Here is a 62,433-nt window from a genome sequence, read left to right on the forward strand (position 1 = left end):
CATGTCTAAGAAATATGTAAAGGTGGTCATGTTTCATAAATATCTACTTTTAGCTTTAAAATACCAAACAAAAATGGAAAAAACAAAATACTAGGAGATAAAGCTGGATCTATTCCTATAGAGTTTAATGTCTACCTGTACAGAGAATTTGAGACTATATTTATCTTGTAGTCTAGTGATTTATATAGTTTTTTAGCCCCTGATCTATACTTTTGTTACCTTCAGGTTCTTTCTCTCGGTCAGCAGTAAATTTCATGGCTGGCTGCCAAACTGCAGTCTCTAACATTGTGATGTCAGTAGTTGTGTTCTTAACCCTGGAATTCATCACTCCACTTTTTAAGTACACTCCAAATGCCATTCTTTCTGCCATCATCATTTCTGCTGTCATCAACCTTATAGACTATGAGGCAGCAATTTTGATTTGGAAGATAGATAAATTTGACTTTGTCGCTTGCATGGGTGCATTCTTTGGCGTTGTTTTTGTCTCGGTTGAGATAGGACTTCTAATTGCTGTAAGTGCTATAGTCAATGCTTATCTTGCTCTAAAAGGTCAAAGTAATTTTTGACTAATCTTGTTTATTTCGTATGTTAATTGCTACATTCTATGGCAGGTCTGTATATCCTTTGCAAAGATCCTACTACAAGTAACAAGACCCCGAACCGCAATTCTGGGGAAGATTCCTAGGACTAATGTCTATAGAAACATCCAACAATATCCAGAAGCTAGTAAGGTTCCAGGTGTACTGATTGTAAGAGTTGATTCTGCAGTATATTTTTCCAACTCCAATTATGTCAAAGAAAGGTAAAGGCTTGTTCCTCCTTTGTTTATTCGTTTACAACGAGAAATTGTTTTATACTTTACTCTTTTGAATGAGCTGAAGTGAAACACTTCAATCTGAACACTAATTTAATTGAAAAAGCCTTTTGGCAGTAATCTAAATGCCTAAGGATTAAGAACAAATATGTGATTCAAAACTAGGGAACACCATACGCACCATGCTACAAAATTTAGATGTGGATGTAAAAATACTAACATTGTTACTCATGAAAAAATACCCAGTCTCTATCCAATATATCTTTCACTGATAAAGAAAGAGGAATAGAGTTTGTCATTGTACAAAAAAACCCTTAATTTTTTCAAGGTGCGACAAAATTTGAGTTATTACAATGAGGTATAAATCCGGTGGAAAAGAGTGAAGGTTGGTTTAAAAGAGAATTATAACGTAATTTTGTGAAACTGTGTTTCAATTTAGCATATTCAGGTCGCCTAATAATTACTCTTTTGCAGGACATTAAGATGGCTGACGGATGAAGAAGAAAAAGTGAAAGGAGACTACCCCACAAAAATCCAGTTTTTGATAGTTGAAATGTCACGTGAGAGTCTTTATTTTAATCCTTAATTCGTTATACCCCTTACAAATTCCCGGAGTAAAACCTTCATTTTCGTCTTGTTAATTTTTATTATTCATTGAGTTTCGTGTTCATGATGCAGCCGTTACTGATATTGATACAAGTGGCATCCAAGCCTTCGAAGAGTTACATAGAAGTCTTCAAAAGAGAGAAATTGAGGTAACTAATTAACTTCTGGCCAACAATAATATGCTCATAATATGTATGCATGAGTGGTTAGAAAATGATATATTATGTAACTGGCATAGCATCTTACCGTGAGTTCTTCCTTTTATGCAAGCTTGTTCTGGCAAATCCTGGTCCAGTAGTGACAGAGAAGCTTTACGCATCCAATTTAGCAAACGCCATAGGAGAGGAGAAGATCTTCCTCACCGTGGCAGAGGCGGTTGCATATTGTTCTCCAAAGGTGGCCGAGGACCCTTGAAAAAGATGAAATATTGTTGAGAGTAGAGACCAGAAATCTTCAGTATAGTAGTTAGGTAGTAAAGCATTAGACAGAAAAAGGTGTAGTGGAAGAAGTGGGCTATCAGATAGTGCTGGTTGTAGGATCCTTATCCTAAAGTGTGTAGATTAAAGTTAATATTTTGAAAAGAAAGATAAAATTACAAGGTACACTTTTACTTGGTTGTTTGTATGAAGTATATATGGTCTCATTTTCAGAAGGGAAGCAGTTGTTCATCATCCCTTCCTCTCTTATTGAACCACAGAAAATATTAGAAGAATATATAAAGCAAATAAATTGTACCTTTTTTTATTCCTTCCATTTTGTGTTTGTAATTCACTCTGTAATTGACCAAGTTTGCGGAGATGAATGGAGCAGGTGGATTTTCTTTTTCTTTTTCTTTCTTTTTTGTTTCGTACAGACAAATGCAACAGGAGAATGAATCATCTTTGGTTCTTGCATGAACGAAGAGGCGAAACAAAGCCAGATTCATGTAAGCACACTTTGTAAAAAGTTTTTCACTTTCGAAATAAAGTATTCAAGCGTCAGATTCGAATATAAAAAGTAGAGGAAGCCTTTGTTGCCTTAACTAAGTTAGAACTTTAAAGGCTTAATTACCTACTTAGTCCCCATGTTCGGAGGTAATTTGCTGTTTAGTACCCGGTTTTAAAAATGTAGGCATTTGATATCTATGTTTTGAAATTTGTATCAATTGAATCCTACCCACTTAACGCCGTTATAATTGATAACGTTTTTCTGACTGTGTACGTGATTTGTGCAAGCGTGGCAATGAGGTGGCTTAAGTGAGTTGACGTGGCAGGCTGATTTGGGAAATTGAAATGGGGTAACGTTTTTTAAATTGGGGAAATAAACTAGGGTTTTTTTTTGTACGTTCAAGAGGGCTACGAATAGTAAGTTAGAAATTGGGGATTTTTCATTCATTGTTGTGGTTGATAGTGTGGAAGGATTTGCGAGCAAAGGTTGATACTGAGTGAAGGATTGTCGTGGTTGTGGAACGAGATTTGTTGAGCGAAAAGGTGAGCGATAGCGGTATCCCTTTGGCGGCGGGTGAGCGATAGCGATAGCGGTATCCCTTTGGAGGCGGAAAGGTGAAAGGTGCAGTTTTTATGATTTCTTTTATGTAGTTTCGGTCCCACATGGTAATATGTTGGATTCTTGTCCCCTTAGTGTGTCATGTTGTGTTCCTGTCGTGGTCCCCTTTGTTGTGTTTGGAGTGGTCCCTTTCTTTAGTGCCTGTCGTTTTCTTATGCTTATTGTTTGTATGTTTTTGGTTCCCCATGAGTGGTTGTTGTTTATTGTGTGGTCCTTGCGTATTTATTTAAGCATTGAGACAAAATGGAATGTTGTAGGTGAATCCAGAAGTTTTGGTGTAATTAACTTTGTATGCCTAATTGTTTAATAGCTGTTAAAAACGTGGCATCTTTACAATGCATGTGAAGGTCATTAAATAATGATAGTAGATGCATGTGAAGGTCATTAAGTTGTTCCATATGTAGTCTGACACTTACTTTTATATAGGCATATAATAGTTGAGAATTAAAGAAAATGTCAGACCCTGATGTTGAGGTGGTGTTTCACCATGGGGGTAAGTTTGTGAATGATGGGTCATTTAGATACCATGGAGGTTCTACCAGTACCTTGATGGTTGACACAGACAGATGGAGTTATTTTGAAATCTTGTCCATACTGAAGGAGATGGGATATAGAAATGTTAAGGAGGTGTGGTATTCCCTGGGTGGTTCTGTATTAGAAGCTAGGTTGGAATTGTTAAGTGATGACATATGTGCAATGCATGTGGTCAGCATTGCGATATTGAATGGTCAAGCTCATTTATTTGTGGTTCACACGGTGTCCGAACCAGATTATATAGAAATGTTGGAACATCGTCATGAAGGTGAAGATCACGATGATGAGGTTGGTGAGGTTGGTCAGAATGGTGGTGAAGAAGGAATTGGTGAGCATGGTGAACAACAAGTTGGTGAGGATGTTGAGGATGTTCAAGGTCAACTGCCTGAACATGGTGAGGATGGTGAACAAGAAGTTGGTGAGGATGTTGAGGATGTTCAAGGTCAACTGCCTCAACATGGTGAGGATGGTGAACAACAAGTTGGTGAGGATGTTGAGGATGTTCAAGGTCAACTGCCTGAACATGGTGAGGATGGTGAACAACAAGTTGGTGAAGATGATATCATTGGTGGTGGTGTAGATGGTGGTGTAGGGGATGTACAGGATGAGTTTGATGTTAGTAGTTGGGTAGGTTCTGATGAAGAAGCTTCTGTGAATGAAGATGATTTGGAGGATGTTATATTGGAAGGAGATGATTTGGAGGATGTTATATTGGAAGGAGATGAAGAACCCGAACAAGAGGAATCCGAAGGTAGTTTGTTTGCTGAAGTGGGTACAAGAAGTGGATGTCCTACTCGAAAAAAGCATGTACAGGCCCGGGGATTATCTGATAGTGAGTGGGAATCTGATAGTTGTGGCAGTATTTATTTAAGTGATGAGTCAGATAATGAAACAACTGGATATGGAGATTTTGGGATCTTTTCAGAGCCAGTTACTATGAAAGAATATAAATGGCAACTGGGAACATACTTTGCTGAAAAAAAAGATTTCACTGATGCAATTAGAACTTATGGAGTACATAACGGTAGGAAGTTGAAGATTTCTAAGAATGACAACAGAAGAATATGCGTCAAATGTATTGGTTCACAAGGGAAATGTCCATGGTATGCATATTGTGGATATAGGAGTAGCCAACGTACATGGCAGTTAAGGAAAATTGTAGACAGTCATACATGCAGTAGGGAATTCAAAATTGGTTTAGTTACCTCTAAATGGTTAAGTGGGAGGTTAGAGAAGAGCATGACAGGAAATCCGGATATTAATATGAAAAACCTGCACAATAAATTCTGTAAAAAGTACAACATTGGTGTGTCTAGGTCTACAACAAGTAGGGCAAAGGCAATGGCATCCGCCAATATTGATGGTTGTTTCGAACAACAATATGAAAGACTATTTGATTATGCACACGAGTTACTCAGATCAAACCCTGGCTCAACAATTAAAGTTAAGGTACAACCAACTGAGGATAAGGCCATATTCAAGAGAATGTATGTGTGTTTGAAAGCATGTAAGGACAGCTTTGTAAGTTGTAGGCCTATTATACATTTGGATGGTTGTTTCTTAAAAGGGAAATATGGAGGGGAACTTTTAACTGCTGTTGGAAGAGATGCCAATGACCAGATGTGTCCGTTAGCATATGCTGTTGTTGAAGTAGAGAATAAGGAAACATGGACTTGGTTTTTAGAATTGTTAATTGATGATCTTGGAGGTGGGGGCTTTTGTTCAAGGTGCACATTTGTATCAGATCAACAAAAAGTAAGTAATTGTGTAACTTTTATTTATTACTTTGATGAGGATTGAAATTTATGAGTCATACTTTCTTTTTTTACTGTGATAGGGACTTCTCCCAGCTTTACAAAATCTTTTGCCTGGGGTGGACCAACGTTTTTGTGTAAGGCACATATATGCAAACTTTAGGAAGAAATTTACTGGCATAACTCTGAGACAATTACTATGGAAGGCAGCATCATCAACACATCCTCAAGCATGGGAGTCAGTGATGCGACAAATTAAGGATGTTAATGAAGATGCATTCAAACATTTGATAGCTATTCCACCCAGGCTAGTATTCAAAATTGTAATTGTTGTTTCATGTTTTGTACATCTTTGTTGTTTTCCAAATGTTTAACTTAATCTTTTTTTCCAGATTTTGGTCTAGATCCAGATTTACAGGAAGACCTGTTTGTGACACACTTGTTAATAACATTTCAGAAGGATTTAACAGTGTCATCTTAGATGCAAGGGGGAAACCAATCATAACAATGTTGGAAGAGATTCGTATATACTTGATGAAGAGGTGGGCATCCAATAGAGAGAAGATAAGTAGATTTCAAGGTCTCATTTGCCCCAAAATTCAAAAGAGGCTACAAAAAGAGTTACAGAACACAAAATATTGGCTACCAAAGTATGACAACTTGTGATTTCCTTTACTATTGTTGTTTATACTGTTTCCATTTAACATTAATTGTTCATGATTTTGCAGTTGGTCAGGGATGCAAATATTTGAGATCTGCCATACATCCAACATAGCTGAAAAGTATGTCGTTGATTTAGAGAAAAGAGACTGTAGCTGTAGAAAGTGGACTGTATCAGGAATTCCTTGCTCTCATGCACTTACAGCAATGAGGTTTATGAACATGAATCCAGAAGACTTCATCCCGCACTGGTTCAGAACCTCCACCTATCAAGAAGCATACATTCCAATCATTTTCCCTCTCAATGGACCTGATCTATGGCAAAGGACTTCATATCCTGATATTTTGCCTCCACCAAAACGGGTGTTGCCAGGTAGACCAAAAAAGAAAAGAAGGCTCGAGAGTTGGGAGCAAAAAAAGGATGATACACAACTTGGAAAAAAAAGGAATCCCTAAGAGATGTTCCATATGTAGAGAACTTGGGCATAGAAAAACTAAGTGCCCACAGAGAAGTCAATAATCAAACGAAGAACGTACACCAGACCCAACTCAAGCAAGTCAGATAACTCAAGAACCCCAGACTGATGAAATTACAGCACAACTTTAGATTGTTCTAGTTTCAAACATTAAGTACATCTTTGTTCTATTTTGGATATGTACTTTGACTTTAAATAGTGTTGCTTTGCTTTCTGTAGTGTATTTTGCACTTAACAATGTATACATTTTGGATGATATCTGAACTATTTTGGATGATATGTGATGTTTTCTGAAGTATTTTCTGTCATATTGTATTGGCTGATTTCATATTTTGCACTTAACAAACGCTCGCCAGGAGAACGCACGTCCAATTCACGCTCGTCCAGCGAGAACAGGACGCTCGCACTGTGGACGCAAGTACGTCCAGCGAAGCGAACGCCCAGTGAGTTAGAAGAGGACGCTCGTCCAGCAAAGCGAACGCCCAGTGAGGCAGAAGAGGAGGCTCGTCCAGCGAAGCGAACGCCCAGTGAGGCAGAAGATGACGCTCGTCCAGCGAAGCGAACGCCCAATGAGGCACAAGAGGACGCTCGTCCAGCGAAGCGAACGCCCAGTCAGGCAGAAGAGGAGGCTCGTCCAGCGAAGCGAACGCCCAATAAGGCAGAAGAGGAGGCTCGTTCAGCGAACTAAGACGACGCTCGTCCACAACCGCTTAGTGGACGCTCGGCATCGAGAAGTGGGACGCTCGTCCACGCTCAGTGGATGCTGTTTTTCCACTTGTGGGGATTTTGAACTGGAATTAACACCTATAGGAGATTCGGTCTGAGTATAATAGGAAGGTTGGAGATTGGGTCTCAGTATAATTGTAAAGTGTACTTCAGCCATACTAAAAAGAGATTATTCTTAGTCTAAGTGAGTTAAATTATTACAACACTTCTTTGAAAATTAGAACGATTTGGTACTTCTTGCCAGAAACATAACACTTTTCTGAAAATTACATTCCAATATAACCATCTTCTTCAATAAATACAATGTCATTAGAAGCACAATCTCATTACAATTTAAGTAACTTCTTCACAATTTAACTAACTTCTTCATCACAAAATGTGACTGATACAACACTTCAACAGAATTAAAACATAACACATACAAAGACGATATTAATCAACCCCATCAAACATAACATCCAGATTAAGACCTTTTCCCTTCTCTGACAAACCAAAAGGGATTTTTCCAAATTCATAATCTTTCTCCTTTGCCACCCAATTGTAGAATCCCTTTCATCAACATTATCTTCACTGGCCCATTTGAAGAAATTACATCCTCGCACTTCTTCATTTCGACTACGCTGTACAAAACATGCAACCAAAATCATCTCAGCCAAAACCAAATAAATGTATCCGAAAATAAAAAACACCACGAAGGGAAGAAACCTTGTAATTAGGGCAGCCCCAAAAAGGCTTGCCTTGGTTCTTAGCAGTTTTCGCGACTCTCAATACGGCAAGCTCTCCACAATAGCATATTTGTGTGCCAAGCATTCCTCTTGATGAAGCACCACGACAGCTTCCCCGTGAGCAAGACGAACAGTCATTCGTTGACATTGCGTCGTCGTCCACACCAACAAAACAACCCCAACCCCAAAAATGAACCACAATCAGAGAAGAGAACAGGGATACGACACCCACCTGAGACGAAGCAAACAACGAAGGGCACAAAACCTCTGCGACCTTCTTCACCTCAGAAAACAACAATAGTTACTGAACATAGGGCACCCACTTCACACCAACCAAACAACGAAGGCCACCCCCACCTCAGTTCACCTCTTTAACCTCTGCTACTAGCTACCTGTAAAAAAAACCCTAATTAGCCCTCTTGAACGTACAAAAAAAAACCCTAGTTTATTTCCCCAATTTAAAAAACGTTACCCCATTTCAATTTCCCAAATCAGCCTGCCACGTCAACTCACTTAAGCCACCTCATTGCCACGCTTGCACAAATCACGTACACAGTCAGAAAAACGTTATCAATTATAACGGCGTTAAGTGGGTAGGATTCAATTGATACAAATTTCAAAACATAGGTATCAAATGCCTACATTTTTAAAACCGGGTACTAAATAGCAAATTACCTCCCAACATGGGGACTAAGTAGGTAATTAAGCCAACTTTAAATTACGGATTGATTTTATATAATTAAAAAATAAATATTTAGTATGTAATTTTATTTTATTTTAAAATTAAATGAATAATCTAATTTGGTAGATATGATTTTTCTCATTTTTATAATTTTAAAAATTATTAAATTCAATTTAAAATAATAAAAATAGTCAATTAAAACACTGAGTATATAAATAAATAAATAAACACAAGGATCTTTGAGATCGTTATAACTTCTTAACTACTCTTTGAAACTATATTTGAAATAATCTTTTAAATAAGAGAAAGATATTACTGCTTTTGAATTTGCTAATGGCCAGACATAAGACAATCCTAGTGCGGTTTTTTTGTATTTGCTAATTAATATAATATATATATATATATATATATATATATATATATTATATATATATTATATATAATATATATATATATATATATTAGATCGGATTGAGTATTAATAACTTCGAAGTTTTTAAATTTTTTTATCGATCCTGTAAATATTCTTAATCATATTAGGCATAAGTTTGATCAATAACTCAAGAAACTGGTTGGGCTTTTTTATAAGATAACGTGACTTTATATGTCTCACTAATTATATTGTCGGATCAGTTAATAATCTTATGTTAAGGTTAACCTTACGTGTCTATATTGAACCGGTCAGGCTTGTACTATAACAAATCCTTTAAACTCGAGTGGTCGAGAATTTGTTGCGATGGGATGAATGCTCTAATAATTTGGTAGTACCGCTTGATATTAGCATTTGATTCGATGTATTTGAAAAAGTTATTGTAGGCTTGAAGAAGTGGGACACCTCGTGTGGTATGCTGCCAACTCTGATGCGTTGGTGGATAGAGGGCGACCAATGGGTCGAAATTGATGCATCGGTGGAGGGGCATGAGTTGAACTTGCTAGAGATTTTTGGGTTTGTTTTCCATGAAATTCATGAACATAACTCTTGGTACCAGCGGGAAAGCAAGCTAGTGGACTTGGCCGAGCGGTTCCACATTCTTAAGAATAACATCAATGATTATGTCGTCAATCTCAGGGTGTGTAAAAGGAACGAACGAGTATGTCACGGTCGAGGAACTTGTGCATGCATATCCCATTTGATGATTTTCAGACAAGAGTATTACGGGCAATGAACGTTACTCTAACCTAACTCCACCCAAATCCCTAGGTGGCCATTCAAGCGTTCAGAATAGTGTGTAAGGTCTTCGGCTTAAGCCTTACTATGACCTTATTTCTTTATCATTTAAGCACACGACAAAATCCGAAGGTGGGGTGGTTGTCTTAGATAAGTGTGTCCAACAAGTGTGTTTTTCAACTGTTTGTCTCTTTGTAAAAAAAAGTTAAGGATGAGTACTTCAAGATGACAATTAAGGTAAACTATTGTAAATATTGCTTTAACAAGAATGAATAATCTCGAAAGGCTAACCTCTTAGTGTGATACCAAGATGACACTCACGGAATAATCAACACTTCAAGTGTTGGAGGAGCTCCCTTGCCGAACCAACCAGAGTGCTGCTAAAGTGTTATAAGTCTCGCAATATTGGCGATGATGTTGGTGGTAAGTAGTCCTTCCTTGCTCGGTTATTTTGTTGTCTAACTTTTAATTTGACTAAATTTTTGCTTGTATTATAGATATCATGATAAGCATGAATCCAAAAAAGGTGGGTTTTTATAGGAAAGTACTAGATAAGAATCCAACACCTATTAGTAGCTCCATTGCGTCCAAGGAGCTCGCCTTTGCCCGTCTAGCTACACTTAATTGTTCGACCAAAACGGTGATTAATCCAGAAGACATTGTCGCTTCTATCCTGAACATGCCTCTACTATCCACAATCTTCATCGCCCCTACTAACAGGGAGGTTGGGGGAAAAAAGAAAAAATGCAAAAGGAAGCATGGGATAAGTCTTCCTCCACCTGGTTCTTCTAAAGGTTGGTGGGAAAAGAAAAAAGACAAGAGGAAGCATGGGAAGAAGTCTTCCTCCACTCGATTCTCCAAGCGCATTTGAGGAGAGAAGTCTACTCTTTTAGCCGTAAGCATTTTTTGTATCAAGTTAAAACTTGGTAATAAAGTCCCTTCAACCTTACTTATATTTAGAAAGAGTTAATCAATGGTCTTTGGGAAGCTAACGCGAAGGATATCCTAGCCAAGCTCAGCGACCAAGCAACTTTACTTAGTAAGCGAATTGCTCCTGACGGTGACCGATATGAGATTGATCGATTAGAGAAGGATTTGGCTAACTAACAAGTAGATTTAGATCAAAATGTACTAAAGTAGTATTATGTTGTTTAATATAATTTGGAAATTTGATAAAAACAAAAAAAAAGTGTTATTGTTAAACAAATTTATTAAAAATTACAAATGAAACTCAGCAAATAAAAAAATTACGAATTGCATGATATTCAATCAATTTTAATTATAACAAATGATAAATTTAAAAATGTATTAAAATTTATTACTACCATTTCTCATCCAAGTATTAATCAACAAAAGAAAAAGGTTATAGTTCCCCGTAGTTAATGATATACAAATATACGTAAGGCTAATGTTGCTTGTATTATTTACTTAAAGAAAGATAAATTAAAATATAACACAACATATTTTGCTGAAAATTAATTTTCATTTAGAATCTTCAAAATGTTGACGATATAAATATTCAAGAAGTACAATGATGTAAAAATCTAGCCTTTTTTTCAATAACGTCAACAGGAAGTAAAACTTTTAAGCAATTGACTTTCATGAAAGATGATTGTTTATATGAAGAGGAGAACTAAATACTTCTTGTATTTTTTCCTCGCCATAAATTTTTCCATTGAGTTTTTCCCAGATGTTTTTCATGAGACAATATATAGTAAAACACACACAGCTTTTCTTAATAAGGTTTTAGTAGTTATGGGGTGCAGGAAGTAAAACAAAATAGACTTAATATAAGGAGGGAGTGATGGGCCAAAACCCATATTGATAAAATGGGCCCTTCTTCGGAAAATAAATATCGATAGATAGATGGAGAAAGAGTAAGCTTCAGCCAGACAGAAACTGAAACTGGATCAATGGGTGCTCTCCGCACTGTGCTCCGTCACATTAACACGTGCGCCACCTTCGCTCCACCGCCGCGCCTTCCTATGGCATTGCGTTTGAGTTGTGGCGTCACGTGGCATTATCTTATTCCCTCCAAAACCTCCAGAACCGTTAAATACCGAGCAGGTTCAGACAGTTACAAGTTAGTAGTGAAGAAAGACGAGCGGTTGACAGCGGGAGAGTGTGTCGACGAGGTTGTTGGGAGTGGGACCACAATTGCGGCCATCGTAACTTCCTTGGGGGGGCCACCTGCCGCTGTTGGAATCGTTCGGCTTTCGGGCCCTGAAGCAGTGTCTATTGCGGGTCGGGTGTTCCGGCCCGCCCGGAACTCGTGGCGGCCCACCACCCACGTCGTCGAATACGGTGTCGTCTTGGACTCCGATGGCAACGTCATCGACGAGGTCTTGGTGGTGCCGATGCTGGCTCCGAGGTCGTACACGCGCGAAGATGTGGTGGAGCTTCAGTGTCACGGGAGCGAAGTGTGTCTGCGCCGCGTCCTAAGGACTTGTTTGGAAGCCGGAGCAACGCTTGCTCAACCAGGTGCGTCTCTGTTACTCTGAGTAAACTTAATGCTCTTTTAACCCTCGCACGACAACCAATCCAAATTGCTCATTAGTGTCTACTTCTTTTAGGCGAGTTTACTCTTCGCGCTTTTCTTAACGGGCGTTTGGACCTTTCACAAGCCGAAAATGTTGCAAGATTAATCGCCGCCAAATCTGTGGCTGCTGCGGATGCTGCACTGCAAGGAATTCAGGTATGTTTAACTCGACGCTGTTTCCGTGTTTTACTGTATCATCGTCATCATGTTTGGTGTAAGACTTGGCTGGTTGCGTCTGTTGACAGGGTGGCTTTTCTTCTCTTGTTCGATCTTTGCGGAGTCAGTGCATTGAGTTGCTTACTGAGATTGAAGCACGTTTAGACTTCGATGATGAGATGCCGCCTCTGGATTTGAATTTGGTTATGGATAAAATCCATGACATGTCACGAGACGTTGAGAATGCATTGGAGACAGCAAACTATGACAAGCTTCTGCAGTCTGGATTACAGGTATGGTTTGGAACAGTGTATTCAGATTCTTAAGGTTTTCTGATTTTTTTCTGGTTTGGAACACATCGCATAATATGCTGTATTAGGTACATAAGTTTGTTTCTTCTCTTACAAAATGGTTTTGACCTAACTCAAACCTATACAACCCATTTGTAAAGTAAGGATTGTCCCCACTCACATGTTATGTTTTGGCATTAGTTTTAGTAGATGGAAACAAATAGTATCCTAATAAGGTTTATTAGACCTATTCTGTTACATGTTATTGGTTCACTCAAAAATATTTATTGCAACACTTGAGATGTCAAATTTTTTGGCATAAAAGTGTGCCGGAAATTTCACATAAACTTTTAAGAAATGAACAAATTATATAAGTGGGACAATCCTCACTTTACCAGCTGGTTCTATAAAGTTGATTAGGCTTAAATTACTTTGTGATACAACATGAATTTGTCATTCTATTTCTATGTGAATATGAGGATGACTGTTGCTGTTCCTATTTTTTATCCTAATATGAAATTCTTTCAGATAGCTATTGTTGGCCGTCCGAATGTTGGCAAGTCAAGCCTTCTGAATGCATGGAGCAAAGTATGTCATTGTCATTTTGGTTATTCGAAAACTTAAATTTGATATTTATTGTTGAATCTCTTCTGTAGATGTCAACCTTGGTGTTGGCCAACTTAAATCATTCTCGAAGTATTTTTGTACTTAATCTGCGTCTCAAGTCCATAATTTATCTTTAAGCGGAAGAACTAACACACATAATAAATATATGTATATGTATGTATGTATGTCTGTCTGTGTGTGTAAAGCATTGTGATTGTTTAACTTATTGAGCATGATCTTCTTGTAGCATGCAGAGTGAGAGAGCAATAGTTACTGAAATTGCTGGAACCACTCGTGATGTGATTGAAGCAAGCATCAGTGTCAGTGGTATTCCTGTCACCCTTCTTGATACAGCAGGCATCAGGGAAACTGATGACATTGTGGAAAAGATTGGTGCGGCTTTCTTTCTTTTCTCCTTTAAGTTCAGGATATCTGTAATTTTCCTTTGTTTTTGTAGCATCTTCTTTCTTTTTTGGATAAGTTAAATATAGTCAGCTCAAAGTAATTTTATACAAGCTTTCTAATAATTATTGCTTGCTTTAAGTGTAGTTTAAATGAAACACTAATAAAATCTAGTGAAAATTAGATAGAATACGGCTATAGACTTTGCCTGATGACTTAGCTATATAGTTGGATTATATGTCTTTTTTCGCATGCGTCTAGTGTTATGCTACTTACCTTAACATCATTACTTCACATGATGTACTGGAATTATATTTCTATTCTCCTACTAGGCGTAGAGCGGTCTGAAGCAGTTGCTAGGGGTGCTGATGTAATTATCATGACAGTGAGTGCTGTTGAAGGGTGGACATCGGAAGACACCAAACTTCTCGAAAGGATTCAATCTACCAAGGTTTGACCATATAATTTTTTTCCTCCTCTCTCCTTTGTTTTATTCATTATATCTAATTACTATTTTGATATAGATAGCAGCGTAAACATTTTATTTGAAGGAGAAATAGTCGCATCATTTAACATTTGAGAGAAACGTAGTATCAAGATATCTATGCTAACTGGGAAGCATCAAACTATATATGTTACCACAAACATATTCTTAATATCATATGACATGATAAATTGGCATACAGACACCTGGCTGCCTTAAATGCTTTGGTATCCTATATAGTCAACAATGGTAAAATACTTTTTTCTGCTAGGTGGGATCAATTACATAAGACCATTTAGATCCTGTAGTTATCTCTAAAAATTACATTCTGCAGGATATTGTTCTTAAACATAATAAATATTGCATTACACCTTTCATTTTTCTTTTAGTATTAAGCTTGGTACCTGTTATTATTTTCTGTCATGCGGTGAGAAAAGAAAAGATGCATTTTCATATTAGTCTGCAATCTTTACTTAACCTTTCTGTTGTAAGACAGGGATCAACTGGATCATCCACCCCAGTAATCCTTGTGGTCAACAAGATAGATTGTAAACCTTGTGCTGAGACTGAATGGGACAAAGGATTCCAGAGTCATAAAATGTTCAGCAAACATTTGTTTACATGTGCTGTTACTGGTCAAGGATTACGAGACTTAGAGAGGGCGGTATTACAGATTGTGGGTCTTGAAGGCATTCCTGCTGGGGGTCGCAGATGGACTGTCAATCAGGTAAACTATCATTTTGGCTTTCCATCTTTCTTACAAATTAGTAGGAGCTTTAAAGTTTTCTTAACCTTTTGAATGGGAAGAGAAAGAACGAATAGACTCTTAGAGACCACGTATCTCTATTTGGTAAATTTGAACAAGGAGTAATGGTCAAAATTATGCTTAGCTAAGAATAAAATGGTTGATGGTAAATAACGATGTTGCTGGACTCAACAAAGACTTTTCTGTTTTCTACCATTCCATTTTCACTCCAACCAAGCAATGGCTCTAGTGTTGATCTTCTGTTACATGACAACATTCTTGCACATGCACCCACATACTCAAAAAAGAGTAGTAAAATAAGCTTCTTCTCTTTGGGGGGGAGGTCTTGAATCTGGATTGTGTTTGCTGATATAACGATGTTTCAGAGACAATGTGAACAACTTGTTCGGACCAAGGAAGCACTTGCAAGGTTACAATCATCAATAAAGGAGGAACTGCCTCTGGATTTTTGGACAATTGATTTGAGGGATGCTGCATTGTCCCTTGGACAAATAAGTGGAGAAAATATATCGGAGGAGGTTTTATCAAATATATTTGGTAAGTTCTGTATTGGTAAATAGAAAGACTCCCAATACGTACGTGGTGATTTTTAGCTAGCTTCCTTTACATTTCTCACTCATGTATAGGATGCCAACTTCAATCTGGTTCAGTACAGTTCCCATGGATTTCAAGCCATGATCAGTTTTGTTGTATGTTTCTCGTACTGATTATCACTTGAGCCCCTCCTTGTGTGGTTGGGATGATTTTTAAATTGAGTTGTAGAACTTTTAAATCAACTGTCCAAAAATATGATGCAACATTGTAACTGCAAATAGGAAATCCGCAAACGCAATTTACGAAGTTCTTAATTTCATGGTATCCAAAAATCATTTAGTTTCAATGTTAATTTAAAAAAAAATGGAAACATTTATGTCGAAAACTGAAGAATATGGGAGAATGAGAAGAATATATACAAGATATGCATACGCACCAAGGCACTATTGGCCTGTAACTGATTGGTTCCAATTAATGGTGTGCTCCTTCAATTGTTGTGTTTCTTCATGCTTGAGTTTGACCATATTCCGAGCACGTATCATGCTCAAATTTCAGAAGGATGCATCACCCTCAAATAGAGATTGGTAAGCGTGAACCCCTTTTCCCTTGGGGCACACAACTCCTCATTCCTTGGGGCCAGGACCAGAGATTTAACAATCTCGATTGCGGGTGAAGCTTACTGAATACTTGGTTCTTCGATTAAATGCTTGTCTTTTTGAGGTCTTTAGTTGTTTGCCCAGGTCTTATTTGATGTCCAAGTTTTTCGTTCTTCGCGTAAGACTTTTAATTTTCAGGTCTTTTATTTGTTTTGTGCAAAAAAAATTGCTACTATAGCGTTTTGCAAACATGAAAATGAGAAGTAGCAGGGGCTCGTATACCTTTTTTCTCCCTTTTGCTAAAATCACAATGACGTGAAATTAAGAACATTAATTGTTAAAGGGATTGATGTTAGTAAGAAAATTGCTCCAAAAATTGATTTATACTCTGACTGTTATTTGAAGCTAGAAAGAATATACGAACTAGGCCACTGATCATGAGAGACTTGAATTGATGGTGCTTTAGAATTAACAAAATTCTGAGGGGGGTAATGGTCACAAGGTTATATATGGTTTTAGTCTTAACTTGATCATTTTGTCATAATTTCAACCATGGTTATCAAACTCTCGAGTTAATTCGTAAACTCGTACGAGTTTACGTTTCCAGATATAGCTTCCGAATTAACTCGAAAATAAACTCGTTTTCTGCATAAACTCGGTAGAATCTGTGAAATCGGTAAGATCGTGTAGAATCGCGAGTTTGGAACAATTCTGCGAGCTTGAAAGTTCTATATATTTAATTAAATGCATTATATGACAATAATCCAAGTATTTATGTTTTACAATATTTATTTTTATGAACCATATAACTATAGATTTTATTTATTTAAAGTTATATAATTTTGTAGACCTATTTATATAATTTTTTTTCATCTGAAGTAAACTCTTACGAGTTTCCGAGTCAAGTTTACTCGACTCTCACAAGTTTACGCAAACTCTCGAATTTGATAACCTTGATTTCAACTTTTGTAAAAGTCAGACCTTTACATCTCAAACATAATTGTATGGAACAATCAGATGTTACAAAACTTGATAGCTTGACGAGTATTTTGTAACTTGATGTAAAGCATATATCGACCACCCAAAATTGTTATGCATAGAATAAAAAAGTTACACGTTATTACATTTTTATTCAAATGTAGGAAGAGAATTAATTAACCAGCAAATAAATAGATGGAACATGGCGATGCTGGTTTTGATCCTCTAACTGCATAAATTAATAATCAATCCAAGACTAATGTCATTTACATTTTAAAGCAACGGATTCCTTCAGTAATAGGGATATGCTCTGACTTCTTTCCACAACTTGGCCCTTGGGGACAACAACTTGGCCAAGGGAATCAATAGGATCCGTTACATTTATAAGACACATACAGGTTCCTCTAACCAAGAACCTTTCGAAGTTCATCAGTCAACTTCCCACGACCCGATGGCTCCAACTGCACCAAAATTTCCAAGATATAATGAAGCAAATAATAAACTAAACAGTTTAAGAAAACAAATAGTAACGACATAGCTAATGAAATGGAAAGTTCAAGTTCTTTACCTTGCTTAAAAGGGCTGCAAGACCCTGAGGTAGAGCTTGCAAATCTAGAGCTGAGTCACCAATGTTTGTCAATTGAAGCAACACTTTCTGCACACGCAGTTCCTTTAGTTTATTCTCGTAATTTGCAGGATTGTTCTTCCATTTGAAGAAGGCTTCATCATCCAACCACGCATCTTCTTTACTATTGGCAATATCAGAATTCAAATACCATTCTTTGAGCAAGTTCATTGCAGATGCATGTGACAAATGGTCACCAGCAGCATCTCTCACACTGTTGATCAGTGACTGCTCTCCAATTCTTCGGTGAAGTCTCTGGTAGAAGACAGCTCGGGAGTTACGCCAGTCCAGAACTTCTCTAATTACACCCTTGGCAGCCATTCTTAAGGAAGTATCATGTAGTTCAGCAAACTTTGTGGCTATCTGGGTATACACAGGCAAAAGCTGTTTTTCACGGGATTTAATCTGCGGCTGTAGGGATTCAAAGGCGGCAAGGTCCCTGTTACTCTTGGCTTCCTGAAGTTTTGCCTTCAGAGTTATCAACTGTTGATCCAGTCTACCCATACACTCCAACAATTCCCTTGTTCTGAATTTGATCTCAATCATTCCTTCCGGCTCAAGGACATTACCTTTAGCTGTTCGATCAGCATACATTTCAATGTGGTCTGAATTGATTTGACTGTCAACAACCACCCATGCACCACCTCGGAGTTCCCCCATCATTGGGATGTACACAAATATGGGTTGCTTGTATGTTCTAAGGTTCTCCACAATAGTTGAACCAGCCTGAAGAATTCCTTCAAAAAGGTCCCTTTGCCCTCCTGAAAAGCCTCTCCAGTTTGCGAGAATGAAAAGCGGGAGCTCTTCTCTATTGAAATCCAATATTGCTTGGGCTGTTTTGGTTGCAGAATCAGGAAACCACACTTGCCCAGCTTGAGGAACGACCCTCTCATGAGAATCAAGCTGACCAGGATCAGCAGGTATTATTTGCATCACTGTCTGTGTTTCTACAGCAACAATTCCCACAGGGATTCCTCCAAGCTTTGCCCTTCCTGTAACAACTGTTCTAGCCCATCCCTCCAGTGTCTCCACAAAGCTGTCCTTGTCAAAGATGCCTCCCAGCCATTTCCATTACCATCCAGGGTTCCAGAAATGGCAGCACGAGGATCACACGAGTTCTCTGGTAAATACTCCACTGGCCTTTCTGGAGGATCAAGAGGCTTAACAATGGGAAGCGCACCACCTATATGAGAAGGAATGTAGCTAAGCCACTTCAAAATAGAATAAACACCTTCAAGATCATCGGAAACTGTAAGATGAACAACTCCATTTGTAGCCATGATTTTGGGTCCACCAAGTTGCATGTGAGAACTGTATACTTCCCGACCTAGAAGTTTGTTTAGTGCTGAAAAACCAGTAAGAATTATGGGCTGATCAAGCCTCTGTATGCATCTCATTCCAAGCCTAGCAAGATAAGCACCTATTCCAACAGTTCTGCCAGTCACATATGTCATGTAAAAGTTTCCTTGTATGCCCTGGAATAGGCACCAGCAATAGCCCCACTGCCACTCAAGTTTTCAACCCCAAGGCCATCTTCCTTGCCAACAATGGTATCTATAACCCATCTGGTTTCTCCACTTTCAAGCTTTAATTCATGTGCTATGACTGAAGATCCAATCCGAGCATAGTCCTCGGGTGTTAAATATACATACTGAAAGCCATGCTCAGGACTAGATTCCTCAGACCAACCAACTCTGAAACAGTATTTGACTTCCTCTGCTACACCTAAACGGGCACCAGAATTTGCTGCTAAATAAATTAAAGGTAGTTTTCTTTTACATGCAAGATCAGTTACTGCACGGAAGAAAGCATCCTCTCTCGGTCCAAAAGAACCAGCCTTGAAGGTCACATCATTTGAAACAACCAATATTGTTCTTCCAGATGGGAACTCAGGGGTACGCATATCCATAAACCAGGCTACCATACCAACATCATTGAGTCCAGGGTAACGGTCCACAGGAACAAGAGGAGTACCCCAGCTACCTTCTCTCTCTGCAAATTTAAGCTCTGTTACCTTTAGAAGACTTTTATCTTTGGCTCTTTGAAATTCCGGCTGTTGGATTGCCCATGACTGTTCCAAAGCTGTTTCAAATGCCTGCAAGAATTATATCTCTTCAGGAAACATGGTTTGACTACTTGTGTCATCCGGTCATAACAAAAAGTGGAACACTTATATTTCAATTAAATTCACAAAATAGCACGTACAAGTGGAAAATCATAGCAATATGTGGTGCTGTTCTTTCTTGCTGAAAGACGTTTTCGGTCAATAACTCCCAAAGGTTGATAATTTTCGTTCACTGGCACACCATGCAGTGGACCCTTAACCGAGACTGAACTGTATACCACTTTATGAGTGTTGGTATCCTCCTTTTCTCGGTATATCTGAAATTATACAAATTAAGAATCATATCAATATTTATAAATAGTTCCCATTAATAATCCTTCAAATGCATATGAGATATAGCTAAACATGAGAATATATTGTTGACCCCTACAAATTGAAGACCACCATTGTCCACATATATATATTTTTTACGTTGTAAAGGTCACAATTCGTGAATACTGATCAACTTTTCAAGATATCACGAAAAAGAATAAAATTCCACTTGATAAAAAGACATTACTCGTCTGACTTTTTCCCTGCCCAAAGATCCTTATCGATGCAAAGTGTTTAAGACAGCTCTTCTATAGAAACTCAAATAAATGAATTGCTGACACATGAGCTGGTATTTATCAAATTCTTCAGGTTAAAAAATACTTTAAAGGACTGGAAAAATGTAATTGTGTTTGATGCTAATTAGCATTTCTATATCAAATATATGCAAAACACTCCGTGTTAATTATTAAGGGCTCACCTTTGCTAGTAAAAAGCAACCTTTTAGAAAGCTAACCGGAAAAGTTGTGGCATGGGGAAAAGATTTTCTTCAAATTTTGAAGTAAAATAGACTTACATGTACAGTGTATGTATGACCAGTCACATTGTTCACAATGACCCTCCAAGCACCATTTGCCTGTCCAACGGCTGCCATCCAGAGCTTGACTTCCCACACAACAACCCCTAATCTATGCATTCTTACACCAACGGATGAATGGATCTCCTGTGCCAGTTCTTCCAAAATTGCCTCAACTGTTGTTTCTTCTTTCCCAGCATCTACATTAATTCTCCTGGTATAACATCCAAATGTAAGACAAAGACAAAGCTTGGCTATATGCTAAAAGAACATATTTGACAAGTTTGTAGCTATAATTACTTGGGATAGGGAACAAGATCGTCTATTTGTTGCTCCCGTATGATATAGAGGTACATATGAGCATGCTCAGGTTTTATATTGGCGTTGTGTGCATTAAGTTCCAACTCCTCCATTGCAGCCATCAAGGACCTAAAAATGCTTCTTGAAGTAAAGGACATAGCCAATTGGATCCGAGATGTTTCTGCATCTAGCCTTTGATATGAAGAAAATCCTTCATTTGTGGTTGGCTGTCTTAGAAGTGTGCGAAGAAACATTCTTTGAATTGGTTGTGGCTTGTTATCCATAACCGTGTAGAGGTGCCATTGACGATCACGAGATGGAGTATACCGTATATTCTCATAGCCCTTAAGTTTGTCCTATAAACAGACCAATGCTTAAGTTTAAGATCTAGCATATAAGTGGAATTTGCCTTCTCACACCTTATAAAGTACAGGGACTTGAAAAAATAACTAACCAATTCAAGATAAATGGATAGAGGAGGTTCCAAATGGCGCAACAGAGGTTCCTCTGCATAGTACAGCTTTTCTTCTGACCAGTGAAAAGAGTGCCTCATTGGGGCACGTCCTTCATCCCTTTGGATGATACAACTGATTACACCGACACCTGCAGCTCTAATGGTGGAGCCTACTTCCTGCTCTTTGAGTATTTTAGCTAATTTATTGATTCTTTCTTGAGCCTGATCCTCATCACCGCTGCAAAACATCAGAAGTTGCTTGTGTCAAGAAGAAAGAGGAGGTTCATATCAGTAGCTAAAGAGAGTATATGTATACTAGTCCATCTATACTTTGTTTTCTTCTAGGAAACTGTAATTTTAATTTTAGTCAGTGGTCCCATATTTCTCAATCATCAAACCAAAAACTAAACTACCAGAACTACTTTATAAATCTCAAACAAAATGTAAGCTATAAAACCATTGATGCTTTAACAATTAGGAAAAAAAACAAAAACGAAAGGTTCAAACTAATATGAGGATTTACTGAAACAGTACCTGTCTTGCAATAAACTCATCTGGTTGTTGATGCCCACTAATCCAATATGCATCATATTACCATGGTTAACTGGTTCCGCAGAACCACTGGTCAGTGCGTCATGAAGGTTACTGGTCGCCTCCCTCAATGCAGCACTGATAATTGCAGACAAAAATTGAAGAGATTTAATTACAACCATCACTCCCCACTTTTTCTCACTGTCTTTCTCCTCCACTGATTTCTTCGAAGTTTGGTCTTCAACCCCATTCTTCCTTTCAATGTACTCATCATAGAACTCCCACGTGGCAATAAGACCAGATCTGTGCCATTGTATCCTAACACTCCCTTTGACAAGATAAGGCTGATAGCAAATACTAGAAGTTAGAAAAGCACGTGATAAATATAACAAAGTCAGAAAAATTAAAAAATTTGAAATTATCAGTAAAACTGAAATACCTGGTAGAGTCTGCGAATATAAGTTTCAACGACCCTCCTCTGGAGGGTGTGATCACTGTGATCAAATAAACCCACAAGGGCATCTTCAACAGCCAAAGGAGCACTGACAAGGTCCTCCATTCGGTCGTTGATGGCACTCTTCCTCTTGGGAGTATCAATATTTTCACCATCCTCTGTGAACATCTCTAGTTCAGAGAGACTTCTAGCAATGTTGGATCGAAGTTCACTTAATTTAGTTTGTTCCAGCAGTTGACTTGCCTTTAGTGCCAACTGCATCAAAATAATTACAAATAAGGATTTTGCTCAAAATGTTCCACAGATGTAAAAGTCTCACCCGCAAGATGAAATGGAAAGTAGATAATTGAAGGATGTATATTCACAATGCTCTCCAAGTAGAAGAGATGCCATGTCCTAAAATATGTGATGACTAACATAGAATTCTATTTTCAGCTTGAACAGAATTTCTCAGGGTAATGTCCAACCTCAGAATAACTTGTATGGTTGAGTAAAGAAAAACGGATTAACTGATCCCTGTAAGCAGCAGGATTAGGGTAAACCAATTTATCCATTAGACGCAATATCAGCTTATTTTTACTCTTGATGCCCTGAAAATCACAAAAAATGCAGTTAATTCAATTGCTGTATAATGTCAACAAGACATCGAGGAAGCAAAACACCCTAGCTGAAGTGGTTATAGAAGTTCGTACCTGATGAGAGAGCACAATATCAACAATCTTCAATAAATCCTTCTTGTATTGAAGACGCAGACGTTCAATTACATCAGCCTAGACATCAAGGGAAGGAACATGAATATTCTAGAAAACTGAAAGATAAAGAAAACAACTTTTATATCAGAAGAGTTACTTAGTTCCTCCTAGTCTATATTTTGTTGCCTGATAGACCAGTAATTTGTAACTTCAAATGAACAGCCAAAAGAAGAAAACTAAATATTTTTATTAGTTTTTATATAAAGCTCCCCAAGACAATAAAGAAACCATTTGATTTAGACAAAGAAAGAAAAATATATAATTATCAGTTTGAATCTTGTAAAAACTAGATAAGTGTTAACATCAACAGAAAAATACTTCCTTTGTCGGTAGAAGTCATAAAAGGTCAAAACAGATTGCCCACATAATATCAGTACAAGCAGCTGAATAATTATAATAACCTGAATATTATCGCTAAATAATTCCTCAACAGAAAGATACTCTTCAAAAAGGGATTGAACAATTATATGGGCATGGCTCTCTCGTCCACCCTCATAAGACTTAACAAGACTCAGAAGAGGTTCAACTAGTCTTTCTTGGGCTCCTTTTTCTTTCTCGGGACAGGAAGAAAGATGAGCCTGCAATGTAAAACATGCCTCATAAATTATTCACATTAAAATGGGAAACATCAAAATGAACAATTCGTGAAAAGAAACTTACTTCAAGAATTCCCTTCAATAATTTGGCAGGGAAATCAACAATTTGGGAGCTTGAAATCCTCTCAAACTCCTTATATTTTGATTCCAGCTGAAAAGCCAAGTTCANAATCCTTTTTTACAACACTACAAGACCTTTAAAGTAAAAAAATAACAAATTTTAGTTTTTGGTATTTTATAAAGCATGAACCATGAACGTGTAGTATAGTATCAAAACCAAACAACAATAACAAACAACAAACAAGTTCAATCAAACAACAACAACAACGAACAAGTTCAACAAAATAACAACAACAAACAAGTTCAACAAAATAACAACAACAAACAAGTTCAACAAAAAACAACAACAAACATGTTCAACAAATAAGTTCTTCAAAACGAAAACAAAAACGAAAACTGACCTTCAATAAGTGGGTTCGTCGGAATAAAGTAGTTAATTAACATGAATTTGTATCAAATGAAAGAAATATTACATGTGATGGTCGTCAAATTTCGTTCGAGAAAAGTTTGAGAAGAGAAGAGGGTCTCACGCGCTAAGATAAAGTGAATGAATTTTCAATATCCTGCTCAAATTAAAAAGGGGAAACTTTTGGTTGACAAATAATACGTCGAAGCTCCTACAAAATTCGACGTATTATATGTGGTTTAAAAGAAAAAAAGAAAAAAGAAAAAAGAAAAAAAGAATTAAAAAGGGTTACTTTTTGGCTTCTGACTCACAAATAATACGTTGAAACCCTTACAGAATTCGACGTATTATTTCGACGTACTATTTGTTGTTTAAAATAAAAAAGAAAAAAGAATTAAAAGGGTGACTCTTTGGCTTCTGACTGACAAATATTACGTTGAACCCCTACATGATTTGACGTACTATTGGTGGTTTAAAAGAAAGAAGAAAGAGAATGACGCCCTGGTTTAAATAATTACCATAATAGAACATAGAATTGAATGGGGCTTCGACGTTCTACAATTGTATTTATTTACAAAAATGCCACTGGTCATTTTTAACGTTGGCTATTCAGTGGTTGAACGTTGAACACGTGACGTTATACGCTGTTTTTGCACTTGTGGAAAAGCCCTTCATGGTGGAGAACTTATGACTCTACAAAATTAAAGAGATTGAGAAGAAATTGGAACCAAAGAGAGGATGCATGGCCTTTCCCAAGGTTCTTGGCAGCTACTCGATGCTCCAATCACACTTCCCCTTCACATTTCTATCTATAATCGTGACCCATCTTCCTCAACCCAAAAAATGCAAAATAACCATTAATGAAAATTAAAGACCCAAGGAGGAGTGAAAGAGCTTCCCAACACCTTAAACAACCGCCAATGGTCTCTCCTAGTCGCTCAAAATGAATAATTGAAGTGTGGGAGCAGAAAATCCCCAAAACCTCACAAGAAACATGCTTAAATAACCCATTTTGGCATGTCAGCGTCGCCACCGTTCAACTGCATATCGGTGTCGTTGAGTGCTATTCTTATTGCATTTCTGGCGCTCCATGCCACTTTCCCACCACTCAATGCAACCCTGATTGTGCTCAGCCCCCCAATTGTGGAGCTCATCCCTAGGGAGTTTGACAACATTCTGAAATTTATGCACTCATGTGATCGCAAAGGTGCCCAACATGGGTATATGTTTTAAATTGATCTTTTCTTGTTCCAAAACATGTTCCCTTGAGTTCTTCCTTTTTTTCCTCCACTAGAATTGCTTCCTATTCATTTATTTCACACACTCAAAAAAAGACATTAAAGGTAAAAACAAACATATACTAACTAAAACATAAGAAAACACGAAAACACACTAAACTTAGGGATAAAACAAGGTAAAAGTTATGAAGGATTTGATTTATTCACCAAAATATACACACAAAAATATGTAAAATCAACCGTTATCAATATAAAACCAATTTCATGACACTTTTAGGAAAAGAAAAGAAATTGTTTGAAAAAAACACATGAATTAGGATCTAATTGCCTCTTAATTTGTATACTTGTGTTGAGTGTGCTTTCCGAATTTCTAAAAAGAATTTTAAATGTAGTGTTTGTTTAAAATAACAATGTGTTAAAAGTATTTTGTTTTCTTAAAATCAAACAAACAAAAGGACAAGTTGATTTTGGTTAAAATTGATTTTGAAATACTTATTTATGTTATTAGCTTTTTTTCTTCCAAAGTAAGTTTCTTGTAAATTGTATGCTTAGATATACTTATGCAAAATTGATTTTAGATAAAAGAGATTTTCATACAAATCATATATATATATATATATATATATATATATATATATATATATATATATATATATATACTAAAAGTAAGTTTGTAATAAAATTGAGTTTTGATGATTCCATTCATTGTGAAAACTATTCATTGTCACTTCAAATCAAATGAGATTTTTAGGTAAAATCATTGTACACCGTGGGATATTTTGTTGTTAATACAAATAGTTTTTCTTGTTTAAAAAAATATTTTCAAAAGGAGACAAAATCAGTCTTACTCTAATTTTATAACCTAAGATAAAAAAAATATTTTTTTTTATAATTTTTAGTTGAATTAAGGTTTTAGGGTAAAATAAATTTTTACTGCAATTAGCTAACACACTTGTCTAATTCTTAATTTGTTTTCTCAGATATATTTTTATTTTACCATAAAACTCATTCACCTTCTTATTTGTTCAAAATTCAAGTGTGAGTTTAAGTCTCACATATTGAATACAAACAAGAAAGTTCAACATGATATCAAAATGAAAATTTGTAACCCATTAACTCTAAGTTTTTGGGTTGGAGATGGTGTCAATTTGGAGAAAGTCGTGCATGCTTGCTTGATTTGGATCAATATAATGAGATGGATTGTGGCATAAGCTTGAAGAATGATGGGGCTAACATGAAGTGAAGAGATGGAAGTGTTCTTGAAGATATGGGTTCGACCAACTCTCTAAGATAAGAAGGCTACTAGCTGTGAATGAAGAAGCCTATTCTAAGGGACCTTTGAGATTACTAAAGTGCAATCTCAACAACATTTCATTACCCAAATCAAAGGTGATTTTACATGGAGTAAGTACCTCAATTTATGAGGCTCAAATCTTACCTATGGTTGAACAAATAGAGGGAAATCCAAATTCTATTATTCCCTATGTGCTCCTAAAATCATGGCACAAAGAGTAGATCACATGTCATGTGTCCACCCATGCTTTCCACATTGCAACATTTGCAAAATGGGGAACATGTGCACGTCCAAGAAAGGAGTGACCGACCTACGGTTTCTCTTGGGCTTAGGTGAGCCCAATTGGAACTCGTGGTTAATTGTTTAACTTAGACAAACTCTAATTTATTTTAGGTCGATAAGCAAGCCCAAAATCCTACACTACTTGGCCTAAATAGCGTACAGTACTTGGTACAAATATAAGGTTCAAATGTTTTATTTTAGTCTATCCATTTTATTACACATTAGAGTTGACTTCTTCAAAGATGATCTTGGGCCTAATAAGGACATTTGGAAGCCCAATAGAGCATAAATCTCTTATAAGATCCTAATCCAAGATCCAAGTCTTTTTATGCTTTTATTTTGTGAGTGGCATGGCTAGATGATTTCCACCATCATCTCTTTCTTGAGAAGGGTTTGTTCTCGAATCTACATTATTCTCTGTAACAACAACAATTTGTGTTGATCATGTTGCTCTCCTCCTCAAGGATCAAAGATCATTATGCAAGAAACACTAAACAAGGTAAGTTATACATTTATAGACACTGTGAGAGTAACTCGCAGAAGTAAATATTTAGACAAGATGTATCTCCCAACGTCTATATACCTTATATCAAATGAATGACAAAGACATATATGGTTAGGAGTACTTTTAATTAATTTTAAAGTTTATTTCTTCCTTATGTTGTTTCCTTGTTATATTAAGGTATATTTACAAAACTAAAAATTAATAAATATTTATAATTTTCTCATGAATATTCAAAACTAACTTTACATTATATCTTTAAAAAAAATTTATATTCATTTTCTATCATGTAATCATTTATTATTTTCTTAACTTAACTCATTTCAATATATATATATATATATATATATATATATATATATATATATATATATATATAATCTAACTATATATTAAATTTTAACCATCTTTTAAATTTTTTATACAAATATGACATTCTAAATAATTGGTTAACAAATATAAGTCATTAGATCACTTAAGAACTCTAACCATAAACTCAAATGTATTATTAGATCTTATTGAATTCTTGCCATATAAAGAAAAATCATCATAATGTATTTTTCAAGTATAGTAGCACCACTTCTATTTACAGTATATATTTATATGGTTTCACATTTTTTCAATGAAGTGTAAATATTTGATTTGATGTGAAAATTCCAAAAGTGCTCATCCTTATTTATATTGATGATTTAGTGAAACATAAAATGAAACAAAAATTTAATGAAAGTTTTTAAATGAGATGTTGGAAGGTTTAAACTTCAACTTCATATATAAACACTTCCATTCAAATTCTAGCTATTTACTATGATATTATAGTTATTTAACTAGTCCTTAAATATCATCAAATTCCCTTAGAGATGTTATAAGGTAATGTAAAATGAAAATGAAAATAAAATCAATCATAAATCATTAAATAACTAAAGGTGCATCTTAAGGTTCCTATAAGAAAATAATAATATGATTTAATTTTATTTAAGGGATACTTTTACAAGTTACAAGACATCATATCTTTATCATGCTAACTTTTCTTCTTTTATTTCTAAACGTCTTTTCTAATTTTTTTTATAAAAAATGTATCAGACGAACAAAACATTGGTTGAATTAAGTCGTTTTAACTTTGTAGCCTTTGTCGATTTTGTTTATAAATAAGAAGTTTTATGGACTTCAAACCACAAACTCAAAGCTTTGCGACATAAGCTCCCACAATCATAAGATTAATATTTCTCTCTTTGTTAAGATCTCTAAATCTGTTACTTAGATTTATATTTTTTTTTCTTCCAGATACTTCTCACTTTTACATCTAAATTCTTCCCCACAACCTTTTAAGTGGAAGGAGCGCAACTAGTAAAGTAAGATTTTATTTGGACCTTATGTTTGGGCTAAACTTTGTAGGAATTGTGCCCTTGTTTGGGTTTGGATCACGGGAGATCACCCAAGGTTTAAATTGGGCTTGAATTGGCCAAATCAAAACCTTAGGCCTGTCACTTAAGCTATGAGGCACACATCTTCCTCATTTTGCATATGTTGCAAATACATGAGAATTGTGAATGCAACTTGGCATTTGATCCACCAAATGTGGTACATCTTTAGGAGCACATGGTAAATTCCATTTGAATTTTTCGTCCCTTATTCATCTAGCATTTGGAGACCTCCACTCCTATAAATTGAGATCTCCATTCCTTTGTAATTCGTTCATTATTATAGTAAAGAACCTTTGTCAATTGCAATCTAGACATTTATTTTTTTGAGGTACCTAAGCTAGAACTCCTCTTAGTGGTTTGCTCTAGCCTCATTCCTCTAGAGTTAACCCAACCTCTCTTGAGAAAACCTTCTTACACTATAGATGACCCTTCCATCGAATAAACTCCTTCAATTTCGTTCGCTACTTCCATTCAACCAAGACTCCATCTATCAAATGCTTGAAGTTGGACTCATCATTATATCTAGTGTATCTCCATAACTATCCATTTAATCCTTAAATTAACAATTATCTTATCATGCTTAAGAGATTCACAAAACAATTAAGAAATCATTTGATCCAAAATAATTAAGAAATCATTTGGCCCAAAAACACATTATTTGCCTCAAGAGATTCACAAAACAATTAAGAAATCATTTGGCCCAAAAAATCAACAAATCATAAAACAAATCAAGATTTAATTAATAGAAGATAAAAAAAATATATTAACTTTCCTTTACTTAAAGTAAAAAAAAAAACTTGAGTCAAAACTACTTTTAAAGCTATAATCCTTACTATTGCTCTAATTACACAAATAAAGTCTGAATTAGATATATAAACATACCCTTATGATCACAAACAAACAAATATTTATTTTGAACTCTTTTGACTCACATGTATTGAATCATAGACTACATGTAACTCAAAATGCTAACTAACTTCAAAAAGTAAGCAAAAAGTGAAATTACTTTGTTCTTAATTCTAATTAGTTGAATGAGTAGATTTTTTTACAAAGATCATGTTATAGTATATGATCTTCAGACAAATGAATGATAAGATCATAATTATAAAGTAAAGGTAGATGATAGTTTTAAAAATATGTTTATAAAGAGATAATAATTTTTATAAAATGAAACTCAATTATTGACTATTCTGTTAGAAAAATGATGAAGCAATAAAGTTTTGATGATGTCCAAAATGAAGTCACAAAGAACTCACAAATGCAAAAAGATCAAATGAAGACTTGTATTGCGTTGGAAAACTTTTGTAATAAATGTAGAATATTGTATAGGACTTAGGCTAGGAGTTGCTTTTGATTCCATGTAACATATGTAATTAAATTTATCTTTGGATTCAAAAACACTTGATAATCGATTATGAATTATGATAATTGATTATGACTTATGATAATCGATTATCACTACTAGTTGTTGGAGTTCTCTAGTCATTTTATAACCGTTGGAGTATCCATTAATAATAATTTATTATTAAGTGTGATAATCTATTATTCCAGCTTGAAAAGGTTTTTTTTGGAGGTGTCCAAGGATGAAGTCTATAAATAGATGTTTTAGACTCTTATTAAAAAACACAGGGAAAATAGAAGAAGAACACACAATCAATAGGTTTGAAAGAAGTGTGAAAAGCTAGAGATCTTGTGAAACTCTTCATAGAGGCTTTGGAAACTTGGTGTTGGCAGAGTGGAAACTTTCACTAGAAGTGTGATCGAGTGCTGCTGCTGTTGCTGAGTGAAGTCTATCATCCTTTGTTCGTTAGAGGAAGTGTTCATCTTTTGTGGTGTAATGGGAAGTGATATCATCTCTTGTGGCTTCAAGAGTGGTGTTTCCTAAACCTTTAAACATGTATCAGTGTGATTGTAAGGTTTATAGGTTTTGTGATAGTGAATCTTTGATCTCTCATTTTAGAGATTAACAATTAGACGTAAGTTCTGTTGGTCCGAACTAGTATAAAATTACTTGTGCAAATCCTTTTCTCTCTATACTCTTTATTGTTGTTTATATTATATGTTAAGAAAGAGAGAAGAAAAATAATTTTAAAGCACAATAAACGAATTCACCTCGTCATCTTGGTTATTGTCCAATACCATGCAAATATTTCTGCTGTTATCAGCTCTGACATATTTAATTTATATTTTAATTTTTTATTCATAAAATAATTAACTATAATTTTTAAAACCATTATCCTCTTAAACTATTTTTTGGATCTTTATAATAAGATTTATTTATTTGGATTAATCCCTACCAAATTTTCAAACCCTTTTAACATAAAATACAATAAATTGTAAATTGAATGTACATATATTATTTTACTTTAACATTATATTATTTTATATAATATTTTTTTCTCATTTAATAAAAAAATATTAATTTAATTAGACGAGAGTGCCAAACTTTCCTAATACATCCTCAACCGTTGTTTTTTCAAGATAAGTCCCATTTATCCTCGAAGGATCCATGATGATTCATTTTCATTTTTACCTACCATTCATATATTTCCTGAACCCTTAAATTAATATATTTCTATCAATAATAAAACAACTATAAATAAATAAACATTAACATTTAAACATTTTTTAAATAATATTTAAATGTCCACCTGCTAACATATTATATTCAATTAAAGCATCATTTAAATATATTTTTTTTATAATTTACACATGTATGTTTTGTCATTTGTGCGTTTGGTGTTTATATGAGTTAAAGATATTTCTTTTATAAAGAAATGTTGATGTTTCTTATATATCTTCTAATACCTTTATCAATTATATATACTATATATTTATTTGTTTTGAAAAAAAAAAGTGTTATATGTGTAATTCTTATTTCTTTTTCTGTTGGGTCCATTTTCATTAAATTGTTGAATTGAAAAAGTTAAAACTTTTTAAGTGCCCCACAATCAGTACACGTGCATCTGCTCTGTACTATACGTTTCTCTCTTTACCAACCAAACATCAATCTGATCTGTGAGATTCTGAAAAACGGTAAGACCTGATTTATAATTTAATCCATAATTTATTATGGAAAATAAAAGTAAACCTACCTTTACTGGTTCTTTCTATGATCCTCAATCCTCTTTTAAACCTTCTTAAATTTGCATTTTTTTGAAGTTATAAAAGGACAATATTATAGTTAGAGGCAGGAAATTAACTTTCACAATTTTTTCTTTTTGTTTAAAAATCTTTTTTCCTAAATAAATTCATGCTATGAAGGAAGCTTTGTGAGGTCATCCGATTGTCAATTATTTGGACATAAATGTTTACCTATAAACAAAAATTAGGAAAACTGAGAAAAAAAATAAATAAAGTGAAAGATGTGATAAACATCTGAGTATGCGACAAAAACCAAAAACAGAAGATTAAAACTAAAACGTGGTAAGTAAATATAGAAGAAAAATAAGTGTGCGCTTAATTACTATAAACAAAATGCCAATTTTTTTTTCCCGAAATAAGTTAACTTTATTTGAAAATAATGTTTTCTGAAAAAGAAATGGAGATAACAAAATTTATTATCTTTAACTTTAAATCATAAATTATAAGTAACATAAAAATAGTGTAGCTAAAGATTATATGTAGCTTGTGATAAGGCTATCCAAAATAAAATGTACAGAGAATGGTGGAAAAATAATGTGAAATTAGCAAGTTATGTGAACATAGCTTAGGTTGTGTTTGAGTTTTTTTTTTTCATGTTAAGTGACTCCTAAAAGGTAGGATTAGTAGTATTAAAAAGTTGTTTGATACTTAATGCATTTTTTAAGGAATGTAAGGAATCATAAGTTCACTTGATAATTTGTTCTACTTGAATAATAAGGAATCATAAGGCTCTTCAAAATAAAATGTATGGTGAATAGTGGGAAAAGAATGTGAAATTAGCAAGTTATGTGAACATAGCTTAAGCTGTGTTTGAGTTTTCTTTTGTTCATGTTAAATGACTCTTAAAAAGTAGGATTAGTCATTAAAATGTAGTTTTTTAGGATTAGTCATATTAACAGGTTGCTTGATACTTAATGTAATTTTTAAGGAATGTAAGGAATTATAACTTCTTACTATCTTTCTCGATTTGGTTGATATTTAATTTAATTTATATTAATTAAAACCAAATTTTTTTAGTTGAGAAGTGAAGATAAATTTTTTTTCAAATGAAATTAAAATTCATAATTGATCTATTAGATATTGATTCTAATCTATACTTTGAAAGGAGGAAAAACACATTACATGATCCAAAGGAGTAGTAACATCTTATATGATAGAAAGGAATAGTTAATTGAAAGACCGCAATCTACGGTAAACATCAAGAGTTTGTTTGATCACCAGAACATTCTCACTACTCTCCTCGAATAAGAGAATTAGCAAATTTCAACATATACAAAAATACCAATTGAATTAGAGAGTTAAAATAGAAAAAAAAGTAAAGAAAAGTGAAGAATGGAATTGTTGTTGTTTTGATCTCAAGTTTGTCAAATGACATTGTTCGAGTCAATCACCATTCATCCGAGTTATTATACACTTTGAAATCTAGAACTTCGTCACATATTGTCTTTAAAAGATGTCTCAAAGGGTGAAAGGAGGAATGAGTCTTTAAATTGTGCTTTAGCTCGACTCCTAAGTGATTTAAGATTAGTAGGTGTGGTAGGAACACATGACCCACATTAGGTCTAAGGGGAACATTGATCATCCCCAATGGAGAACTTAAGGAATCAAATGTTCCATTATCAGTTCTAAGAGCTGAATGTAATATTATCAGCCCACGATAGGTACCAAATGATCTTACCAAGATCTTGAGCATAGACTTGCAAACAGGTGGCAAAATCTAACAATGGTTTTGAGAGCTCTTACCGTCTAGAGAGGGACTCTTATTGACTTGAACATTAGAGAGTCTTTGCCGGTGTATTTTCACTCCTCAACAGTAAGGAGTCCCTTTCTAGACAATAAGAGCTCTCAAAAGCACCAGATCTTGCAAATTGTCCACAAGTTTTTACTTAAGATCTCGGTAAGATAATTTATGTTCCTACTATTTTAGGAATTAAGGTGAAGCACAATTTAAATATTTTTCTTCCTTCCACCATTCGAGACATCTTTTAATAAAAAAGTATCGTAACAGAGTTTCAGACTAAAAAACGAACAAGATCTCTAATGAATGATCATTTATCCTAATGATGTTACTTGAGAGACGTGAATCAAAACAATTGTAATTAAAGATAATTGAGACAAGGATGAAAAATTTACTAGAAATTTGATTAACGTGATTAGATTTAGAAAGTTTGTAAAGTGATATACTTAAATGATTTAAGAAATTTTATATCTTTAAAAGTGGAATGTGAATGAATTTTTATTCAATAATCAAAATGTCCATCTAGTTATGAATGAAATGCAATTAAATGTTTAAACACTTAATAATGGGTTAATCTATATATTTTCTATAAGTACAATTCTTACTTATCAAATACTAGTAGATTATTTGGTATTTGTCAATATTTCTTCTTTTATCAAATAGTTCGATAAGAAATACAAAATATTAATCAAATTTGAAACAAAATTAAAATATAAATAAAAAATCATTACAAAATTTTAGTAGAAGTAAAAATGATCACTAGTAGGATAAAGGGAAATGACACCGGTTAATTTCGCTTATAGGCACGCTTCTGCAACCGAGGCATATAGAGACGAGATAAAAAGAATAAGTTTAATGCCTCGGTTGTGAACTGAGTCAAAAAGAGATCGATTTTTGCCTCGGTCCTCTTTTGAACCGAGACCGTATCTTAGAAAATTTCAATAAAAAAAAAATCAAAAAACTACTGAACCTGCTGGGTCCTTTTCCTCAAACCTGTTCAGAAAATCACTCCAGGATTCATTACAGAGCATCAAAGTTCAGATACATACATTACAAAGCATATAACAAAAGCCAGTGGGATGAAAGAATCAATGTTCTTCATTACAGAGCATATAACAAATGGAAAAAAAAATCAGAAAATAGAATCCGAAAATCATTACAAAGTATCAAAGTTCAGATACATCAGAACATCAGAAAATCATACTTCAGATACATTACAGAGCTGGAAAAAAAATCAAAGAAACCACTGGCACCCGACGGCAAGCGGCTCCCGACGGCAAGCGGGTGCTAGGCCAGCGACTCCACCATTGGCATGGGCCGCACACGAACAACACCATCTGAGAAACAAAAAGAAAAGGGAGAGAAAGGGGATCGCGATCTGGATCTGGATCTGGATCTAGATCTGGATCTAGATCTGGAAGCCACACTCGAAGGCGTCGCACACGACGAGGTGGTGGTGGCTCCCGATGGCGGCGAGGCGAAAGGTGGCGTGGAGAAGGAAGAAGAAAGCTATCGATGTGTGGTCGTGGCCTCCATGGAGTTTGGACGAGAACGAAGGCGTTGTGGTGGCGGCTTGCGGGTTTGCGCGTGGTGGCCGACGGTGTGGTTGAACGACAGTGGTTGCGGCGACTGTAATGGCTGGTGATGGTGACGGTCTGATGATAGGGTTTGGTGTAGAGAAGAAATCGTGACGGAGGGAGGGAGGCAAAGATGAGAGCGAGAGATGAGAGCGCGAGAGATGAGTGCGAGAGTGCGAGAGGCTGCGAGAGAGGGTTTTGGCTTTAACCTAAGGGTATATGCCTCGGTTATATTTAAAACTGGTGCCTAAACCCTTTAAGTGCATCAGTTACACAGCGACCGGTGTCTAAACCATTTAAAATTTATATTATATCCCTCGGTTGGCCTTCTACTCGAGATAGTAACATCTATAGACATCGGTTCAAATATAACCGAGGCATATAACTGCTCAATATTTATCGAAATGCCGCCGCACTTTTATACGCCTCGGTTTCAGTAGAACCGAGGCATATATAGCGCGTTAAAAGACTATTTTTTACTAGTGGATAGATTAGAAAAAAAAATAAGTTCATCAAATAGTAAACTTACATAAAAGCATTATTGATAGTAAAACCTATTTCACATTTAAATTTATACCATGAAAGTAATAAAATTAAATTAAAAATATAATTCCTCATTTTAAATTTAACTTTCTATATTAATTTTAAAATATTAAACTTATATTTCTTATTTTAAAATAGACATACTAAATCTAAATTCTAGTTCCAAAAACATAATTTGATCAGAACAAAAACATGTTCGTATAATATTACTTATGTTGAATTTTTTAAGTTATATAAACAATATATATCCGATAGAGTTTTTCATTCCCTTTAAATCAAATACATAGCATAGAATGACTTAGGTAATTTTTCTTAATCATATAATCTTAATTAATTGATTATCTTATAGTTATTTTAATTTTATTTTTCAAATAATACAAAAAAATTGACATCACTAAAATAATTCAGTTTTTTAATTAAATTATATTTACAAAACTAAAAATTAAAATATATTTATAAATTTCTCATGAATATTCAAAAGTAACTCTACATTTTATCTTTACAAAAAAATTATATTCATTTTTATCATGTAATCATTTATTATTTTCTTAATTTATTTCAATATATATATATATATATATATATATATATATATATATATATATAATCTAACTATGTATCATTAAAATCTAATCATCCTTAATTTTTTTATAACTATGCCATTCTAAATAATTGATTAACAAATATAAGTCATCATATCACTTAAGAACTCTATCCATCAACTAAAATATATTAGATCTTCTTGAATTCTTCCTTTATAAAGAAAAAAACATCATAATGTGTTTTTCAAGTATAACACCACTTGTATTTACCATTTATATTTATATGGTTCCACATTTTTCAATGAAGTGATTTGATGTGAAAAATCCAAAAGTGTTCATCTTTATTTATTTTGATAATGGAATGAAACATAAAACCAAACAAAAATTTAAAGGAAGCTTTTAAATGACATTTTGGAGGGTTTGAACTACAAATTCATATGTAAACAGTTTTATTCAAAAATCCACTTATTGTGATATTATACTAATTTAACTAGTCCTAAACATGAGTAAATTCTCTTGAATTTAGAGATATTGGAAAGTAATATAAAATAATAATAACAACAACTTGAATTTAGACCCATAAAATAGAACATGAGTTAAAATCAAATTTTTAACCTTAGATATCTGTAATCCTTCTTGACATGTGGAAATGAAAATAAAATCAATCATGAGTCATTAAATAATTAAGGATACATTTTAAGCTTTCTATAAGAAAGTAAAATTTTTATTTAATTTTATTTCAGGGATAATTTTACACGTTATATGACTACATATCTTTATCATGGTAACTTTTCTTCTTTTATTTCAAAACGTCTTTTTTTTTTAATTTTCTATATACAATGTGTCAGACAAACAAAACATTGGTTGGCTTAAGTTGTTTTAACTTTGTGGCCCCTTTCCTAAATTTGTTTATAAATAATAAGTTTTATGGACTTTAGAACACAAACTCAAAGCTTTGCATAAGCTCCCAAAATCATAGGATTAATTTTCTTCTCTTTGTCAAGATCTCTAAATTTCTTGCTTAGATTTATAACTTTTTTGTTTTCTTCCACATACTTCTCACTTTTACATCTAAATACTTCCACACAACCTTTCTTTCAAGTGAAAAGAGCTCAACATCAATTGTTCTTCACCAACTTTTACTGACAAAGTAAGACTGTTTTTTTCTTTAGATTTTGTTGATTTTTACATATGAGAAACTAAATTTCCTCTTTATAAAAGTGATATATACAAAATCGATTCTATGAACATATATACATATAAAATTTTGTTATTCTGTCATAGAAATATTTCTGAACTCATTTTTTAGTATTTTTTTTTCAGGGTCAAAATCTACACCTTCTTTTCAAAGGATAAATTCTTAACTGAGGTATCTTTTTCTCTTTCATTAAGGATGTATAGCCAACTTCATGACACTTTTAGGAAAAAAAAATTGTTTGAAAAAACTCACATGAACTTGGATCTAATTGCCTCACTATTTGTATACTTGTGTTTGTTGAGTGTGCTTTTCGAATTTGTAAACTAATTTTGAATGTAGTGTATGTTTAAAATGATAGTGTGTTAAAAGTATTCTATTTTCTTAAAATCAACGAAACAAACAAAAGGAGAAATTGATTTTGAAATAATGATTTATCTTATTAGTTTTTTTTCTTCCAAATTTGTTGTAAATTGTATGCTTAGATATACTTATGCAAAATTGATTTGAGATAAAACAGATTTTCATACGAACCCTAATTTACCTGATTTATCTTATATGTTCTTTATATATATATATATATATATATATATATATATATATATATATATATATATATTTCCTAAAAGCAAATTTTCAATAAAATTGAGTTTAGATGATTCAATTCATTGTGAAACCTGCTTATTGTCCCTTCACAGGAGATTTTTAGGTAAAATTATTGTACATTATGAGATATTTTGTTGTTAATACAAATAGTTGTTTAACAAAAGATTTTCAAAAGGAGACAAAGTAAGTTTTACTCTAATTTTATAACCTAAGATAAAAAAAAACTTCTTATTTATAACTTATAGTTAAATTGAGATTTAAGGGTAAAATAAATTTTGACTGAAATTAGCTAAAGACACCTGTCTAAAGTAAAAACAATTATAATATATTCCACTATGAAATTAAGCACTTTTTTTCTTTCTCTAAAATGGTACACCCAGAATAGAAATTTGATCTAATTTTACAAAGTTTTCAGTTTTTTTTATCTTTCTAATTATAAGTTATGAGTTTACAAAAATATTATTAATTATTTTACTTTAAATTTAAATATGTCATTTAAATGTTGAAATAAGTGGTTAATCATCTCTTAATTTTTCAACTACACTCAACATAAATGACCCACCATGGAAAAGATATGAACATGGTTGGTTTGAATTGGATTTTACCAACACTAATAAATTTTTTGCTTTTTTCAAAATAGAAGAATCTCTCTATTAGATTTTTGCTTGTTCAGTTGTATTTTTTTATCAACAAAAAAAGTAATAACATTAAAATGTTGCTAGTGATACATTTGGGGTCAGGAATGTCTTGTTTTAAATTAGGGAATATATAATTACTTGAGTACAATGTATTCAAAGTATGAATATAATTGGTTTTATATAGACTAGGATTTACATCTTAGTACAGTGTATTTAAAGCCAGAAGTTATGAGTATAATGAATGAGAAATATATCATATTTAATTAAAAAAAATAGATACTGGAAAGTTCTGTGTACAAATTTTGTTTGTCATGATAAAAAAAATGCAAAAAAGTTGAATTAATTATTTAATATGATTTAAAAGAACACTTTAATTCACTTGTACATAGGTATTTTTTCTTAGTATAGTATTTATGACATATGCACATAAATTCACATACATAAAAGATAGTTATTTTTTGTACTATGTGTTATTATAAAAGAGACATCTTGTATGATTAAATATATATATATATATATATATATATATATATATATATATATATATTCTTTTTATCATTATTGAAAAAGAAAAACACTTTGGTTGATTATTAAAGAAATTATTCTGACATTTATTTCTTTTCAAAAATATTACTACATATTTAGGATGAGATTAAATTAGATGGTTATTCATGTTTAATCAAAATGACATGTAATAAATAAATTCTTTATTAGTTCAACGGGAATGAAATCATTATAATCTTATGATTCTCTGCATCCTTGTTTAGGGAAACAAATTGGAAGAGTAAATGTTTTTATTAATGTATTTATTTGTCTATTTTTTCCTTTTTAAAATATTTTATTTATAAACTTAAAGGTGGACATGGAGGATCTAGATATGGAACTTGATTGGGCACAGGTGGATATTCTGACCAATGTCAGTCCTTCATTGTTCAACAACCTCACCTATGCTCCCCAGCAACTCAACCCACCCACTGTAAAAACTATCTCTTTCTTCTTTCTTATTCCATTTTTCTAACGTGTTAATTAAACAGAGTAATGTAAAAATAATTTTTTTAATAGATGTCATAATAATGCATATTTAATATTATATTTTATAGTTAACGTTAATATTTATTAGTTATATGATTTTTTTAATGTTAATAAATTTTTTTGAATATTTATATTTTTGTATATACAAGTGATTTTTACTATTCACTTCCAACTGAATATATTTATTACTTGCTGTAAAATAGTCATTGCCTTCCTTTCTAAATACAAAATCAACTAGTTTTTAAAATAAAAATATTACAAGTACTTATACTCTTTTCCATCTATATGTATTGCTATTACATGACTTTTTAAAGTTTAGTGATGTCAACTAGACTAATATAGTCTTATTTCCTCTCATTAAGGTAAAAGTAAAATAAAAAATATTATAAATATAATACTCAACTCAGTACATTGCTACCATTTACTTCTATATGTACCTAGCTAAAATAAGGTAAAAATTTATGTCAAATTATTGTTCATAATGCATGTACTAAACTCATTTTAAAATTTTTAAGGTTATTAAATAAATTACAGACTTTATTATGTTTGTAATTTATCAAATTAAGTTACAGTGAAAAAAGCTAATATTAATTGTTGAATATTATCCTAAATAATCAAATACAATAATTAAGTTACCAATTTTTTTATAAAAATAATTTTAAACTTAATACCCTCTCACTCTTGTTTTATATATAATCTAAAAAAATTAAAAAATATTGGGAGCCAAAGCTCCCGCTTCAACCAAGTTCCACTATTAATTCTGTAATATTGTGGTTCAGTGTTCCGCCGGAACTGCTGTGGCAGCACCAAATCAGGTACAGAATACTGATCATACTTTCAACTTCTCCGATGAAGCAAACTCTGGAAACCTTCCGCAACTTCTAGTGGATGATAGTTATCAAATACCTCAGTTACCACAAAACTCTTCTTTAGCTCCATTACCGGATGAAATCCAATCAACCTATTGTGTACCATCCATGGTAACTTCATGATTATTTCAGTAATATATATTATCATAGTTTGTTAAACTTTTCCTCCATTGACAAACATTTGTAAATGAGTAGTGTCTACAATTACTGGCATTCGATTTTTTTTTTTATTAGGTGGGATTGATCAATGAAGGATCAGGTTCATCTGTTCAAGGCCAAAATATGATTCCAATGAATTACTACAGTCAATTCTCTCTCGCTCAGAACAACAATTTACCTCTGTAGGTTTCGTGGATATTAGGGATTGTGCAGTCATATGTTCTCCTTCATGACAACTTATACTGTATCTTTGGTCTACATTGCTGTTTTGTAGGATGCATGATCTTGGTCAGCAAAACACAAATAATGAGATGTTGGGGAAAAATATCTTAGCAAACCAAAATTTCTGTGAAATCAATCAGCAGTCATCCCCTTATCCAGGCTTTTTTCAGCAAAATTCAGTGAGTTTAAGCTCCTTTAAAAACTCTTCCAATACTGTTAATGCTCTTCATGAACCATCTTTTATATACCACGTTGACATTATTAATGTTGTCTGTCATAACTCATAAGCAGGTGCAGACACTAGCAGCAGGAAATGAGGCAATAAATACCCATTTCATGACTAACCAAAGATCTCCAGTCTTTGCTCTGAACAATCATGCTATTAATTCTCACAGTGCCTGGAATTCCCAGAGGTAAATTACATGTACTCATAGCTATTTGAATATGTAGAAAAATCTTAAACTATTATGTATTTTATTTGCATAAGAATGAATCTATCTCATTTTGCACCATTTATATCTGTTTTATCATATTTTTTTAAAAGATTTGAAAAGTCATTTTAGCTTAAATTTTTGAATGAAAAAAATGTTCTGTTTTTTATTCTACCCAGTTATCATTTACTCATTCAATACATGTTATGTATCTATTTAATTTTTTTATTTTGATTCTCTTAAAATAAATATTTCACTAAGTATATATTTTGTAAGTTTGTCTAGAATTTTGCTTGAGTTGTTTATCTATTTGTAATTTATATGGTTTACATATAATATTGCGTAGCCTTAATAAAATATATTTAAAACAACTTACATTGTATTGATTTGTAAAATTTATAATTTCCAATTTATATTCAGAGTTGGAACCTGGGTTCAATATATAACTTGGGTTGTTATATATATATATATATATATATAATATATATATTAATATATATATATATATATATATATATATATATATATATATATATATACTTAAAAACTCCTTTTCCATTGTTTCTTAGGAGTGGAATTGTTTTATACTAGTGTTTCTTGTTACAAACTAATAGTGGAAATATATTTTAAGACTAAATAAAAAACTCTTTGAATAAATTTTATTTATTTAAAATATTCTAGAGTCAAATTTTACTAATGATGGCATAATTTCTTTGACTATTTTTAAGGATTGATTTGACTTGTTAATTTATTCAATATTCATATTAAAGATTTTATAATGTATGGGCCAGTTCTAGAATAATTTAATTGGCCAAGACTATCCTGAAAGGAAATGAAAAGAAAAAACTCTATGCAACCTAAAACGATTAAACATTTAATCTCCCGCGAATGAGTAGGTGACATTTCTTAATCATATATGCATAGATAATTTATTTTGAAACGTTGACCACTATTTGAGTTCCACAGTAATTTCTTAATAATTCATTCATTTTTAAAATTTTGAAAAGGTCCCTTTGGATGCAAGATCAGGGAAACCAGTACAATCCATTGTTGCAGAACACTGGTTTTATGCAGCATAACAGCTCCTCATTGAATGGACCTACATCTCTGTCATCAGGCTTCACATCTCCTTCAGCACTGAACTCTGCCATTATGGGGTTTTCTGGTACTAGACCCACTGAAGGACCAAGTTCACAAAATTTTAACACTCAAATGTCTCATATTTCAAGCCTTTTAAGGTATCATATTTTTACTCAAACATGCTCCATATGTTTGTAATTGCCTATATGTGTTTAACATTTTTCAACATTACTAGACCTGAAAGAGCACAGGGGACACAACTGCAGCAAGTCCCATTTTCTGTGAACACAATCTCATCACAGCGTGCAGACAACGGACTTTCTATACATTCATCTTTTAGGTATATACGTTTTTTAAACAATTTATATACTGCGTAAAAATTCAAATAATTAAACATAGAAAATGTTCAGAATTCTTTTGATTTGCTTTAATATATTTGCAGTAACAAAAGAACTCGCAAAATCTTACATATTTCAAGTTCTCATTATATTGTTGAATGTGCAGGACGCATACTTCAGTATCGAGTCTAAACATGCTGAATCAAAGTGACAGATCGCTGGTTTCTTATGGTCCTTATACGAGTCTGCATCAAAGTCCAAGTCTGAATTTACAATATCCAAGGGTGAAAATTTCTCAACACTTTTTTTGTCCTTTTAACAATGTGATGATATTTGTAGGATATATTTCAACACATACAGTCAAACTAAACGTGGTAAATTGAACATCATGATCAGCAGCAGGGACAGCGAGAACCCCCACGTCGTGGTCGTCCCAGGAAACATTTTGAACCAGGCGAGGCATCCTCACCTTATAAACGTCGAAAGGTAACCATTTTTATTGGCCATGCATGCATGAAGATGTTTTTGTTGTAATATGGAACCATAATGAGTTTTTGTGTTATTGTGCTTGGTTAACTTTGACTTGTTGCAGAGGGGTTCGTCCACAAGAGAAAATGTTGGGAGATCATCTTTATCCCAAGGAAACCAAAGTGCTGCTGGTGTAGTGATAGAAGATCAGAACCCATCAAACACTTCGTCTGCAGCTGAAACTGCAAGGTTCTTCGCTGCATTTACCATTTTTTGTTTTTCACTTTTTCAGTAACGATACATGAATAACTACATGCAGTATATATCAACATTTTTCATTCTCTTCGTCTTCTAACAATTATGATATCTTCATTTTTCTTTCTCTAGATTTCTAGAAGAATATTATAGTGCCCATCCGTAATTTTCCTTCACTTTTACCATCGAGTACAAAAGAACTTAAAACACTTTCATGATCTTAAATTTCAGTCCCTTTGTGAATGCTATGTATGATCCTGCATTCGAGAGAGCTGGCGTTCCCATTGATCCCCTTCTCCGGTTATTCAACGCATCAATATCTGGTAATTACTTCAACTTTCTATAAACCATTCAACTTGTTGGAGTGCTTTGGATAATTTTCTTCCAAAAATTAAATAATTTTTTCGTAAACTGAAATTAATTTACGTAGAAGTTAAAAAGTGTATATTTTTAATAGCTATACAATAGTTTTCACAAATATATATTAATTAATTTAAATTTATAGAAAAAATTTCTCCTGTAATTATTGTTTATAAAAAAAATATTAAAAGTCAAATTTACGTTTTGACCTTAAAAAACTTCCAAATATGTGTATCTGATCGGAATGATGTTGTTGTTCACGCAGAGAAACCTGCAGGGCCCCAACAATGAAATGAAGTCTTTAAGCGTCCGGAATTCTCAACAAACATGAAATTTTCTTTCTCATCAGTTTTGAAATTTGTAACATTGGTGATGAACTTCTGTACAAGGTGTAGATGTAATTTAGAATTTGATGACAGATTACTGTTATTTGTTACCCTCGTTAATTATGTTTTTCTGTTCAGATTTGAAGTTATTGATGATTAGCTTAGAAACATTGAATTTTGTGACTATATTTGGTCTGAAAGTTTAGCGAATATATGTCAAGTACTATTACTTTTTGTAATTTTAAGTTTTCACTGCATGAATGAATCTATAATTTTAAAAAAGATCTATATATATTTTGTTGGATAAAATGTTTTTATCAATGAATGCTTTGGAAATAATTTTATTACTTAGAAAACGTGTAACTGACTGTTCATAAGTTAAACAATAAGTTTATTCGGAAGAATGTTTGAATAAGTTTATTCGGAAGAATTTTTACGAACAAAATATATAAAGAAAATGAAAATAAACTTTTCAGAAATTGATATTAATTTATATTAAAATAAGAATAAAAAAATGATATACAAATTTCTACACATGAATTAATATATACTACCAGGAAACTAATAATCAAGATTTAATTAAATAAATTATTTGTAGACAGTTAAATTTGTATATTTCTTTAGAACATTAACTACAACAAAATTATTAAAATAAAAATAAATTATGGAAAAAAAATAATTAATTACTATAATTTAATAATTTAAATACATTATATAAATAAAATAGTTTTTATTATAAATAAAAAATTATAATTAATTAATAAATTAGAGTTTACATTGATCCTCAAATTTGTTATAATTTTTTATTCATAATAAAAATTATTTTAAGTATTAATAATTTTTAGTTTATAAAGTTATATCTAACTTAGTGAATGATAAATTATTTAACTCTTTAATTTTTTTTATTTATTGATTATTTTAGTGATTTCTATTAAAATAAGTTTTTATACTATTGAAATTCTACATCAAGTAGAGAAAAGACCCATTTATAATATATAAGTGGGTGCAAACCTCACTTTACAAGCTGGTTTTGTGAGATTAAGTTAGGCTTAAAGTCCACTTTAACATGGTATCTAGAGTCTAAGGTTCTTTTGAGAAAAAAATTCTTGTTGTCTTTACCACTACACTCGTCGTTGTCGGCAGTGGTGTCATCTACCGATGTCGGCGGTGCCATCGTCTACCGCTGTCACTACTGAAGTTCTAGTTTCGACTAACGATCACATGGTTTTGATCCTCTCGGCCAGGCGATTACCATGCCATTAACGACGCCTTCATCGGACCTCCTACGTGCTCTTAATGCCTTTTGAAGTGATGGATTTGCTCCCTTTTCTGTCAAATGTTGAAGAGGATTCCCCTAGGTGTGTGTGCATGTGCCACTTTTGTGTGAAAGGATGAAAGTTGTTGATGTGGCTGGCCTACTCTTTGAAATTTTGGGCATATACCAAAACATTCCTAGTTTAAGCGCCTGCCAGAATGTCTCGTGGAATCTTGGGACCTCTCTGAATCCTTATCTCAATGTGGGTTGTGATGTTTGTACTATTCGCGATCCTGTTCTAAGTGGCAGGAATGTTCACGAGTTCTCCATATTTTTTGTTGGGTTGACCTGCTCCAGTTTCTTTGAGTTCTGCGTCAAAGGGATCAGTCACCACTTTAACACGAACCTCATTATGTTGGCAGGCTTTACTCTGCCCGGGAATTATGCGAACCTTCTTCCCGAGAGTTAGTTTGAGGTTGGGGAGGTGAATTCTCGTTCTCTAGGTCGGTCAATTTCTATTGGAGTTCTTGAAGGTTTGCCTGATGTTGAACGCATAGGGCTACAAGCTTGACATATAGCGTCTGCGGTGTTCTTTATTCTGTTGGATTAGCGTTTGCATTTGATATTAAAGGCTTGTCATGATAATGGGTTGGGTTCCATCTCGTGAGAAAGTTTGGTTGACTTTTAGGTGGTGACCATGGGAAGGTAAGGCCGGGAAAATTCTTACCGAGGCCCACAATGGGGGTGCCAAATGTTCTTACCGGGGTCTTGAACGAGGTTCTTTGGATAGGTGGTGTGATCTGAGAGGCTTTGAAGTATCCAACGTGTACTCTTAGAGGTTGGAATGTGAGAAAAAATCCACATACAAAAGACTCTTTGACGTTTAAGTCAGTAAGATAGTTTTAATATCTATAAGAATAGAGTAATGAGTATGAGTGTGATTATTAAAGTAATTGAGTATTCCCTGGAAATACTAGTTGTATTTATAGGGTTAACATGGACCGTGAACCTTGATGAATGCATATTTATGTCCACATTTTAATTTTAATTTTAAAAATTTAGTGAGATTCTTGTGCTTAAATGGTTGATTTAAAGTGAATTTGTGACGATTGGATTTATCGGATTTAGGAATTAAAGGGGCTTAAAAAGTGATTTTTAGTTACATAAATTATTTTTGGTTATTCTTATGTTTATTTGTGTAGCTAAAATTAAATTTTTATTAGTCTAAAGTTGAAAAAATGAGGCCCAAAATTAAAATTAGTTTATTCAAGAAAAGGAGTTGAATGCACTTGTGTTTTTATAATTATTCACCTCTCTTTTCTAAACTAAACCCAACAATAAGTTATCATTTTCTACTACACCTCCTAATTCCCTATACACACCCTCCTAAACTAATAAGTTAGATTCATCCAGATTATGCCATGTGGCAATCTATCACACACAATTTTCCCACCACAAGATGCCACCTCATTAGCATTACCACATTAGTTTGTCACGTCATCTTCCCCAAATAGCAGAAACCCAAATTCCATTATCCTTACCATGTTGTGTCGTTACCGTGAAACCCAAGTCGCCGCCACTGCCCAACCATCACTACCATCCATTGCCGGACCACCAGCTGTCATAGCCGCCGCAAATCCGTCGCCAAACCGTCGCAAATCGTCATAAGGATCCTTCTTCACCTCCATTGACGACAACTTCTTCTCAGGCCACCATGAAACAATCGCGCCATCTAGAATTCACCATTGTTCATCATTTTCTTCTGGTTCAACCTTCATCGCGACATCATGAGGACACCATCATCCACCACGTCAGCCTCCGGAATCACAGAATCTCACGTCACCTAACCCTTCAACTCAACAACCATGGCAGCCTTCACCTCCATCATCCTTCTTCGTGCGAGCTAGCAACCACCCTTAATTCATGTTCTCCTTCCATCATCTATAAATAAATGGCAAAAATCCCAAATTAAAGGAACCCTAAAACGCAAAAAAATCCCTAAATCCGCGAACCCTAGTCGCGCAAAATGCAGAACATGTAGCCACCCAATTGCGATTTCGATCTATAGAGCGATGTTCGCCCAACCTTCATCGCGACGCACAACATCAATATCATCCTCCATCAGCCAATGTTCACCTGTAAATCCCAAAATCTAGAAACACAAAAACTAGGTCATGATCTCCTCCATATGCGAATTCCACCATCTTCATCGCGCTTCTTCTAGCGAGCTTGACCACCATTATCCTCAAATTGAACCTACAAGAAAATCAAGGGAACCCTTAAAATCACCTCGCACAATACCTTTGCGCATCCATCAGAGAGCAAAGTCCTTCTCACGGTCTTACCTCATGACGACACAGAGCTCCCATTCCTTGCTGTGCAAAACCCTAATTTAGGTGTGAAGGCCAGTGGCAGTCCCATTGGCACGAGTATCTTGAGTCAAAGTTGGTTAATTCTCTTTGAATCTGGTCAAGGTTGGTCAAATGAGGTATTTTTGTGCAATTTTTTAAGGAAATAAAGGGGCTAAAGTGTTAATAAAGAAACTTTCAAGGACTTTTCTATAATTTTGAAATTTAACAAAGACATAAATGAAATTTGAGAGACAGTTGAGTTGATAATTTTAAGATAATTGATTTAATATGAAAATATATCAAGAGGAAATATCTTATCAACAGAATACTTAGAGTCCAAGCCTAATAAAGTCCTATATAAAGAGACCTATGGCAGAAAAAAATTAGAACTCATTCATTCACTCAGACTCCTCCACTGGAAGCCATCATCCCCTACTCCTCTCACTTTTATTTCCACTGTAATTTTATTATGGATTTTGAGGTTAAGTTGAATTAATGTATTTGTTTATTTTGATTATTGATTTGAATTATCCTTTTTCTATGTCTTTCATATTTTAATCAAGTTACAAGTAATGATTTCGGCATCATAAGGTGTTTGAATCTACATCCATATTGATCATATGAGTTCAAGGGTTTTTAGGTTTGATAGAGAAATTACTTTGATTGAATTTAGGAACTTTCATATGATTAAACATGTTTTTGCTATTAATTGAAAATGTACTTTGATTGGTGGTAAGAATTTCAACTATAATTAATTGAGAATTTACTTTGATGTACTTTGGTTGAATTCATTGTGAATAATCTAGACAGGTCTTGCATTTGATTGAGAATCTACTTTGAATTGTATGATCACCCTCACGTTAATTAAGAATGTACTTTAATTAATTTGAAACCCGAACAATAATCAATTGAACAATGGTCTTTGAAAAATCAATGATGAATCTATGTTATAAAAGTAGTAGAATTAGCCTATTTCATTATAATTGTTTCAAAGTTTTTAATTTGTTTTTCAATTAAACTCACGACATTCTTCAACATCAAATTCATTAGGATAGATTGTCGTTCTTATTTTTAAGCATTGCATAGAATTCATTAACCTTTTCAGAGTGTTCATAAGAGTAAAATATTAAAAACTGAAAAACAATTCAATGTTAAATGGGAAATGACTAAGGGTTATTTTAACCCTATCTACTTTCTTGACTACTAACTTGACAATATTGAAGTTGTCTTGTAAAGTAGTATTAATTTGATAATTTCAACTACAACATATCATACCTATATTATGATATCAAATAATATCAAATAATATTTATCTCAAGTAGATAATAATATTGAAGTGATATATTACCATAAATAATAACCATAATATCAAATTAGTAGGATAAGTTACTAGTGAATATATTAATATTTTTTTAATAGATGTATTTTCAGTTAAATCAAGACGAAGAAACTTAATAAATATAATTGGATTACACTATTGGGTTAGATGGGTACACAAAATTAGATGTTGAGAATATGTTATTAATGCTTCACACCATTTTTTTTAATAACACTTTTGTCAAATTGACCGAATAAATTAAGGAACTATCTCTTAAAAGAATATAAAATTTAATTCAAATGAAAAAAAAATAGATTATTAAATATATTTTTTATTACATGTTTTATAATATAATATATATATATATATATATATATATATATAATCTTTTTCATTTATTTTCAATAATCATTCACCTTGTAATTATATATTTTAAGAGATAATATTTTTGTTTATCAAATTTGGACAACTTATAATTTTATATTATAATTTTTTCTACCTTATATCAATATTTTCTTATTCTTTGAAGAAAAGGGAGAGTTTTATTTCTCTATAAATTAATTTTTTTTTCTTTATATTATTATTTCTTTTACTATGTTGATGGTTAGTGGGTGATATACGGATGTTGGGAGACATATGAAAAGTGATTATTATTGGTCTTTTAAGAATAATCAGGGTTCTAGGTCAGAAACAAATGTTAAAATTGACCATCAAGTTTACCTAAAAGATTGAATGAACTGACAATGATGTTCGTAGTCCGAGGCATTCATGAAAAAAGTGTTTTGATAACCACTGAGAATGAGTATAAAAATTTGGGCTTCCAGATATTTTTATTTCTTGTCATGTACAAGGGAAGAAAATACGTGAAGGTGAGAATAAATATAATGTAAAATAATCTAATACTAAAAATTATATATATATATATATATATATATATATATATATATATATAAACAAATTCCATTTTATTTTATATTAAAAGAATTTGATTTAATTTTGTAGTCATTTGTTGAAATAAATAAGTTTGTTTTGATTAATATTTTGAAGACTTTGTGTCAACTAAAAAAAGATAAATTTACAATATAAATACAAAAAAATTATTTTTTAAATTGAATTTTAAGGTTGAATTAGATCTTATTTATTAAGATGATATGAGAGTAATTCAAAATATATCTTAACAATATTTATTATTTGTTTGATATATCGGATTATCTGTTATTAAATTATCAATTAATATCGATAAGTATATATTTTGATTATAAATAGAGTGAATTTAAAGTATATTAGTCATGCTATGTTATAATTAAGTAATTTTATATGTAAAAATATGTTCAATTAAATATATTATTTAATTAATTTTATTTTAAGAAGTAAATTTTAAGTTTAATTTAATTTTACAAAACATGTTTGGAAAATAAGATTTGTAAATGCTTATATATTTAAATTGACGTTATTTTTATTCGAGATAAAATTGTCAACACACTCTTATGGTGCTGAGATATAAATATAAGTTATAGAATTAAAAATTATAATTATTTACAAAAAATGTAAATTTAAGATTTGGATTAAAATATTTAAAGTTTAAAGTTTAAAGTTTAAATTATAAATTTAAGAATTAAATTTATTAGAATATTAGAGTTGTCACTTAGAAGCAGAAACCTTCTTGCACTAGAGAGTGGATAGATTTTGAGAGTGACTTGATGTTTCTTTGATACCACTCACATAACCCTTATGCTTTGCTGCAAATTAAAATCAAACGCAACTAAAATTAGAAACTAGAAAGCCTAACCCGTTTCCAATTTCTTTCCCACTGCAAAATATAGCAAAATATAGGATCATGATTCCTATCTGTGGACGGATATCCATGTCCGTTTGTCCTTCAACGGATGTCGATATCCGTCCACGAATATTGACATTCGTTTAAGAATCTAACGTATATTTACATCTGTTTTAAATGTTAATAAAGGGCAGAAAAGGAATGGGGAGGTGCAATGAACAATATGTGGTGGTGGAGGGAGTCACTCCCCAAATTTTGCTTGGAAAAGAATATATAAATGGGTCAAACAGACAATCTTTACTACTACACCCCCCTAAATTTTCCTACATACACTCCTATTTTCTTAAATATGCCCAACATTCAGATTTTACCCTTGCACCCCCTAAATTTCCCTTATACCCCTCCTAACTAGACTATCAAATTATGCCACGTGGAAGTCCTCAACTAACAAATCAATCCACCAGATACGACCATGTCATTGATCTTTACATCCATCAGTGGTCCAACTACATGTTGTCACCTCGTTAGCTCTTTTTTTTGCCCGCTTTTTTACCCCGTTTTTTTTTTTTTTCCCCCTTGTTATGCCACATCACTGCCATGTCATCACCATCTTCTACCTCCAAAAACCCTAATTTCCCTCAAGACAGAAACCCTAGCTGTCAGCCACCTTATCGTCGTGTCGTAGTCGTGAAACCGTCGTGAGGACACACTTAGCATCACAACAGGTTCATCTTTTCACGCAATCAAACTCAAGCCGTCACATCGTCAACCTTTCCACGCTGCCAAAACCATGCGCCACCACTGGGTGAGTCTCGCCGTCAACCATCTGAAATCTGCGAGTTCCTTTGTTCTCCATCATCTGTGAAAATCACAACTCATTCATTCTCTCGAACTCCTCCACAGGAAGCAATCATCCACCACTCCTCTCACTTTTATTTTACCATGTATTCCACTTCATTCATAGAGAGTTAAGCTTGGCTATTCCAATGTAATTTCATTATGAATCCTGAGGTTAAGTTGAATTAATGTATTTGTTTCTTTTGATTATTGATTTGAGTTATCCTTCTTCTATGTCTTTCGTCTCTCAATCAAGTTACAAGTAATGATTTCTGCATCATAAGGTGTTTGAATCTACATGCATATTGATCCTATGAGTTCAAGGGTTTCTAGGTTTGATTGAGAATTTACTTTGATTCAATTTAGGAACTTTCATATGATTAAATGGGTTTTTGCTACTAATTGAGAATGTACTTTGATTGGTGGTATTAATTTCAATTATAATTAATTGAGAATTTACTTTGATTAATCAACTTTTAATTTGGTTAGGAGATTTAAGAATAAACATGATTAAACATAATTGGATTTGATTAATAATGTACTTTGTTGAATTCATTGTGAATAATCTAGAAAGGTCTTGCATTTGATTAAGAATTTACTTTGGTTAACGATATGATCGCCCTCAAGTTAATTAATAATGTACTTTAATTAATTTGAAACCCGATTAATGATCAATCGAACAATAATTTATGGATAACCTATGATGAATCTATCTTGAAAAAGTGGTGGAATTAGCCTATTTCATTATAATTGTTTCTAAGTTTCCTATTAGTTCTTTAAACATTCTTCAAACATTAACTTCATTAGCATAATTTTTCACTTTTGTTCTTGAGCATTACATAACATTTATAAGAGTCAAATATTAAAAATAATTTCGTATTTATTGGGAGATGACTCAAGGTTACTTTAACCGTATCTACTTTCTTGAATACTACTTGACAATACTGAAGTTGCCTTGAAAAGTAGTATTTTTGATAGTTTCAACGACAGCGTATCAATAAAGAAGCAATCAAGTTTATTGAAATCTCTTTCCAAGTCTATTTAGTCTGATTAAAATGTTTGTATATAATTATTTGACAAATTAAAACTACTTAGATTTACAACAAATTAGGAGTTAATTATATTTTCTCTTGTATTTAAAATAATTTTTTTTCTAAGAAAATGTTCATGGGTTGATCTTGACCCACAAGGCTCTTGTAGATATTTTGGCCTTTTAAAATCTTTTTTATAAATAACTTTTTAGCTTTGTAAATTTTGCAAGCTCAAACTGACGTGGGACAGGACCAAACTATGTAAGGAATACCAAATTAACAAGTATAAGAGTATAAATCAAAAAAGAATATTTTTGTATTTTAAAAATATATATTTTTAAGAAACAATTAAATCAATATTAATGAAATTATGTTTTCTGTAATTATGTTAAAACAAGTATAAAAAATCTTTAAAATTATTTGAAAGCTCGTTTATGTGAAAGTCAACATAACTCATCTGAATGCATTTTTTGAAATCCTGACTGCATGCTTTGTTATTGGTCCAAAAATATTAATATGCCAGATTGAAATCCTGACTGCATGCTTTGTTATTGGTCCAAAAATATTAATATGCAAAATTGAAATCCTGACTGCATGCTTTGTTATTGGTCCAAAAATATTAATATGCAAGATTGTCCCAGGAATATTATTTAACTAGTATTAAATACAAGACATTCAGTTTGTACAGTTACACTGTTTCTGACAAGACAAAACAACTATATTTAATAATATATTAATATAGTTATTTATTACTATCTTTCAAATAATGGTCAAAGAACTTGTAGCAATCAATATTTTTTAAAAGATATCAAAAATACATTAATAGCACATTCAATTTATATTTATATATATTAAATATATGTTTAAGTGTGTCATTAAAAGCTTTAGAGTTATTTATGAAATACAATACGTTTTCTTTTTCAATTTTAATAAATTACTTATAAAATTTTGTATTTGATCATTTCCATTTTTATATCACAATATATAAATTAATTAAACAAATAAAAAATGTTAAAAGTATAAATAAACAAATATTTAATATTGTCTTGAATGTTAAAAATAAAAGTTATATAAAGTAAGAAAAGGAACCTCGGAGCAACAATATTTTTACTCTTAGTTAATAAAACTGATCACACACATATTTTTTAAATAAATAAAAGAAAACATGTAAACTATATATTACTATAATATCTCAATTATATCTGTACCTAAATTTGCACATTTTTCTTATATTTTGATAAACAAAAATTAAAAAAAAAAGGTTTTTCCACATCTCATTTCAAAATATTTCAGACATATTTTCTTTCAGTAAATTGAAAATAAAATATGACTTAACTTTAAAGAAAGTTAAACTTTAAATTTGTATTTTTTTTTTCATTTAAGTCAGACGCGTCATATATAAAATTAACAAGTTAAAGAACGTGTGAGACAGATGATGTAATCTGTTTGGATTGATAAAGTTAAAGAAACTAGCAGAATTGATTATACAAGTGTGCCATGATATAATATGAAATTAATTGCATTCAATGAATAAACTATTTAAATTAATATGAGCTTAATTAAATTTTAACTTCGTATGAAAATTATAATTAATGTTTTATTAAATATTTTTAGTGCATTAAATATTTTAATTTTTTGTATATATTTTTTAACTGAGTTAATGAGTTTAGATGATTTAATTTATTTGTTAATAGGTGAGATAACTATTGTCTTAAAAATATAAGTTATTATTACTACAAAATGATAAGGATGAAATAATAAATGAATTTTATTATTTTTATTAAAAATGTGATAATAATAATGATCATGGTAGAAATAGAATTTTTCTTATCATTATAGATGATGATGTGAATTCTATCAACATAATTTTTAGAAAAATAATAAAAGTAATTTGTGGTTTTATATTAATTGTAATATCATTTTTATATTAATTATTAAAAGAAAAATATGTGTGTCTCTATTTTTATGATAATAAAAAATAATAAAATTATTATTATTATTGTAACTGTAAAATTAAATAAAATAAATTTAATAACTTTATTGTAAATCTTTTTATTTATTTTTGTAGGTTGTTTTATAATTAAAAAACCCTAAGTTTAAAAAAGTGATCAAATAAAAAAAATGATTAAATTTAAAAAAAACAGTTAAAAGAGAAAAATTGATAAAATAGTTATTTTAATTTTAAATAAAAATTATCAAAAAAGTAAAATTGAAAAATTAATATATACAAAAAAAAATATTCTTTTATCTAAACATATATTACAAAATCTTACGAATAAAATAAATAAAATAAAGATTAATTGACATAGTTTATAACATAATTAGATAACAAGAGAGGCAATTAAAAATATAAAAATTTGTAACATTTGGCAGCAAGAAATAGAAATAATGGTCAGTTTAGATCCTTATTTTATTAATTTATACCAGTGAGTATTCAATAAATAATAAATTTAATAAAAATACAATTAAAAATATAGTAACATTTGAAACTTAATTTAGGTATTAATATAAATAGTTAATGGTCCAATTTTTATATTATATTTTGTTTTGTCGTATTAACGAGGATGGCGTTAGAGTTAACTATGTGATTGAAGTTACGAAAATCTGTTCATCCCAGTGTCAGTTTCAAATATTTTGACAACAAAGCATCCAGTCTGTATTATCTTCTGAGATTGGCCCTTGTCTTCCAATTTTCATGACCAAAAAAAAAAAAGTTTGCTATTTATAGAGTGCTTGACTGCTTCTCTTTCTCATCACTTTTGTCATTCAGAAATGGATGATGTACAGAACATGGAAGGGGAGTTTGAACCAACTACCCTTCATATGTTCATTGACTGCTACCATGAAACCTTTCTACCAACATTTTTACACTCCCAGACTGCTTTTCAAACTATTGAGGACACAATAACTGAGTTGGCTGCTGTTTCTACCTCTCTCGTAAGCCATCGTCTTACGAGGGTTCTTCAACGGCAGCGCCTCTTACTTTTGTTCCGAACGCGCTGCCCCAGTTTCCACCAAACTCTTCAGTTCTTAATGCAACACAATCAAACAGCGCGGTAAATTAACTATCCAATTATTAAATGATTTATACAACTAATCCTACTTTCTTCAATAGGCTTTGCTTTTTCTGAAACTAAATATCTGGATCTGTATGTAGGTTGCTGCAAGGACTGGGAAAAGTGAAAGACCAAGTTCACAAAACTGGAAGGATGAGATTGCACCCCGTTTTAAGGTATAATGTTTTAAGATTCATTTGAGTTTTCTTTGTCTCCATTTCAAAAATCATGATTATGTTCCTCCGAATAACTTCATGTAATAATGTCATTGTGTCAATATTTTTATACTATTTTTTACTTTATTTTCTGGAAAATATAAGAAAATCCTTATTCACAATGTCCTGGTCGTCCCCCAGAACTTTGTTATGCAGAAGGTAAGCTTTTCACCTAAAACATAAACAAACGGTCACATCAGTCTTTACAAGAAAAGAAAAAGCTATAAATTTCTTAATAATAGTGCTACGTAATTTCAGAACTAAAAATAGTAGTTTACTCACTATACAAATGTGGATATGTTTTTTTCAATTTCTGCAAGTGATAGAGAATAAGACAAAAATGAGATTATAAGGTTGTTCTGGTTGGTTTGTTTTGAAGGTTTCTTCCGAAACAGGAAAACGTGGATCAACCAGCACATCACAAAGAACAGAAAGGACGACGAACAATGTGGTGATAAGAGATCCAAACGTTGTATTTCCAAACCCCCATCTTAGATTATTCGAAACCACCACCAGGTAATTAGTTACAGTGATTTTACAGCATCATGAAATTAATTACATTATAAAAGAGCTTCCCATTATGACAGATGATGATTTTGTTTATGCAGAGAACTAATGTGGGTGTAAAGAAGCGTCAAGGGACAGGGAATTCTCAAAGGACGATATCAATTTGTATACTCAAATTGCTTTTCACAATTCTGATTACTAGAAATTGCCACTCAATATTAAGTTAAACATTCATGTATTAATATAAACAATCTTATTTGTATACTCAAATTGCTTTTCACAATTCTGATTACTTCATTAGTATTAACATACACTTATGAAGCCTCAATACGTATAGTAATACCATAAGGATATGGAAATGGTATGGATAAGCTGATTACAAGTTATAGAATATTCATCAAATCAGATAAATTTATTTTATTTTATAATTATGGTAATTACAATTTATACAAGTATTTGTAATCATAAAAATAAAATATATTTTTGTAAATATCATAACTGGTGTTGACTATATGTATCAATAAAGGCATCTATTATATAGAACTTAAAAAGTATTAATTGTATATAATAAAGTTCACAATAAAATGTAACGCTACATTTTTATCTAATATTTATTCTTTCCTTCACCACTATCATCTAAACAAATATAATTTATAAATTCAATTCATTAGGAGACAACTTTACATTAAGTTTAATGGGTTGAGAGACAACTTAAGTCTAACATTATCATCACATGTATTTCCTTAAATGTTCCTCAATCTTGTTTCTAGGCTTAATTACCTACTTAGTCCCCGAGGTAATTTTCTTTTTAGTACCCAGTTTTAAAAATGTAGGCATTTGGTACCTATGTTTTGAAATTTGTATCAATTCAATCCTATCCAGTTAACGGCGTTATAATTGATGCGAGAAATTAAGGACGTTAATAATAGCCTGGGTGGAATAGCTATCAAATGTTTGAATGCATCTTCATTAACGTCCTTAATTTCTCGCATCAATTATAACGCCGTTAACTGCATAGGATTGAATTGATACAAATTTCAAAACATAGGTACCAAATGCCTACATTTTTAAAACCGGGTACTAAACAGAAAATTACATCCTAACATGGGGACTAAGTAGGTAATTAAGCCTTGTTTCTATTATTTCATTCAGCACCTTTAATCTTTTCTCAACCAAAAGACAAATGTTAGAAGAAGTATATTTATATTTATCTATTTTAATTCTTTCAGAGATGAATAAATTCAAATTCCTCTCATAAACCACGTAGAATATGATTGCTTAAAAAACTTTAAAGCAACGCAAAGTTTCGAATACTATTATATAAAAGGCATATCCTGAAAAAAAAAAGATAACAAAATAAATAATAATTACTTTTCAGATACATATCTAAGCATTCCATAAATATCTAGAAGTATTCAAACAATATTTGAAACGTATTTTTGAATTTTTCTGCATTATATTATATATATAAATATAGATAAATCAACTAGACCTATCATTTTTCCACAACCATATGTAATATATACGTATATATGATTTAAATATTAATTTCCCTTTTAAATATAATAGTTTAATATATAGATTATAATAATGTACGTCTTTTCATTAAAAAAAAACGCTACCTTTTAATATTTTATTATAATAACTTTACCTATTATATATAATTGTTTTCATTAAAATAAAATCATTTGCATTAAAACAACTTATACACCATGAAAAGAAAAGGTTAATGAAATTCATCATTTTTGTCAAAACATCCCTTTTGAAACCTGTCTTTATTTCGCGTACTGCTTGAAGTTGAAGTATCAATATATGTTAGTGAAGGATATGATAAAATTTATTTTAGTGAAGGATAAAATATGGTTTAGTGTAATATATATATATATATATATATATATATATATATATATATATATATATATATATATATATATTCTATAATATTGAGATAATATATATAGAGTCTATATATATTATCTTTTTTTGACTAATATAAATATATATGGTGGAAGTCCCACATCGACTAAAGATAAGACACAATTATAATATATAAGTGAGACGTAAACTTCACCTTACAAATCGGTTTTATAAGATTGAGTTAGACTTAAAACTCATTTTCTAATATGATATCGTATACCTTTCTGGTACAAAAGTTAAAATTGACTTCGTAGAGAGTGAGTGCAAAATGATCTTATCTGCTTAAAAATTTAATTTATATTTTATTAAGTTAAATTTAATTAAAATTAACATTAATTTATATTTTACAAGATTAAATTTAATTAAAATTGAATTTAAATTTATATTTAATTTAATTTATATTATATTTTATATATATTTTGTAATTCTATTTAAATTTTATTTTAATAATTTATTAAAATATACTTTTTTTAAATATTTGCGAGTATCCGCGGATATCCACAGGTATCCGCGGGTTTTAAAATACCCTCGGATATTTTTTAAGTTGGTACCTGTGCGGGTAGCAGGTCGGGTAGCGGATGAATATTTTTTTTATCGGATCGGGTTGCGAGTAGGCACTATCTGTGCTTGAACCGACTCGTTATCATCCCTAGTATATACACAACAACAAAATATTTTGTAAAATAAAAATACATCACCATAATTTTATATTATACTTTTATGAAGGTTTTCACTAAAATGTATAATATTTACAAGGATTAAAATTATAAACTGTAACAATTGAAAATCGTGATAAATCCGAGAATTGAAATAACTGTCATGACAAATATATTTTAATTAGTATTTTTGTTAGAAAAAAAGGTAAAATTTAATAACAATAATAGCTACAAAATACATTTTATCATTATTTATTATATTTTGACAATTAAAAATTATATTTCATTATCATTTAACACTCTTAGAAAATTTGAGAAATTGTTAAATATTTTTAAATACATTTATTTTATAATTTTATAAATTTTTCCCAACTCCAAAATTTATTTATTAATTACTTTTGAATTGTATTATACTTCTACAGCAAACCAAAAAAATATTTGTCTAGAAAATGTGATGAACAAGACTATATATCTAGATTGCATATTCATGAAGGAATGTTGCAGATTCAACTAATAACGAGATCTCCTTATTGTCATATAAAATAAAACACAAGATAAAAACATCAATCTTTTTGAAATTTGAACAAAAATACATATTTCATCTAAATGCAAAGAATCACTAGTGTTGAAAGAAGTTTAGACGTCTGTTATTTTGGACTTTTAACGTCTAATATCTGTCTGACGTCTATATGGGTGACGTTAATGAGACGTCAGACACTATAGGTCAGACGTATGTGAGGTTGCGCCTGACTCATGGTGATTCGAGTTTACAACTTTATATTTTAGTTGAACAGAATGTATTGTACATTTTTTTATTGGATGATTTTAAAAATGTACTGGAGGGAATTGGAGGACTGCAAAACGCAAGAAATCACAGCCGAAGAACACCGCCCAAGGAGACGAGAATAAATGTACCAAAACCCAACGAAAACGCATTTTAATGGGTTCAAATAAAAGATAATGCATCAAAGAGTGATGTAATCAGAGTAAAATTAATTTAAAACGGTGCAAAAGTGAGAAAACGAACCTGAAAAGCATAACCCGTAGAGAGAAAACGCGATGAAGATGATCGAAGATGATGAACAATGAGTGCGCATAACGGCTGTCTCACGTTCGCAGTGTTTTAATGCCGATATTTAGAAGTCGGTTCCCCCATAACAGACGTCCAAAGGGCTTTAGAAGTCGATTACCCCATAATAGACGTCTAAATGGAGTCAAAAAGTGACTTTTTAAATTTCTGGGTTGTGTATTTAGACGTCGCTTCCCCCAATAACAGACGTCTAAATGACTTTAGAAGTCGAAGTGGCGGGGTCAGACGTCTAAATGGAGTCAAAAAGTGATTTCCTCAATTCTTGGGTTGCATATTTAGACGTCGGTTCCCCCCATAACAGACGTCTAAATGGCTTTAGAAGTCGGAGTGGCAGGATCAGACATCTAAATGGAGTCAAAAAGTGACTTTTTAAATTTCTGGGTTATGTATTTAGACGTCGGTTCCCCCAATAACAGACGTCTAAATGACTTTAGAAATCAGAGTGGCGGGATCACACGTCTAAATGGAGTCAAAAAGTTACTTTTTAAATTTATGGGTTGTGTATTTAGACGTTGGTTCTCCCAATAACAGACGTCTAAATGACTTTAGAAGTTGGAGTGGCGGGATCAGACGTCTAAATGGAGTCAAAAAGTTACTTTTAAAATTTCTGGGTTGTGTATTTAGACGTCGGTTCCCCCAATAACAGACGTCTAAATGACTTTAGAAGTCGGTTCCCCCCATAACAGACGTCTAAATAGAATAAAAAATTATTTTTTTAACTTTTTCGTTTAGTTTTGGCGTCTATTCGGGGGAGTCGACATATATGAGTATTTAGACATTGGGCCCCGCCATAACCGATGTCTAAATAGTATTTTTATTTACGAAAAATGTCACCGGTCAATTTTTACGTTGGATATTCGAGGGTCAGATGTTTAAAGGGTGACGTTAAAGGTCTTTTCTGCACTAGTGAATAAAGGAAACATTGTGTACTTAATTAATATACTAGTTTTTTTTGTTTTTTTTAATATTTTATTTAAGATTCTTCCTTTGTTCTCAGTGAAATAATATCTATTATTGTATTTATTTATTATTCTTCCTTTATTCTAAGTAAGTAATTAATTGATAATTATTATGAACAATTAATAAGAATAATAGTTATTAATTGAAAATTAATAAATAATGAAAATAAGATAATTATTGTAAACAATTAATAAGAATAATACTTATTAATGAAAAAATTAATGAATAATGAAAGTCATTTATTAGTAATTAATAGGTTAATTTATTAATAATTAATGAGTTAGACCTAATTGGAAGTCCATTATAAGATTTATAAATATATGTTTGAATGGGAAGTCAAGTAATTACTTTTGACTACTCATCTTTACCATATAATTATCAAGTAAAATTACTCACTTGATCATCAGAGTGTCTTTGATAGGTACTCACACACATGACTTGGATAAGAAGGAGACAGCGAACAACGTAACTCGAATGATGGAAGACCATGAGGGAGTCCACCCAGTTTTCAGAACAGCATGGAGTGCTTTGAGTATGTGACCTCAACCCCGTACCCGAAACAATTTGGCTCGCCGTGGGACCGAGCAGCATCCCCTCTAGCTACAAGGAACCAGACAAGTGTAATGTGCTCAACCTAGTCACTTGGCCCCAGCCTTCTTGCTGTGTAATGTGCTCAACCTTGGCCTGATAGTCTTGCACAACTTTGTACATGACAACTTGGTGCATGACTGAGCATTGTGTCTTTTTTCAAGTCTTGAAAGTGTGGCCAATCATTTTGGACGTCCAACCTTATCACAACATAATATGGCTACAATTTTAATCGCTCAGCTTGATATGACATTTTATCGTTTCTACCTGGTCAAGTGTTAGTGACGAGACCAAACGATCCCACCTCCAACAACACGACATGCTCCCAGGTTGGTCCTCTTGGCATTATTCATAGCCTCACGTTTGTAGTGTTTTTAAAGCCTTGTAAATAGCAATCTTTGGCCTCAAAATTGTTCCTCTTCATCTGCATTGATAGTACGGCTTG

General features: G+C 32.4%; 4 protein-coding genes and 1 pseudogene across 6 annotated transcripts in view; 4 read left to right on the forward strand and 1 right to left on the reverse strand.

The window, feature by feature from the left end:
- Positions 1-2,246, forward strand: part of LOC124826047 (sulfate transporter 1.3-like) — a 4,726-nt gene extending 2,480 nt beyond the window's left edge. For both annotated transcript variants that reach the window (XM_047298805.2, XM_088106898.1), the window contains exons 10-14: positions 226-512; positions 612-802; positions 1,289-1,374; positions 1,493-1,569; positions 1,691-2,246. In XM_047298805.2, the coding sequence (XP_047154761.2) occupies positions 226-512; positions 612-802; positions 1,289-1,374; positions 1,493-1,569; positions 1,691-1,834 (785 nt within the window). In that variant the 3' untranslated portion in view covers positions 1,835-2,246. The remainder of the gene's footprint in view (positions 1-225; positions 513-611; positions 803-1,288; positions 1,375-1,492; positions 1,570-1,690) is intronic.
- A 9,323-nt stretch (positions 2,247-11,569) lies between these two features.
- LOC148204048 (uncharacterized) lies at positions 11,570-15,784 on the forward strand. The gene is made up of 8 exons (XM_088106899.1): positions 11,570-12,171; positions 12,264-12,385; positions 12,475-12,678; positions 13,204-13,263; positions 13,536-13,674; positions 14,016-14,134; positions 14,664-14,894; positions 15,299-15,784. The coding sequence occupies exons 1-8, from the start codon at positions 11,604-11,606 to the stop codon at positions 15,491-15,493; spliced, it is 1,638 nt and encodes a 545-aa protein (XP_087963025.1). The 5' UTR covers positions 11,570-11,603; the 3' UTR covers positions 15,494-15,784.
- A 1,352-nt stretch (positions 15,785-17,136) lies between these two features.
- Positions 17,137-31,027, reverse strand: LOC148204049 (acetyl-CoA carboxylase 1-like; annotated as a pseudogene). The gene is made up of 13 exons (XR_015784499.1): positions 31,020-31,027; positions 23,769-23,877; positions 23,510-23,686; positions 23,049-23,126; positions 22,824-22,946; positions 22,342-22,611; positions 21,906-22,246; positions 21,372-21,609; positions 20,918-21,273; positions 20,618-20,831; positions 19,872-20,048; positions 17,610-19,761; positions 17,137-17,502 (listed from the first exon to the last, which is right to left on the reverse strand). The product of XR_015784499.1 is annotated as an acetyl-CoA carboxylase 1-like (transcript).
- An 11,593-nt stretch (positions 31,028-42,620) lies between these two features.
- On the forward strand, positions 42,621-44,395 carry LOC148204050 (uncharacterized). Its single transcript, XM_088106769.1, has 7 exons — positions 42,621-42,841; positions 42,919-43,023; positions 43,188-43,356; positions 43,418-43,507; positions 43,614-43,738; positions 43,976-44,067; positions 44,370-44,395. The coding sequence occupies exons 1-7, from the start codon at positions 42,621-42,623 to the stop codon at positions 44,393-44,395; spliced, it is 828 nt and encodes a 275-aa protein (XP_087962895.1).
- Positions 44,396-55,785: 11,390 nt separating this feature from the next.
- Positions 55,786-57,143, forward strand: LOC148204051 (uncharacterized). Its single transcript, XM_088106291.1, has 4 exons — positions 55,786-56,055; positions 56,157-56,231; positions 56,650-56,786; positions 56,879-57,143. Exons 1-3 carry the CDS (start codon positions 55,790-55,792, stop codon positions 56,723-56,725), a joined length of 417 nt encoding a protein of 138 aa, XP_087962417.1. The 5' UTR covers positions 55,786-55,789; the 3' UTR covers positions 56,726-56,786; positions 56,879-57,143.
- Positions 57,144-62,433: the final 5,290 nt, after the last annotated feature.

Source organism: Vigna umbellata, chromosome 2 (genome assembly GCF_029865625.1).
Source record: "Vigna umbellata cultivar VRB3 chromosome 2, Vumbellata_1.0, whole genome shotgun sequence".
Taxonomy (NCBI): Eukaryota; Viridiplantae; Streptophyta; class Magnoliopsida; order Fabales; family Fabaceae; genus Vigna; species Vigna umbellata.

Bases quoted from the DNA above. Each gene is read 5' to 3' on its own strand.
- LOC148204048 (XM_088106899.1), top strand. From the start codon at position 11,604: ATGGGTGCTCTCCGCACTGTGCTCCGTCACATTAACACGTGCGCCACC. The intron at 12,679-13,203 runs GTATGGTTTGGA...AAATTCTTTCAG, and splicing joins TTCTGCAGTCTGGATTACAG to ATAGCTATTGTTGGCCGTCC. The intron at 14,135-14,663 runs GTTTGACCATAT...GTTGTAAGACAG, and splicing joins AAAGGATTCAATCTACCAAG to GGATCAACTGGATCATCCAC.
- LOC148204050 (XM_088106769.1), top strand. From the start codon at position 42,621: ATGCAAGATCAGGGAAACCAGTACAATCCATTGTTGCAGAACACTGGT. The intron at 43,508-43,613 runs GTAACCATTTTT...GACTTGTTGCAG, and splicing joins CACCTTATAAACGTCGAAAG to AGGGGTTCGTCCACAAGAGA. The intron at 43,739-43,975 runs GTTCTTCGCTGC...CTTAAATTTCAG, and splicing joins TCTGCAGCTGAAACTGCAAG to TCCCTTTGTGAATGCTATGT.
- LOC148204051 (XM_088106291.1), top strand. From the start codon at position 55,790: ATGGAAGGGGAGTTTGAACCAACTACCCTTCATATGTTCATTGACTGC. The intron at 56,056-56,156 runs GTAAATTAACTA...ATCTGTATGTAG, and splicing joins CAACACAATCAAACAGCGCG to GTTGCTGCAAGGACTGGGAA. The intron at 56,232-56,649 runs GTATAATGTTTT...TTTGTTTTGAAG, and splicing joins AGATTGCACCCCGTTTTAAG to GTTTCTTCCGAAACAGGAAA.